Source organism: Eucalyptus grandis, chromosome 8 (assembly GCF_016545825.1).
Source record: "Eucalyptus grandis isolate ANBG69807.140 chromosome 8, ASM1654582v1, whole genome shotgun sequence".
Classification (NCBI taxonomy): Eukaryota; Viridiplantae; Streptophyta; class Magnoliopsida; order Myrtales; family Myrtaceae; genus Eucalyptus; species Eucalyptus grandis.
The window spans coordinates 48,580,110-48,651,795 of NC_052619.1; the positions used below are offsets into that span (position 1 = coordinate 48,580,110).

Genomic DNA, 71,686 nt, shown 5'->3' on the forward strand with positions numbered 1-71,686 from the left:
TTTAATATGTTGTAACCTCTCACTACACTTAATTACCCACAATGTTTGCTATATATAAAGAGACACACACACACAAAAACTTACCACAAGATCTTCACACTCAAGATGTTATCAACGAAGAAAGCCGCAACAAAAGTTGCACATCTCGGCATACTTCTCCACTTCATGTAAAATCACAAAACATTCAAGAAAGCACTTTGCACAATTGCAGCCTTAAAGCCTTTAAAAAACGAAATGTACACAGACACACAAAGAACACCACATCCGAGAGTCGCTCAAATCAAGCCAAATTATCATGCACTTTAGGACTAGGCTTCATTCATCGGTTCAAAATCCGAGAGCTAATTTTCAACAAATTTCTAGTTTAACTCGATGTTTGAGCCAAGTACAATCACTTCATTGAAATATAAACTTCAAAGCTACTTTCCTTAAACCTCTCAAGGGCTCTTTAGCCACCACAAACATGTTTTAAATCCAAGCATGCTTGAATTTCGTCATAGCCGCGAATCTTAATATAGCGCCAACTCCATACAGCCAATTCCACGTGCACCTTTAGCTCTTTCTCAGACACAACATCCTCAACTACATATAAAACAAAATCATCATTGCACCCATACTTGTTAGACGATCAAACTTATGGACCTTTTGAAACTTAGCAGCTACGACAATTGTTGTCTTTACAAACTCCACCATACTATAGGCACCTTCTATGTGAACATGCTAATACCTGTTGCCTCAAGATTTTCTATTGCAACTCCACCTTGAGTTACACATCGTTCAAATCCACATAAACATTATCACAATCATTTCTGCCTAAAAGTATTAGAGACTTGTCAAATATAATATCTCTATTGTGAGTGAATTTATTCCGAGCACTACAACAGCTAATCTTCAATCAGCATCTTCTAGCAATTGAAAACCTTCCCATCAAACCTATAGTTTTTCACCTTTCCTTCTTCTACCTCCATCTATCTACTTTGACTTAGCCTAACCTGGATATGATGCCTACTATTTTGGAAAAATAATGATTGAAGACAATGTTAAATAGAATAAGGGAATAAACTGGACACTAGTTTACACGGTTTGGTTAGTGTGACCTATCCAATGGAGAGAGTAACACAAGAGTCTACTGTAGGTTAAGCAACATAACAGAGATAATAGGGAAAATTACCAAAACAGTTCCTAAAACTATTACAATTTTTCCAATATAGTCTTAAATTTTTTTATCAATTTAATTCGAAACATTTTGCAATTGTGTCAATTTAGTTTATTCGGTCAAATTTGGCTTGTTGGTGCTAACATGGATGTTGTCTATCTAGCTGACATTGACATGATAATTTTTTAATAATATTTTTTTTTGTATTTTTATTAATTTTTACTTTATTTTTTCTTTTTTATTTCCTTTTCTTCATTTAGCCAATCGCCAAACCGGCCAAAGGTTGCAACTGGCAAGATTGACCTCATCGACCACTAGTGAGGCCTCACCCTCACCCTCGCCCTCCCGTTGCTGTGCAAGGTGGAGCTCACCTAGTTATGGTGAGGACAAGCTCACCCTTGTTGTTGCTGCATTGGGAGAGGGCGAGCCTCACCATGGCTAGGTGATCTCGCCATTGACTTGCCTTCCCATCACTAGGCTAGGGTGAGCCTCGCCATGGTTGGGCAAGCTCACCCAGCGACGACGAGGCCAAGCTTGCCCAGTAGTGGCAAGGCCTTGCCGTTGTAACCTCTAGTTGGTTCGGCAATTGGCCGAAGATGAAGAAGAAAGAAAAAAATTTCAAAAAAATAAAATATAATTAAAAATTGCCACGTTAGCATTGGTCAGCCAAATTTGGCCGGATTGACTGAATTGGTATTATTACAAAATGTTTAAGATTAAATTGGTAAAAAAAAAAAAAGATTGAATTGGAAAAATTATAATAGGTTTAGAACTGTTTTGATAATTTGCGCAAGATAACAATGACACTTAAGTCACTCAAACACTTACAATTTGTTGTGAGTTGCAATTATACTCAATTACAATTTTTGCGATTTTAAACATTCAAGATGTTATTGATGAAGAAAGCTACTGCAAAAATTGCACATCACAAACAACTCCTCCACTTGTAAAATCACAAAACCCTTGAGAAATCATTCTACAAATCACGACCTTATATACCCCCAAATCACTAGTGGCCACCATTCCCACATGAGAAGAGGAAAGTGGGGATTTTGAATCCTCATCTTCTCAAGAAGGTTGGGGTGGAGATAATTTAATTTCAAGTATGGGTTCCAACTCCTATGCCCTATAAGAAGATAGGACAAAAGTCTAAGAATGAGAGTTAAAATAGGACCGACTGAAGGAAAAAAAGAAAAACCCAAATCCTAAATATTTAGTTATATATTTATTTAAAAAAGAAAAAAAAATCCCTTTTAGCCAACTCAACTAGGAATACGAGTAGGAAATTGTGTTTTGCATGCAAGTTTTAGAAACTTAGTCCCCCTGGACTTTCCCAAAAAAGCGCCACATCCAAGGGTCGCACAAACCAAGCCGGATTCCCACACACTTTTGAATCGAGTTTCGTTCACAAATTCAAACTTAAAAGGATAATCTCAAGAAACCTAATATAAGATTGGTTGCAAAAAAAGGCCTCAAGAACCCCCATAGCCCCTTACCACACTGCTTATGCTAGATGTGAGAAACAATGAGACAAGTCTGTCAAGGCGCAAAGCATACATGGATCAAGAGCAATATAAGAAATAAAAAAAGAAACTTTTGCTTCATACCTTGTTAAGCAAGTGAAAGCTCAATAGTTCGTATTAATTCAACGACCGTAAAGTAGTTGAACATGAAGAACAATTAAGAGATCTCTTATTCGATTCCTTATATCCCCAAATTCCCTTCTAATTCATATGTCAAGTGCTTCCGCTATATATTCATATATTCATTATCGATCCTCTTTCGTTGAATTAGAAAGTAGATCAAGTTTATATTACCCCAGTTCTCTATTTACGTTTTGTTTTCCCTTAATCATAAATCCTACAACAAACCAACAATAGTCACATACAAAAATGTATTGGGAAAAATGCGCAATCTTAGCATATAAAACAATTTTGAGCATGCACTCATCATTGACCACCGACGGCTTTTCAAATTGAAAATATATATAAATTTAATGTGTGTGCGAGATTGTTATACCAACAGTACATTTAAGAGAGACAAGACATTACAGTAAAAAAGAACACTAGGTTGGGCCACCGGAAATATCTGGCTACATCGTGCAACAAATTTCATTTACTTAAACATAATTCACGTTTCAACCTCTCCCATAGCATAAGGACCCGATGTAATTTCTTTCGCTTTCCAGAGAATTTCTAAATTTTCGGGTTTTTCATTTCTCCCATTCTTTGATATTGAATTCACGATCACATTGCGCAAGCAAAATATGACGATTAACGGTTTAGGGTCACTTTATGGGAAAACCTACTAACATCTTAATTAAGCAAGAATCAAACTATAAATTGTTAGGGGAAAAGTGTAAAAAAAGTTCTAAATTTTTGCATTTGTGTCAATTTAGTCATAAACCTTTTATTGGTGTCAATTTAATCATAAGCATTTTTATTTGGTGCTAATTCAGTCTTTTCCAGCTAATTTTAGCAAGATTTTGCTAATTAGGTGTCGATCGGCTGACGTGAACAACTTTTAATAATAATTAATATTTTTCAGTTTTTTTATTTAATTTTATATTTTCCTTTTCTTTTTTCCTTTCTCCTTTCTCCTCCTCCTTCCTCCAGCCAATTGCTAGATCTCACCAATTGGCCAAAGGCGACATTGACCGCACCGGCTTTTGGCGAGCCTCACGGCCACTAGCGAGGCTTGAGCCCTTACTAGAGGCTGTATGGGCTGCTTGTACTAGGTGGTAAGGCTCAGTCTCGTTGGATTTGGCAAGGGTTAAGTCTCACTAGCCATGGGCGAGGCTCGACCTCGCTAGATCTGGTGAAGTCGAGCCTCGCCAATGGCTGGGCCCTCATCAGCCTAGCTTGATATCACCCTCATGGCCTAGGCGGCCTTAAGCAAGGCTCGACCTCGCCGGATCTAGCGAGGCCGAGCCTTGCCACCTAGCGTGAGTAGCCCTCGCGGCCTTTGGTGAGGGCTTGAGCTTGGCCAATGGCTGTGAGGCTCACTAGAGGCCAGCAAGGTCGACCAGTCACTAGAGGAAGGAGGAAAAGGAAAAAAGAAAAAAATAAAAATAATAAAAATAAAAATAAAAATATTATTAAAAGTTATCAACATCAGCACCAATCATGTCATGTCAATCGCCTAATCCCTAGTCAGTAAAATCCATCCAAATTAGTCGAAAGAACTGAATTAACATCAAATCAAAAGCTTTATGACTAAAGTGATACTAATAAAAGGTTTAAGACTAAATTTGACGAATTACAAAAAATATAATACTTTTTTTGACACTTTTCCCCAATTTTAGAGAAATTCCATCCAAGCGTAGAGAGTTTCCATACTTGTTTTTTTAATAGCGTTATTTACATCTAATTGTATTTTGCTTTATAAGATGACTAAGAGAAAAAAAAATTGATATAAAATTCTTAATTACTTTTTCGTTGCTTTTGTAGGCCTACCTTCCCACGTGACCAAGGTCAGCGCTATCATTTTGAACTTTTTTGACGGGCCAGAAGAGTAATGATAAGGACAGCAAGGGACACCCTCCACGGTCAATGATTGCATGTGGAGAGATTATTGCCATATAAAGTTTCAGAAGTGCTTCGTCCCTACATCATCAGTTGGTGACCGGTTTGCCCTCTGGCCACTCGGATTGCCATTACTGATTTTATTCGTTTTATTTTTTGAAGCGTGTAAAAATGTTGGGGGGAAAAGGCAAGATTTACTACTTAATCATTTCAGAATCAATATCTTCCCCAAAACTCAACCAAGTAATTTCAAATTAATTCCAACAGCTACCAGTCATAATATTCCAACAGTACAACATCAAACCAGTAAATATGAATAACTTAAAGCAAAACAATATCCACGAATTTTACATGAAAAACCCAATATAAAAAAAATTGTGAAGCATCTCAAAACAACAATATATCATGACCACAAAAATAGTTTAACACAAAAGAAAATAAGAAAAAAAATCTTATCACTACCGGAGAAGTTGAAAATGGAGAAGGATTTCAACAAATAAAATCGATCAGTTTGTGAATCTTAATCTCACGAATAGCATACTAAATTTAAGCCAATCTCGATAAAGTTTAATTGTCGAATCTAGACTACCTCTTCTCCTCTTTGAAACTTTGAAACTATAAGCTCTCGACCTCTTTTCTCTGCTTCAGCAAACATTCTTCTCTTTCTCTTCTCGATCAAGAACGTTCGCCCTTCTCTTTTTCTTTTTACCTTTTATTTATTTATTTATTTAAGATGATGAGCTGGGCCCCATAAGAGGAGGATCCAGCCCCCCAAAAAACATGTATGATTACCTTTGGCAAATGTCGGGACTCATGGACACAACAATCACAAGAATGTTTTTTACTTTATTCGGATTTTAGGATTCAAGCCCAATCTCACATTTCAAGAAAATTATCCAAAAGGTTTTAAATTTATTGTACGACAGTCAATTTAATTCTAAACTTTTCAGTTACGCCAATTTAATTCTAAAATTTTTAACAATTTATCAATTCAGTCTTAACATTTTGATAGTTATGCCAATTCAATCATAAATCTATCCATTATGCTAATTTATTTCTAAACATCTTAAGGTTATGCTAAGTTAGTCATAAATAGGGGTGAATATGGTTTCAAGATAGAACCTAGAATTTGAGAACCAAACCGGTGGGAACCTGTTCCGTCTTAAGTTCCAAGGTATGCGGGATAGGTTCTAGGTTTTAAAAATTGAGAAACATGTTTTGATGGGCAAGTTCCAGGTTTTAGGTTGGTGAAACTTCTAACTTGAAACTTAAAACTTGGAATAAGTTTATGTGTTTTCCTTGGTTTATTTTTTCGTGCAATCCTACAATATTCCATAGCATTTGATGACAAGTATATAATCTAGAATCACTAGTCTAAGATTCCAATGATCAAGATTTTTACTTTATTAATGTTCATATTTTCGTTTATCTAAATATAAGTTCTGATCAGTGAATTGTAGTAACAAGTGATGGTTATTAAAAGTAATAATTCACTACAATTATTCAATTAATAATACATGTGGAACTTGAGTAAACCTTGAAATTGACTTTGGAATCTGTGATAGGGTACGTTCGAAATTCCAAAAAATGAGAAACTTGTTTCGACAGGTACATTCTAGGTTATAGATGGAATCTGTATAGAACTTGGAATTGCTTCTCCCTAGCCCTAAACCTTTTAACAAACTGCCAATGTAGTCATTCTGACTAATTTTGACTAGAAATTGTCACATGAAAATTCAGCCAATGCCAGCTGTCCTATGTGGTGTGGTTAATGCTGATATTGATGATTTTTTTTATTTAATTTTGTATTTTCTTTATTTTTCTTCAATTTTTCGGTGAGGCTATTAGCCCCTTGGCAAGGGTTTGCGAGCACTTGCCAAATATGGTGAGGATAGGCGAGGGTGCATGCCCTCATTGTGGCTCGCAAGGGCCAACAGAGGTCGCCATCCCTTAGTCAGTGGTTGGTAGCCCTACTAGCATAATGAAAAAGAAAAGCAAAAAAAAGAAGGGTGGTGCTATTTCCACCCTTTAAATGACTAAATTTACCATCATTCACACTAAAAAGACAAAACTACTCTCGATCTTTCAATTGCAGTTTTAGATAATGGCCCTACTCATTTTTTTCTATTTAGGATATTTACCATAATTAAGAATTTCACTTTTTTTATAGCATAGATATCTTTATAACGTTTTACATGTTCCATGTAAAATTATCATGCTAACAGTAAGGAAAAAATTCTTTGATATAGTATAAAACAAAAAAGTCTCTTTTTCATCATTAATCTTTGCTCCTCTTTCATTAAAGGCTCGCTTTCTTGATGAAATTTTTATTAATTTCATTAGTCTAAAATATATATCGACTCTCTAGACTAATGAATTATCAACCATTCCTAAACTGTTGTTTTTTCTTCTTTTATATTCAAATTAGAGAAATTTGCATGCTTTTTCTTTTTTGCGAGAATCATCTAAAATTCTGGTATTTCAATAAAGTTAATGCTTAAGATTCTGATTTAAAGGATTATTAATAAAATACATCGACTTACGATGTTTTTATAAAGTTCGATTTAGTCTTTAGTTCAAGTTTTTGTTTGGAGAACTTTTTTGTTAAAGTTGTGAACTCTTTTGAAAGTAATTTATATTAAAATATGTTATTTAACAAAGGTCGTTAACAAGATTCAAACTCCAGAATTTTTTTTATAAAAATCAACTTGAGCACAAAAGTAAGAAGATTAAAGGATATGAAGTCCGTATAAAAACAAATGGAAAATAACATAAAGTGGTGGAATAGTATATTAATGTTTTGACTAGTACAGACGATTTTGTATTTTCATGACAACGCATAATTTTTGTATTTTCAATGAACAGCAAATTTCAACATTTCCATCTATAATTTTGATTACTCTTGAGATTATTTTCTTCAACTTAGAAGTTACGGAGTGTCATAACCACTTAGAGGGTGGAAATAGTGTAAACCTATCCAAAAATATTATGAAAATATGATTAACTTCTCGATCTTTTCGTAAAAGAATTCCTATTGATCTTGTGTCACCTACTTTCTAGATAATGCTAGATTTTCCTATTTCCCTAGATCTTCTATTGGGCTCATTTTATATCCTAGATTGAAGACCGATTCTAATTGAAAATGGTTTCGTAATAAAGGATATTTGTTGTTTTGTGTAGCGATCAATCCAATTACTCTAAAACCTTGAATATGTGGAATGATATTGACATTCATGAGCAAGCATTATTTAAGAATCACTCATTTGCCCTTTTTAGTAAAAATCCACCAAAAATCCCAAACTATATTTATTGTGACACATTTACTCCAAAACATTTTTTGCGATACTAAAAACCTCAAACTTATACTCATGTGATATTTCAAATTTGTACTCGCATGACATGTCTACCTTAAGCTTTTAACCTTAGACTCGTATCCATGTGAGACATATATGCCAAACTTATTTTTTATGACACCCAAACTCCCAAATTTAGACTTGTGCCACATATTTATCTTTTGTCAAGATTTTTTTTCTTTTTTTTTTCTTTTTTCCTTCCTCCTTCAACCCCGCCACTATGGTCCTTACCATCACCATCGCCATTGTCCTCACCATCACCAAATAAAGGAAGAAAATGAATGAGGAAGTTAAAAGAAAAAGGAAAAAGAAAGTGAGAAAAGAAAAAACACAAAATGTATTGACATATTTTTGCCATGTGAGTGTCACGTCAGCACCGTTTATTTTTCATCATCTATGTAGGCAGCCACTTGAGATTTTTAATGGCTCTCATTAAGAAAATTTTAACAGAGAATAAATATTTAGTGTCACGAAAAAAGTTTGGGGTAAATATGTCATATAGATATAAGTTTTAGGTATATGGTGTCCCAAAAAAAAAATTATGGTGGATGTATCATAGTACACATAATGTGGAGGTTTTTTGTGACTTTTCTCTTCTTCTTTTTTTTTTTTTGAGATGGCTAGTTTAATATGTCAAAATTCTTCCATGATTATGTTGCTGCATGTGGTCCAGCCAACTAATGACGAAAGCATAGTGAAGATAATTCGTACATTATTTAAAAAAAAAAGATTTGTTAATATAAAAAAAGGAACAATTATTTGTTTTATTTCTCACTTCTTCTGATTTGGCCACCTTGATTTAGACGAGATCCTCCTTCGGTTCCCATGCAGATGAAGTCACCAGAACAAACAGACAGGTCTTACCCAACCCATTTGTCCATTTGTTATTCTCATCTCACTTCATCCTTAATTAGTTCAAGGAAAAGCACTTCATAGAGAGTATGCACATCCCTAAATGAATGATTTACATCTTCTTCTTCTTTTTCATTTCTTTCCTCTTTTTTTCTTTTTTCTTTTTTGAATTTGAAAAGTAATGATGTCTCACCAATTATACTGTAATGGACCTAACTAGCAGAGACTTATATCATGGGAGAGGGAGGGTTATGTTTCAAAATTTGAAACGACACTATTATGGTTCTTAAGGGTAGGTGGGATTTAGGAGGAAAGTTCATGCGACAACTTGGGACCATGTGAACTTAAGATTTCAAGATATCCAACATTATAATCCTCCTAAAGTCATCATCTCTCTCTTGACTCAACTAGCCTGGCTAGAGCCAACTAGACAAAATAATTAGCACATCTCAAATGCGATATGCCCATGCTTTTACTTGATTTAACAAATGAAAAAGAGCTTATAAGAGAGAATCTACGACGCATTTGAATAGGGACAAATGAAACAGTTTGGGCTGAACACCGACTTCGTAATTACTATTTTAAATATCACGATAAAGCTCTTAACCTTGGAAATCCCAAACTTAGCTTAGCTTAAATCTTGGTCATCACTGTTACGCGACGAAGCCTTACTTTCATTTTTAAAGTTTTGTTTTTTGCGTGCGCATCACGAGCATGACGTATTTACACTGTCAAACGAGAGCTAGGAGAATACTCAAGAGACCCCAATTAAAATAAATATTATTGGACTAAGATATTCTGAATCAGCTGATTTTTTTTTTTAACGTAATGATTATGCAAGATCTCAAGAAAGTGAACTAAGCTTATTCGCCTCTTTAATTGGTTCATGACGTGATCTATATTTTTATAGTATAATGATACAGTCGTTATACTTTCACGTGATTTGATTATAATCCTATAAAATATCACTGAAAAAGGTGATCTTCAACGGACGAATTTATGAAATAAACTTAAGGAATCGATGGTAATTCGATAGATGGAATTGAGCCGTGCAAATGCGACTTTCCCAATAACGAATATAAATGATTGTTTTTTTCAGTTTGTCGATACCTAAGAATTTGGGCGGTGCATGGGCAAATTTTTTCCTGTTTGACTTCGGTTTTCGAAATAATAGCAGAGACTTTAGATAACCCCAAGAGCAGAAGCTCCAATTTTTATTTTTTTACCTTGGGACCGTGAAAAAGAATAAAATATTACGTCTACACTAAGAGGAAAATAAGGGAAAAACTTGATAGAACGAGGGCTACTTTGGTCAAATTTTGCGACACGTGGAAGAATGTTGGTGAATATATGGTGTAAGTACCAAGTCTAAAAAAGAAATGAAAAGTCTCCGCCGTAACCACGACGGAATCGAGCTGCCTTTCTTGGGGTTTGCAGGGGGACAAGTATCAAGGTTTTGACTATGGTGGAGATTTATGTGTTAATATATGCATTAAAGCTTGCGGTGAGTCTTGTGCTTGAGTACTATGTTTAGCTTCTTCGTAACTTGCTAAGTATGGTAGTACGGGCTAGGTAGAGGGAATGGTCATGACTCATGTTTCTTTTTTTGTTTTCATTTGGTTGTCATGGTCTCTAAAGAGTTTGGGGTTATCGAGAATGACCACACTGCAGCATAATTACACTTTGACTTGGGCTAATTCCAAGTTGGGTCTCAATCGAAAAATAAGAAAAAGTGAAGTAATGAGGCATATTGATGCTTTTGATAGATAATTGGATGTTATTCGGCAGAGGGTATTCAATTGGCGACAAAAGATGGATGGAATGGTGAAATTCAAAGTCACGATGGCCATGGAATTACTCGAGTTTATATTGATCTGAAAATTCTAAGGATCCGCTCATTTGAAGGAAAATTGTTTTCAAAAATCTGTTTTTGACTTTTTGATATTTAGATGATGAAAATCAATCAATTTATTAGAAAGGTTTTGCATGAACTGAAAATATTAAATTTAGATTTAGGGAAAGCAACAGCTCCTAAACTAGCAAACAAATAAAAATTAATTATTTTTTAAAAATAATTTTTAGGGAAAATATTTTCCATTGTTATGAAATTTTCAATGAAACAATTTTGTTTCAATTCATGGAAAATGTTTTCCGTAAATCAATTAACTTTCCATCATTCAAATACTAGAAAGCCAAAAGAAAATTTTCCGGACACAGTTTTCCTTCAAATAAGTCAACCTTATACGCAGGGCACTCAAACTCATCAAACCAAAACACCGACCCTCATTATCCCCCTTCTTCCCTCTGTTTAATCACCCGCCCCACCGCTACTATCGTAGACGTTCAATATCTCAACATATATGAGGGCTCGTGTTTTGTCTGCTGCTGCCCAAAGATAAGCGAAGATGACGATGTTGCTTGGCAGAGAGAAGGGAGAGTGTAGGCCTTACTAGTTAAATAGGAATGAGGTAATTGAAATATGGTAAAATAGATGGGAAAAAAATTAAAAGATTTCGGGATTGGAATTCATCTTGTGATGTGTTTCGCTGGGAATTAGTGAATACCCTTAATCAAAGGTTGATCTGTGATTTTACCCAATCGGGTTCATTGGCAATTCGCATAGGAATCAAAATTCGTAGCAAAATCAAGAATAACTAAGGCTCTGTTTGTTTAACGGAATACATTTTCCTCATTTTCCGGCATTTGGTTCATTTAAGAAAATAAGTCAATAGAAAATCAATACTTAAATTTAGAAAAAATGATTTCACCTTTAAAAATCGAAAATTATTTTTTAGAGTATGATTCGGTATCAGTGCTTGACCCAAAATTTTACACTTAGGCACAAAAAACCCTAACATTAGTTCCCGTGTCATTAGCGTCTAGGACCAAGTCTCCACAACGGGGCTCAAGTTCGTCAAGGTTGGGCCCATGGCCCCGGTGCCGATGTTGATACCCTCGTGCTCATGCTGGGGTCAATTGAGGCCAAGCCTGAAACCCCGATGCTCGATGCTTGTGCCTAGGTCCATCGAGGCCTAGTCAAAGCCCCAATGCCCAAGCTTGGGTCCATCAAGGCTGCGCCGAGGACCCAAGTGCCTGTGGTTCGATCCTCGGCACCTCAATCAAGGTCCATTGACGCTGAACTTGAGACTCTAGTGCCTTTATTTGGATCCTCGGGTGACTAGGCACAAATTACTATCTCCCAAATAGTATTTGTTTATTAAATCAAATCAAATTTTCCATGCCAAACAACAAAAAATATTTTCCAGTTTATTATCAAGTTTCCGCCAAAATACTGGAAAATATTATTATTTTCCTAAAAAATGGCTTCCTAGGAAACATTCTACGGAAATATCACATTTTTCACGAAACAATTTGAGGCCTAAATCTAAAGGGAAAGGAAATGCAAGTAGTGGAAATTGATAAATTGAAACTGAGAGAATACATAAGTTTGTATCGATGATTGTAGATCTCTACAACAATTCAACATGGCTTTATATAGCCTACTACAAAATGTAGCTGCTTATAAGCAATTACTATTCAAATCGATAGTCATAACCGCCTCTCAACTTTAGGCCCATGATAGCACCGACCTATCCACAAGTGACTGACTATAATTCCTCAAGTTGCCACTTGACTTAACCATCAATTAGTATCTTTATCTTCCATTGGCATCTTCACTTTGTTTTCTCTCTTTATTTTCTATTTTCAACACTTAACCAGATTTTGCTAAATGACAATCGTCAACCAATCACCATTGCATGTTAATGGTTGTATATCATGATCATCGATAATCATAGTCATCGGCTAGTGTTTCTGTTGTCGATAACTTGTTGATAATCAAATTGCAGTTGACACTAAGCTTTGTATTAATTTAATTTAGCATCATGTCAATTAAAGGATTTGGTTATTTTTCTGTGTCAACATTATGATTTATATTTTCACATTTCAAATTACTCTATATAATAGAATTAGTTGAATGAAATTAAAAAAATGAGATTTTATCCGTATTACAGTGGCCAAATCAAAGCCTATGTTAACATACCACATGTAAACTTGACTTTTTTATTGACTCAATCTCATTCCTTTCACAAATACTTATCTTCCCCTGTAGGATTGAGCATTTTTCAGTCCCGTTTTTTATTTAATTACAATTGATTCTAACCTACCAAACTGTGTCAAAAAAAGAAAAAGAAAAAGGGAACGGGAACCTAATTTTACATTCCACTGTTTTCATTCCTAACGCCTACGTGTCCACTAAGCTGAGGGTCGTGAGAAAAGGAACTAAACCCAATTTTTTTTTTCCCAGACAAGAAAAGGGTCGAAAAATTTAAAAGTGCAGAAGTATCCAAGTTGCATTGATTTTTATGCCCCGACTGATCTAGACTAACTATCAAAAACCATTCGCCATCCTCTCACATGACAGTGTATCTCGAAACCATCGAGTTCGTGTAAGTACTATGCAAAGAAAAGAGGTGGGAATTTGCAATGACAATCCCGAACTTTCAAGGAAAAAGAAACACAAAAACTGTAGTGGAATAGGATAAAAACTGTGGCAATTTCCCAAGTACCTGAGAAATTTGCTACAGATGGGACACATTAAAAAAACCCCAAATTTGGACCGATCCTCCCGAAATATCCGGTTCACGGGTTCAAATCCCAGGGGACCCCCATCATCATCGCCTCACCATCCTCCCAACCACATGATCTCACACGTCTCAGTCTTCTTCAATCATGCCGGAGTCTTAACAGGTCAACAACGCCGTCATCATCGCCATCATCGCACCCACTCATTAATTGAAGTGTGCACTCGATTCAGTTACTGCAATTGCATGCTTTTGGAGACCATTAATGGCCCATTGTCCACTTCCATACTCAACTGGCCCTTAAGGACTAGTCATTGCAAATGTTTCCAATGGACTAAATTAATTTCTCATTTGCTAAGAGATCCACATGCAAATAGAGAAGCAAGTTTTTCCTTACTATTGTTGGGTATCTATCATTACTCTGGTGAAGAACTAGAACATGATAAAAGATCGACCTTTAGTTATATTCACAAATGGAAGACTACTATTCCACCGGAGCATTAGATTCTAAAGTTCTATTTGTACCAAAGTGATTACCAATTCAAAGCTTTGAAGGCAGTCCAATTATGCCTTTGGATTTGGCAGTCCAATTATGTAAGCGGGAGGACCCACCACCCCGACAACCCACTTAAGACATGGCTAGCGTGACGCCGTGGATTGAAAAGTACCCTTGCCCAACCACCATACGCCACCACCACGGGTGGTAATCCACAGCCATGTTTAATATGTCATTAGTCACCAAATTTCTTTTATTGAGAGTTTTTGTGTCTTTTATATTAATATTTCTTTCAGGCTAAAAGCTACATGTTATATCAATTATAGATAGACGCTAGCTGTCAAGTGTCAAGGAGCTAAGAAGAAAATAGAGAAGAAAGAAAAATAGAATTTTTCTCGTATCCTGATTGTGAGACAAGATCCTTGATTGTACTCTAGCTTTCTTCAAAATTTAGTGCATTCGTAAAATATCTTTGCATAGACACATAACCCAATTTTTTGATAACAAATTTTCTGATATGTTATTTCAATAATATTCTTTTATTATTATATTTTATTTGGGTGGATTATTTACTACGTTATTTTTTAAAAAATTGGCATGCGATTCCTAACAATAAGTTGACGTTGAATCTTAATCAACCGAACAGCCTAGCTATCGGCATAATCAAGGTTGAAGTTCATTATTTTGCCGACAGGATGTGTGATCTTTATTAGAACTATTATATTGGCGGGGAAATCTTTTATGAACCTGTTGGCACTCTGAAAAAGTCACTTTGAAATTAAAGATCTCGAGTTAATAAGAAAGAAAATGAGAGTGTGGCGGACAGTTACTCATTATAGAGTAACGGTGTTGTCCCATCACATAATTTTCTAAGGAAATCATGAATCCCGCTTGGTGGATTTGCCAACCCACCGAGTATCTTGCATAAGAAAAGAAAGAGTAAATCAACCAAAACAAAAAATAAGGAAATAAAAGAAAAAACTTATTAGCATCATAAAATAAAATATTCTTATATTATGTGTAAAAAGGACGGTATCTTTATTATAAAAGTGAATAAATGTAGAATTAACTATTAGCAATAACACTAGTGCTTTTTTACACTTACCATCGTGAATGACAAAATATCCAAGACCGTATGAAATGAACACGGTTGTCAAAACTAAAACTAGAATACGTTGTATTTTAACTCTACTCATGGAGGAACCATTTTATACCGCCAATGTAGAAAGTCAAAATCCACAGATATATCAACAAATGACTAATAAGATTCTATGCCAAGTGACATTTATTTGTGTGCAATCAAAGTCAAAAGATACCGATAAACATTTTTTTCAATCTAGGAGTATAGCTTCAAACATATGGCAAATTGGAGGCTCGTGGAATATTTATAAGCTGCGTGAACCAGATAAATTAACACAGAACGGTCTAAACATAATTTATGAAATTTCAACATATGACTTTCACTTTCTAAATTGGAAAACCCCTAATAGCCAAATACACAAACAATGAGGAAGAGAGACTAATTTGTATTCCAATTTTTAGATAAAATAATTTATTTGGTTGAGTATGTTAATAAATCATAAAACACTAATTGAAAGTTCATGATAAATATTATCCATGGATAGGATAATTACTTTACTTTTTGTGTTAATTCCTATATACCATTTCATTTCTTATTTGAAAGAGAAATTCAATCTTTCAAAATTGCAGTTCAAATTCTCACAGAGTTTTATTTTTTTGGTTTTGTTTGAATAATATGACCAGATTTATTTCTTCAAATACAAAAATAATGCTCTCTATCAACATTTTTTTTTTTTTTTTTGCTTTTCGGTTGCTCAATCCCTGAAAAATGTAACATTTGAACCAAATTGTACCTTTAGTGAAATGAGCAGTAACGATGTCATTAGGTTAACAATGTTTGAATAAGAATTGATGTCATTGATCGTACATTGATTATGACTTTGAATATGATATTAATTGGGGCAAATATTGATGAGAAAGTGCTAAGACCATCAATTATGACTCTTGAATGATCAATAGAACATGTTGGGTGTTGAAAAGGAAGGGTTTAATATTATGTTGACCAGCACAATTGATATGTAATAGAGTTGATGATCAACTAATAGCATTGATTCTGAGAAGCCAATAGAATTAAGTCGACAAGGCAAGAACTGTTGGTCGAGTCCAGAAGCATTGACATTGACTCACTAAGTTTGGCTGATATCAAATTGACTGCATGGATATAAATAACGGGAACAATTATTGCAGTCAAATTCTTGAGCGGGAAAAATTACCAAAAGTGTTAACCTACGGACGCAATCAAGCAGTTTTACAGACAAGTTAACCAGTTACTGCAGTCAAGCTCCAAAGGCAAGAACAGTTATCCCATCAAATGTGGAGTCGAAATTTGACTTAATGAGCGAGTATGGTTATTAGGAAAGACCATCCATCCATGGACTATAAAAGGACCGCACTGAAGAGAAAAGAACACGCACAAACATTCGAACATATTATCTATTTCTATCAATCCACTTACTTCCTTGCAATTCATTTTCAGTAATTTTCCCAGCAATTTATTTCCAGTCATTCTAGTTCTTTATTTCCTTTTGTCAATAACACTTGCCTTCTTCTTTCAGAAAGATTTGGGCTGTCAGTAGTAAATTAATTTAATCAGTTTTAGAATCCATTTGTCAAGATTTTGTTCCTTCGTTGATGCATTATTGTCTGTCATTTCGAAGTACAAGGACCAGGATGTTTGATAAGGGTTGTCAATCAATCGAAAGCACGATAATTTTTATTGTTGAGTTGGCAATTTGCATGGAACGAATTTTGAATAAATAGCACCCCACCCTTCGAGAGAACTTGTCTAGAGAATGAAATGTCATATCATATGATCTTTTCAGCAATATGTCCAAACTTCCTCCCTTCCAATAGTGAATCTAACAAAAATCTATAGAGTCGATCGTCTTTTTAGGACCGAACGAGTAGCTAGCAAGTAGTCATATCATGCGAGGTGTTGCCAAAGCGATCCTTGTCCGACTTACTAACTTGATTAGGGTCAACATCTTTCTGTGCTTTTCACATGGAGGCACATGTCGAGAAATTAAACCTATAGCTACATCGACAGATTTCACATTAATTACTCGAGATTAATCATTAATTACCCCTAAGACGTACAAAGCGATTAATGAACAGTAATTAATTCCACCAACTAAGCCGGCAAGACATGATCATCATCTTTTAAAAAGACTCAAAATCACTATTTGCCAAACCAAGCGTTTAGATGGTTTCATAAATTTGAATTAAAAAAAAAAAAACAAATGCGAAGTGATGAAAAAGGAGAGTTTTGGATTAAAGTGAAAATGATGATGGGAACACAAAAGGAATGGTGGCTGTGGGGTTGAATTAGCCGGTGTATTTACGTTACCATGTTTTTTTGTTCAAATTAGGTTTTTGAATTTTTTTTTTCTTGGCATTAACGTCATGGTATGATACATATTTTCTTCCCGGAAACGTATTAAACAAACATAAAGATTGACCTTAGAGTCTTGGACTCAATTTGGCGTTGTGCGACTTGGGTCTCTTTTGAAAATGTGCGAGTGCGAGGAAAGGGCCGAAGCTTACAAAAACGGCGCAATGAGCCGTCGTTTGCTATAAATAGCCCCTCCACTCTCTCTCTCTTCTCTCTCCCTCTCTCTTTTCTCAACGTCTTGCAACTTTCAACATCTCTCTCTCTCTCTCTCTCTCTCTTTGAGTTCAAGTGTAAGTTTTAAATGGTGGCGTGAAGCAGACGTTTGGAATATCAGTCTCGGTGTGTTTTTTCTTGACAAAGAGACTCAGAGACTCGCCGAAGAACAGCACCCAACACAGTCGCGGCCGCATCTGCTCTCGTCACAATGGGCAAGAAAGAGCACAAAGACAACGCGAGAGTCGAAGCTGTTCTTCAACAGCTTCGGAAGCAAGCCCCACTCACTGTCAAACAGGTCTCTCTCTCTCTCTCACAGAAACGTTGCTGTTTTCATGATTATGTCTCGTTTGCCTGTCTTGTTCGTTTGAGGTTTGAGGTTGAATTTTAATGTGGGTGGTTGAACAACAGGAGAAGTTCTGCAACAAAGCTTGCGTGGAGAGGTTCTTAAAGGCGAAGGGTGACAGTGTGAAGAAGGCGGTGAAGCACTTGAGAGCCTGTCTCTCTTGGAGAGATAGCATAGGCATTGGTATTTCTCATTATCAATCTCTCCTACTTCTTTCTTTGTCTTATTTTCATTTTCTTTTTAATCTTAGGAAAAATGTTTGGTGGACTTATCTTTGTGCATCAAATCGTCCTAGCTTAGCTTCTTTACCTTTTGTCTTTGGTTAAGGTTGAACCGGAGTCCCTCTCTCTACTTTATTTGAGACTTCGAATTGAGCGTTAAAGGGAGCTTAATCATTAAAGTCACGCACCCTCTTCAAAAACGAACAAAAGAGAGAAGAGAATCTTGATGGGTTTTTTCCCCCTTATGTTTTGAATTTGTCTTGATCTTAGCTTATAGTACTTTTTTGTTTTGCTTTTGGTGGTGTTTCATATGCAGAGCACTTGATAGCCGACGAGTTCTCAGCTGAACTTGCGGAGGGCGTCGCCTATGTGGCTGGCCACGATGAAGAATCCCGACCAGTCCTGGTAAAAAAAAACAAAACAGCACAGCCAAATCAATAGATAATTACTCTCTTTGTCTGTATGTATATGTATTATGTGTATGCAATATGTTATTTTAGCATATTTGAATTTTCTTCTGGTCCACAACACGTAACTGAAACAACCCATCGTTGATTTTTTGCAGCTTTTTCGGATCAAGCAGGATTATCAGAAGTTCCACTCTCAGAAACTGTGAGTGACCTAACGAGGCTTTGATCTCTCCATGCCCCTTTAATTTCGTGAATTGTCGAGGATGTACATAAAAAATGGAATGACTAAGCCCAGAGCTGCTTACGAAAACGAAGCGGACAACGAATAAATTCTTGCACCTACAAAGTCGCGTATCAAAATCTGTCAGCAACCATTTGTGGAAATCACTTTTGTTTCGCTGTCTATAGAACCACAAGCTGTCTAATTTTCTATAATTTTTTCATGGACTTTAACTTACCCTCGTTTCTTTTTCTTTCAAATCTCCAGATTCACCCGGCTGCTGGTGTTTACCCTAGAAGTCGCCATCGGAACCATGCCCAAGAACGTGGAGCAGTTCGTCCTCCTTTTCGATGCAAGTAAGCTCAAGCTCACTTTCACTTCACTTCTTTTGTCGGTTTTTACTTTTGGGTACAAGCAATTAAGTTCCCTTTTCACTTTCGAAAACGTCACATTGTCACCCACTTAACCTCCACATATTATCTTCAATTTCTTGGAAAACCTCCCCAAAATATAAATAAAACCAGCACAAACAAAAAGCATTTACAGCAGCAAGAAAAAAGAAACTTCCTCCACCCTTCTTTTTCGCACGCCGTAAAAGCAAAGCAGCAAGAGCAGGAGCAGATATATACATCCCCACAAATCCACGAGACAAAAACACATGAGCATGCCCGTCCGTGTCGGAGCGCCGAACAGCCAACATCAACACCGAGCAACCAAAATTCCTTGAAAAGTATATTTTCTCTAAGAAAATAGAAAAATATTTTCTGCAATATCGCAATATTAAAGAGTTAAAAGCAAGCACGAGAGGGGCATTATCGGGAAATGCGTGATTTCCGATACGATTGCGTCCTAGAATTAGTCAATATCACATGAGTGCGACTTTCCTTAAATTCACTGCGTTTTCTGCGCAGAGTACTAGCAAGGGATTCTGCTTTTCCCTTATTTCTTATTTTCATTTTATTTTTCGCCCCCTCTTTTTATAAAAAAATTTGTGCTTGCTCTGTCATTTCTGACCCGCAACTGATATGCCCAGAATGTTCATATATAAATTATACCTGGGGAAATCTTTATTTAGGTTAGCGTTTTTATCTTAGGGAAATGGGGTGGAACGGGATTAATCGGGCCCCTTTAAAAGAGATTTTAATTTTATAATTTCCAGTGTTCAATTTTATTCATTTACTCATGCGGGCATTATTGATTATGTGATGACCGAGCAATAAAAGGAAGAGGGAAAATATTTATGTTTTATATATTTTTATTTGCAGGCTTTTTCAGATCGGCATCAGCTTTTATGAACATGTTGCTGGCGTCGCTGAAAATAGTGGGGGAGTACTATCCGGGTCGGCTTTACAAGTCCTTTGTGATCGACCCTCCTTCTCTCTTCTCTTACCTATGGAAGGTAAACAAAAACAAAAAGAAAATATAAAGTTCAAAATATTAATTTTTTTCGTTTTCTTCTTCTTTTCCTTTCTATGTGTTTTGCATGTGTTGTGCACGTCTTTTCAGCAGCAACGCATTATTTTTCTGTCCTGCTTTGGCTTGAAAAAAAGAAGAAAAAAATTTCAATAATGTCGCGGGACAACTGGTGACAAAAAAGTCTATGCTGTTGAGGTTACCTCAACTTGCACTGTTTGACCGACCATTTTACTTTTCTATCTCGTTTTATAGGTGGGCCACGGTCTCGAGTCAAATCGATAACTAACCCCCTATTCGAATTTTTCTTTTTCTTTTTTACCCCTTTTTTTTCTCTTTTCTTTATAGCTGTTGGCCTTGGTTCTGCAATCGATTTCAAATTCTCTTGACCCGACTTTGAATTTATCAGCTGATCATTGATATTAAATTACCTATAATGAGTGTCGGAGATGAATTATTTTGCATATGATACCCTGATCTGAATCTTCTTGATTTTATAAATTATAAAAGAAGTGCATTGTAAACTTTAAAGCTATGAAAGTGAGTGGTCCCATGCAGTCAGAATAATGTATAGAAGTATCTCTTCAGACTAATCTGTGGAATTTTAATTTATGATTGGAGTTTGGTTTTCGAAATGTTGCAGGGAGTTCGTCCGTTTGTCGAGCTATCAGCTGCGACGATCATGGTGTCGTCCCTGGACTTTGAGGAATCCCTGGACTTCCACGACTTCTCGGCCTACCCGCGTGCCTCGTCCCTCCGGTTCGACCCGGAGTCGATCAAGTCGGCGGCCAAGGTCGGGCCGTGCTCGTCCTCCCGCTTCTCCTTCACCGTGGCCCACCACTTCGACTCGCTCAAGCCGTGGTACCTCACGCTGACCGACACGTCGACATCCAAGGTCGGACCCACGAGCCCGTCCCCGCTAGGGCCGGCCCTGATATCCCCGCTGAACGCCCGGTCCTTCTCCTTTGCGTCCCCGACCGCCAGGACGCCGCATGGCAGCGTCATTGGCCCGAGGAAGTCGCTCTTCCCGTCGACCCCGCTGCCCCAGAGGACGACCGAGCAGGTCAAGATCGCGCAGCCCCGGACCCCGCGCCCCTCATTCCTCCAGTCCCCAGCCATGTTCTTCCACCGCAAGGAGTGCCACGTGAGCCGGGCGGAGAAGTCGCGCGAGTCCTTCGTGCCCTTCCTCAAGTTCTACCGCAGGCCATACGACGAGATGATCTACCGGTCGAAGATGAAGCCCCCGTTGGGCGGCCTGATCTCGATCGTCTCACCCCACCTCAAGCGCCGCCACATGTCGGTATCGCAACGGTTCTAGAGAAGAAAAAAACCGAGCCAAAAAGGAAAAGGGAAAAGAAGGGCTAGCGACAAAATTTCAAGAATTGGGAGTATATATTGTTTTTGACATTCGAGTATCAATGTGAAGCTAGTTAAAATAATTTGACTACGATCGTTTTTTGGTTGAATCGAGTGTCCTCGTGTGTTTGATTTGGCAAGACCGAGAAAGAACGGAAGAATGAGAGGCGACGTGCTGAACGGGACGTGAAATCTGTGCAAGCAATTAAAACGGTGCAGCGTTTTTGGGGTCTTGGAGGTGGTCGGAGAGGGGGCATGGGGAACGAGACAGCGTGGTCGGAACGGCGAGACAACAATATGCCTCGGAAATCATATGCTCTCGTTGATGGTGGAGAAACTATTACTATCTTCTAGTTCTTTTGTAATTTTTTTTCTTTTGGTGGGTCAAAGAGTATCAAAGTCCAAGGCGTTGAAAAAGGGAAAATCTATGTCCACTCGATATGTATATTTTAATTCCTATAGACATGTTTGCTTTTTGTGTTTTCTCTTCTCTCCTTCTTGTTGTTGATTTTCAGTTTGAAATTGTCGATCTTGATGTGGGATTTTGTTTATAATATAGGGGGAGAAAAAGAGGGAAGTTTGAATCTTTGCTAGTTGTAAGGTCGTGCGTTGTGTGCATTAGGTGAGCCGGGGTTGTGTTTTTTTTAAGGATGGTTTTGTGGTTTCAACGTTTGGCAGAGAGGTAAGTAAGGAATTTGTGTCGTGTAGCGTCTTGTTGTTTTAACAGATGTCAAACTCAAAGTCAAAATAGCGAAGAGAAAAGAAGCGGGGGAAAGTGAGGGAACTGTGCTTCGAAATCGGTGGAGCAGAACGTGGTGGAAACTGGAAAGATACCGCAGGATCGGTAGTAGAATATGCGAGGGGTCTTGAGTTGTAACTTTTGATGCTCTAGATCAGTACTGTTAAAATACTTAGTTATGAAAATGGATGGGAAAAGCACTTCAAAGCTGCAGCACTTCTGCAGCTACAACATCTCGCGGCAACTTTTGGGAAACTGGCTTGCTCGGTTTTAATGTGCGGAGACTATGCCATTGTACAAAACGTACGAGTTACGATTCTTTACAGCACAACTAAAGTTCTACCCACAACTTGGGATCAACCATAACTATACCAAACGAGCTCTAACTCACTCGACTTTACTCAAATGCGATCCACCCATCATTTGTTGTTATCAACATTAGCCGAGCTAGAAAAAAAAATTAGATAGAAATAAAAAGAAAGGAAAAGGAAACTTTTTATTGGAAGTGGGCTTGAAGTGAAGATAGATTGCGAGCTAGGGGTGAGCATCGGTCCAGGATCAACCTTGGACCGACCCTGGACCGGCCCAACCCTGCCGGTCCTAGTTCGGTTCCCAGGGAGACTGGGTCGGTCCTTGGTCCTAGAATTTTTGAACTAGTGCTGTGCGGGTCGGTCCTCGGTCTTGAAAGTCTCAAGTCGATCTAATCCGAACCAACCCCGAAATATATATATATATATATTATATATATATATATATATATTATTTATAATTTTTTTTATATAGAGAAAACCTTAAAATAAACGACGTCAACAACATTAAAAAGCTCTTTAGTGAGAAGTCCAAGTAATTTTACATTATTCTTTAATAACTTAGATTTTTAATGTCTTTTATGATGTCAATAGTCATAATTTATGAATGAGGAAAATGTTTTTGTGAGGAGTCCTCACGGCATCCAAAAATGTATAAACAACTCATTATGGCATCCTCCTGTAATATTTGTTCTCTTCTATCTTATTTGTCCCCTTAGTTTTCAATTGGCCAAAATCGAAAGAAAGAACTTCTCTGCTCACCACTTTATACTTGCCTTGCTTGCTTTGGGTCACTCGTGTCACTCGCCGCTCGATGCTCGCTTGGCTTGTTGCTTCCCGCTCGACATTCGATGCTCACTCTATTCGATGCTCACCCCCACTTAACTCTCATCGCTTGCCTTTCTTAGCTGATCTCACTTATCATTGAATTCATTGGGTCGGTACGGTTCTCGGTTACCCTTTCAATGAGTACAAAAAATAAAACAAAAAATTATTGGTTAATCTTGGATTGACCTTGAAACTAGACCGAACCCATTGGGTCAATCCGGTCCTCAATCGTTTTTTTAAGGAGTACAAAAAATGAAATGAAAAATTATCGGTTGGTCTCGGGTTGATCCTGGAACTGGACCGAACCCATTGGGTTAGTCTGGTCCTCGGTCCCAAAAATTGAGAACCGGCATTGTGCAGATTAGTCTTAGGGTTAGGAGGTGGACCGACCCAACCCGGACCATGCTCACCCATATTGCGAGCTATCTCCTGAAAGGTAACACACCGGCCAGAGACCTTCTCTAGCTAAGTAGAGGATTTAGATACCTCCTCAAACTGCTCGTTCTTTCCCTGTGATCTAATATTCAATGCAGCGGGTTCACCACAACCTGGAGCTGTATAAGGGGGTTCTACTTGTTTAATGCCCCGTCTAAGGCTCGACCAAGCTGTACAAAACAACGAACTCTATGAAACGTTGATATTACAATCTGTGATATGTTTTGGTGACGTAGGTTATATGACTACTTGGCTAATGAAATAACATTAGATAATAATCAAGCAGAAAACAAGGGAAAGAGAGAGAGAGAGAGAGAGAGAGAGGGAGGGAGAGTGGAAGCCTGGAGTTAAGGTTACAGGATGGGAAAATATTTAGATTGCGCCACCAAATAATGTCACAAATTTGAAACAAGTGTAGTTGTGGTCATTTGCATCTTTTCGCCTTCCAAAGTTCCACTAAGTTAAGGATTCCAGGATACAAAGGATGCCATGGTAATTATCACTTTGGTAACCCAAAATGTCCGAACTCAATCTCTCGTTTTTCAATTTATGTGATTGAATCGAAGTACTCAGTTTTCGCATTGATTTGCGAGATGTGATTGGTCAAGCCTGTAAACCGTTAATTTATAATTATGTGAGCAGTACGTCGCGGTTTACACAAAACTAGACAGTATCATATGACGGTACAACGTATGGACACGGAACTAAAATTATCATTTCTGCATGGGGGTTGATGCGACGGGACTTCTGTCGGCTACTGAGCTGTCGTGGAAGCATCAAGGCAAGGCATTGTGGGGGGAGGAGCAGCGTCCTTTCGGTGACGTCTCTCGGTTTGGACTCGACTGGTTTGGCCTCTGCTCTTTGCATGTCCCACTCCCCGATCAGAGCCCCTTGTTGGGGCTCGAATGGAGCTTCGATGTCGACAAGCGCTGCGCCACTGACCCTCTCTCTCTCCCCCTTGCATCGATTACGAACTGGCGAAAAAAACAACTGTCGCTGTATGGCCTTGGAGCTTCATTCTTTTGTAGCGACGCAGGTTCTAATGGAAGTCCTGCGTCGCTTTCGCTTGTTCTCTCGAGATTTTCCGTGCACGAGAGTGAGATTTGGCCATATCTCGACCGCAGTCTCTCTCCCTGCATGCTTGCGAGATTCCTGTGAAAGTTGAATCGAGTGATGGGTCTCTTACGCTGTTGCTTCGTTCAGTCAGGGAAAGCTGGAGACTTATGGCATTCATGATCGCTTTTTTTCTCTTCTGTTGCGATGTGGACAAAGTTTTCACAAGAGTCTCTCATTATCGACAGCAACAGAGCACGATATTCGTATCGAGGTCTTTCACCAAAAAGAAAAAAAAATAAAAAAGAATAAAAAGAGTTGAAAGATGGGAGTTTTCAATGATTCACTGAAAATATTGGGAAAGTTGTTGCCCATGTCTGGATTCATAGACCTAGTTCGATCACAACCGTTGGATTAATGGGAGTTTCAAGTGAAATCCATGTGATCGGATATTGACGCGTATCTCTTATTGAATGTCCGGATGAATGATATTTGTTCTAAGATTAGCTCTGCAAAATATTATGGAGAGCGAAAACTAAAATCTAAAGCGGTTTCGATGTTATTTTGAGTGGATGTTATTGAAGCAAGCTTTCGTTTTTATTTTAATTACACAACTTGCAAATACACCCGTTTCCACAGTCTACTTTACTCTTGATCTTGAATGTGTTTTGTCGAAACATGACCTTCAATGTTGCTAAACTCAAATGCATGAACAACATCCATCTAGAACATTGAAAAATTACCAAAAAAAATTCTAAACTTATTGCATTTATATCACTTCAGTCATATACCTTTTAATTTAACCAATTAAATCCTAAAATTTTTTAAAATTTTTCAATGCAATTCATCCAGCCAAATTTGCCCTGAAATTGCTAATATTAATACAAGTCGTCCTATGTGACATCGTCACGCTAACATTGACAATTTTTTGAATTATTTTTTCTTTTCTATTTTTCTGTTTTATTATTATTATTATTGTGACTGGCGAGGGCTTGACGACCCTTGCTAAGGTGAGGATAGCCCTTGCTTGTGGCCAATGAGGTAACCCTCACCGATCATTGGCAAAAAAGAATGGGTAAAACAGAAAAAAGGAGAAGAAGATATAAAAAAATCAGCAAAAAATTTTAAAATTGTTCAATCAACATTTTTCGATTAAGATTGGCTGGTCAAAAAGACTTCATTTGTAAATTATCAAAATGTTTAGAATTAAGTTGACACAATTGAAAGATTAAGAACTACATTGGTACAAGTGCAATAAGTTTATGAATTTTTTGGTAATTTTCCCTAGAATAACATGTATAAACCAAATGATATTTCCACATGATGATAGGTGCGGCACACGTCTAGCAATTATGAGGCTTTCATTCCATACCCAACCCATATTACTAAAAAAACATTCATATTTAACCCAATATATGATAACTTGTTTCTTATGAATTTTTAAACAAGTGGGGAAAATTCCAAATAAGAGTCTTAGGTGCCTACATTTTCTCATATAAGGGCTATAAGTAATCCTTGATTTAAATAAATACTTAAAGTGCCGCTATTTTCTTAAATAATTAGTTAAAGTGGACGTTATTTCAAATAAAGGTTTAAAGTGTCCATATTAGTCTCAAAGAATGGCCTGATCTCCTAACTGATTAAGGGTATTTTCGTCATCTATGAATATTTTAGTTTCTTTCCTTTTTTTTTGTCTTTTTTTTTTTCCTATTCTTTTCTTTCCATAAAAAAGACAAGGTCAAAAAAGGAAAAAGAGGCTAAAACAAAAAAAGAAAACATAAAAAACAAATAAAAAAAGTCCTCCTAAGGCACCGACAACCATACTGATCATGGCTGACACCCTATCGGTGATGGGGTGACAGCCATAGGCAAGGGAGAGTTGCCAGCCCTCCCACCTATATTTTATTTTATGTTTTAAGTTTTAGCCTTTTTTTTTTCCTTTTTTGAGTTATTTTATTTGGAAAAAAAAATGAAAAGGAAAAAATGAAATAAAAGAATAAAGGATAAAAATGTCCTTGACTAACCAATTAAATTAGATCATTATTTGAAACTAACATGACAACTTTAGATTTATTTGAAATAAGCTTCAATTTATGCTCTTATTTGAGAAAGTGATGGCACTTCAGGTATTTATTTAAAATTTTCTCAAGAAATTATATTGCTAAAACACTTCTTTCGAGTACAAATATAGTGGACAATTTTTTTTAAAAAATTTAAAAATTGATTTTTTTACTTTTATATTTATATTTTCTTTCTTTCTTTTCCTTTTTTCATGAAGTCCTGTGAGGGCGAGGTTGGCCTCACCAAATTTCGTAAAAAAAGGAAAAGAAGGAAAAAGAAATAAAATAAAATGATGTGGCTTGACTTGAAAAGAAAAAGGCCTCTTAAATTGGTTAAGCCTTAAGTGGGTCGTAAATGAATTTATAATAAGATGAGTTTATAGCCCACTTATTTTGGCCCCTTTATCTTGCAGACCCATTATGCTAGCCTGCGAAATTTGTTATGATTTGGATTATTAATGGGTTTTGGACCCATTTTGACAGGCCTAATCTAGGGCAATCTCGACACGGGCCTTGAAAGATAGGCTACTAGGACACTAGTCGTTAGTAAGGCCAGCACTGAGGTAATTGCTCGCCTCTCATGCTCTCAATCACATCGTTGAATTTTCAAAAATATTGTCCCTTTATTTTATCCAGAAAAAGTGAAAAAAAAAAAAAAAAATACTACATACTAACTTCCGTGATACTTTTAACGGGATTCATATATATATCAGCTCACGACCACCAAAACATGAGTACAACGTTGCTTTGATGTATTAGAGGAAGATCCAAGACAGATGACCCCGAAGATGACTGATAGAACTGAAGCCCATTGGGCTGTTGCAGGACAATCGGAATCAGCTTCCATCTTCAGTTCCTTCATCCGGTTCAGATTCCGGTTTGTTGAAACTGAAAATGAGAAGCATTCGGTTCCCAAAGGGTCAAATTTGGAATCGCGTTGCTAGATTCTAAGTCACATCGCTGCGACACATTTCGCTATGGCTTCGCCAGCGCAGATTCATGATTTCCTCTTCGTTGAAAGGGAAGAAAACATTCATTGCGCAACTGTAAGCAATATATCTTTCAGTGCCGCCATGGCTTCTAATTCAGAAAGATAAACATCACGACACTTGCTGCGTTCTCCTAACCCTTCAGCTGCACCATATGTTGTGCCTACCGGATGCGAATTTTGACAAGATACAAGAACGTGACTCTAGTTCTTTTACAGATAAACAATACATTCAAGTAGGCTCGGCTCAATGTCTTGACCCTCGGACGGACCGCCATGCTCATTGGAAAAGAGTTGCTGCCAGTAAACAGGAGCAAATGGCTACCCTATATATGCTCTCCACCAGATGAAATGACAGCGCAATTGTCCATGAATCTTCATCACAAGTTTTCTCGTAGAAAGGTAACTATCAGCATCAGTTCATACGACGATCCGTGAAAACAGTGGTGCAGCTTCATGCTTGACATTGATGAAAACAAAGAAATTTTGTAACCAATAACAGAGTTTCCCTTAAAAAAGTTAGTGTACAATAACAAAGTTCCCCTGTATGTTTATTTATTTAACATGCCATGTTCACTGATTGATGTTCCATCCATCTCACTCAAACAGAACACAAACATAACCAATGTCATTACATAAGCTACTTAGTTCCTGGTTATTTGAAAACTTCACGTTAAGATGCACAGACAGATGAATACAGTATCCATATCTTCAGATCTTTTTCTGCAGGGTCACCAGGTCCAGAGTAGACCCGTAAGTTCTGTTCAGAGCTTCAGCGCACCATCCATGGCCATCATCAACCGTCGGCATCCTCACTTCCATGACTGACACGGCAGGATGCTGGGCCCCAGGCAGTGCTACTCCAGCTAAAACTCTCAAGACATTCGATGCATCGATGTCCATACACACATTTATCTCTGGAACTCCCTTGGGAGCAGGAGGAATCCCGACGACTTTGAAATAGCCGAGCAGATGATTCTCTTCCACCTTCTGCCCTTCTCCTTCATAAACTACTATTAGTGCTTCGGTTTGGTTATCATGGACAGTTGTGAACACCAGCTCCTTTCGCGCAGGCATAGTCGTGTTTCTAGGAATTATGGGTATAAAATGGTCTCCCTCAACTCGTATCCCAATGCTAAGAGGCGTAGCTTGAATTGTTAAAAGATCCAAACTGCCAAAAGGATCACTTATCCCAGAAGCAACTGCCCCTTCCAGTGCCGCACCAACAACTGCAGCTTCCAACAAGTTCATTCCCTTGTAGATTTCGTCTTTCCTACATATTCCCATGACAAGATTCTGTATTTTTGGAATATATGAACACCCACCCACAAGTATTACATCGGCCAAATCCTCTACTTCGACTTTTGCATCATGCAAACACTGCTTTACAAGGCTCTCGCATTTCTCAAACACTTTCCTGTTGACCTCCTCAAATTCTGCCCTGTCCACAACCTTGCACACATTTACTCCATTTCCCAGATCAACATTGATTTGCACACTAGTCTGTGAGGAGAGCCTGTGGATTGCATCCTGGGTTGCAATTCGCAGGATCCCCATCGATTTAATGTCACTGGCACTGTGACTAGAGAAAAGATTTTCAGCATTTGGCAGTAGATGACGCATCATATTCTGAAGTATGTCCTCTCCTCCAATGCTGCTTCCTGCTAAGGCTTTTATGTGTGAAACTCCTCCCGCTGTAGCAGTCACTGCTACATCACAATAGCCAGCACCCATGTTGAATATCAGCGCAAGTTTCTCACTTCCACTGCCCATATTATCTTGCAGAGTCTGTTGCTGTTGCTGTGCATATAACAAGGCCACAGCTGTAGGTTCTGGCATCAACCTAAGAACATGAAGACCAGCCATGGCACATGCTCGCTCGATTCGGGTCAGTTGGAATCGACTAAATGAAACTGGAATTGTCAAGACAACATTTCTTATTGGCCTCTTCAGCTGAAGTTCAGCCATTGCTCTCAACTCAACCAAAAATATGGCGAGAACTTCCTCAGGGGTTGTAGACCTCCAGACGTTGTTCACCAAAGCAGCGATAAATGGGCGAACACCAATGTCCAGAGTTTGTACCAGAAATGGAAGGCTTTTGCTCGCATGAACAACAGGGTCAGTATCAACCCGCCCTATCAGACGTTTCATGTTGAAGATAGCAGCACCAGACAGGATCTCATGCTCGTGAGAGAGTTGGCTGCTCGCTCCACCTGAAGGAATTTCATCCTTGAACATGACATACGACCTCATTAACTTCTGATTTCTGGTGTTCTTAAGAAGCTCCACCTGGGACCCATCCCAAAAGGCAACACTGCACTGCGAGGTTCCAATGTCGATTCCAATTGCAATTTCAGGAAAAGCCGATGAAGTCTTCTCTTCTCCAGTGTTTTCACCGTCGGAAGCCACAGTATATGCAGGTTCTGCCATACCTGTATCTCACATAGGAAGTACGCGGAGCACTCTTCCATCAGTAGAGCAACAGAGGAATTTTAACCGACAGTTACCAATGCAGAATTACATCTCCAGAGACCAGAGCACAAGATAAAGGCATGAAGAAATCACGACTTAATCCCACGCACTCTTAACATTAATTAATTTCATGAATACCACAGTTCAACCTTTAATGCTCTCCTTGATTGTCCAAATAGAGATAACTCACGGTGAAGACGTATTTATCCCTATGTAAGAATTATACATCAACTGAATGAAACTTGCTTAACTTCTGACAAACAAATTGTTCTGAATAAAGAGTCGGAAAATAGGTGCAGAAAGAACTACAATTGTTCTGTAAAGCAAGCCACCAGGTGAATCTTACGCTACTACAAAGATGAAACAGCATAGTTAAAAGCCATGTTTTGGATTCTGCTCAATTGTGAAGCATCCATTCTTTTGTTCAGCCATTTCCTTCGCCTTCCAGTTTTCCATGTCACAAAATCAGTATTTCACCACATGAAAAAAAAAAAAAAAAACAGTCGCATCAAGCAACACCAAAGCTTTCAGTCTTCACATGAAAGAGCAAGTAAAAAAAAAAAACACACACACACACACACAAAGAAAAGCTTCAGTCTTTGGGACAAATATTGATCAAAGCAAATGAAAGCTCCAAATTTTAGTCCTCCCAATAGGGAAAATCACTCAGTCTGACATCTAAAATCAATGTATGAGCACTCTGGCGCACTCAGCCGTCTTAACAATCCCACATCATCCCCCAACTGCAGAACCATTCAAAAAGGCATACTCACAAACAGCTTCAGGGCATAGGACAACTGAAGAGTAACAGACAACAGCATAAAGAGTAAGAGCACGCAAACAATCAGAGCTGGCAAATTTCACACAGCTCAGCTCAAGCAGGCCGATTTCCTCACAACACCAGAACACTAACAGCATTTGCTAAGTCTACGTTAGAAACGGTACCAGAAGCCAAAGAGATCATTGCAGCTCAAGATTTTTCAGAAATTCCATCCACTAATCAAGAGAAACTGGAGATGGTGGTCACATGGGTATTGCGAAAAACAAAATGGGATGGGAGTCTGATGAACGAGCTTACTTGCGCGAGACAGGAAGAGCGGCTTGCGGTTGCTCGGAACGCGCGAGAACTTTCGGACGGGCTTGTGTGACGTGCTTGAGCTTGGAAAAGAGAATGCCGGAATTTGAAGAAGTTCTACTGAAGGTGGTGTCAGGTTCTAGAGTTTCCGAGAGGACAACAGAGGTTACGAGGATGCTCTTCGAAGGCTTTGACGATTTTTTTTTTTATTTTTTTGCATTTATTTCATTTCAAAATTTCATTTCAATTTAATGAACAGTTTTGTTTGCTTACTAATAAATAATATTAGCGACTTTTCACGTCACGGTCAAATTCCATCGTTAAGCCAATTTTCTCACATCAATTTAAGTTCGCGTTTGATGAATATTGTCTTTCCAACATAAAAACAAAACTAAATTCACCTTCATTTGCAATAAATCAAAACCAAGACATTTTTACAAAAATCATTTTCTCGTGATGTAAATTAAAATGGTTACATTAAGAAGTAATCCAACTTGACTCGAGATAACCATTGGGATTTTGTCCCAGTACAAAAAATTATACACGATCCCACGTATCCTTAGGGAAAGATAATACTTTCTCTTTGGACATTAAGAAATTAATAGCTTTTTGAGTCTTATATTGGGGTTCATCCGCTAATTTTGAAGTTATATGATTGCTCAATTTTTTTTTTCTTTTCTGAGTGGGCTCAAAGATTAAAAGTTTCATGGTGGATCTAATGGGATTGGGCGGGCTTGACGAAAAGATAGAGCCGGTTAAAAAAAAAAAATTGGTAACAAGCTCGACGGCCAGGCCTAAGAGCCCAATATCTAACCTTAAAACCTTTAGCTAGCCCACTTAATTAAAGAATCATTCCATCTATACTACTTATAAAGAGAAAAGTTAAGAGTAATAATGTCTCACAAAATTGACCATTTTTATCCTTTATTATCTCCTCTATTCTTCACTCTTTTCTTTTAGGGATAAGTGCACTGAAAGTTCAAAAATTTCTCATGAAAATACAATTGAGTTTTAAAACTTACAGAAAGTTCAATTAAATCCTAAAACTTATCAAAATTGATACAATCGAGTTCTTTTCATTAACTTCGTCCAATTTAACTAATGCAAAATACTGACATAGGTTTTTTAAATATTTTCTCTCTCCGACATGGCGATAACTTAACCAAATATCGTTGTTTTAGTCCAAATCTTATTTTAAAACCAAATTTTATATACATCAAATCAAAAGATATGCAAAATTATAATTAGAAAAAAAAAAAGTGTGTAAGGAACATGCAATGAGGGCTTTTGCCACCATCACCCCCACCATCCCCTCCCGACGATGGTGGAGTATGGTCGATGACCCTCCCCTAGATCGAGTAAGGGTTCCCTTAGGTCTAGCCTAGGGCAGATGGCCGAGGGCCATTGGTCATTAGTCGAGGCTGAACAACCCTTGCTACCTAGTTCCTCACATATTTTGCTCTTCTTCTTCTTTTTTTTAAATAAATAAATAAATAAATAAAAATAATAATATAATTAAAAGAGCATATTTAAACAAAACGATGTCATTTTAGCCTTAAATTTCATGATTTAGTCATGTCATCCCCACATAGGAGAGATGAAATATTTTTAAAAAGCCACATCAATGTTTTCCTTTAGTTAAGTGCGATGAAATTAATGAGAGTACTCAATTTCATCAATTTAATAAATTTTAGGACTTGATTCCCTTTGATAAGTTTTATGACTCGGTTACAATTTTATGATAAAATTTTGAATTTCTAGTGCGCTTATCTCTTTCTTTTATTCTATATTTCATTTTGTGTGCTCATTTTTCATTTTTTTCCTAAAAATTCAAATTACCAATATAATTTTAGATGGGAGTTCTCGCTTCATTAATTAAACTAATTAAGTTTGGATGTGTTCAATTAGGCGTGATGGATTCAAGAAGGAATCACTTTGTCTAAGCTCGTGCATCACATGAAATATTAATTGAGCTTTGGTCCATTGTTTTTTTTTTTAATTAAAAAATTGTATTCATGGCTCAAAAGGATACATGAGAAGTTAGACTTTCATGATAAAGCAAATCGAAGCAAAGCAAATACCAAAACACTACAAAACAAGCCAAATCTAGAAAACAATGAGTATCAAAAAAGTACTAGTAGGATTAAGCACATGCTCATTCCAAAAGAACGGATTTGTCAAGCAAAATAATTGATGGCCAATTACTGGATCTTGTATCATTGTCAGTTATGAGCATACGTCAAAAATTCATTTTCCAATAATTATGGTGTTACCAGTGTTAAATTGCTAAAGGGAGGAGAGATGAGACTGAAACTTCATCTTACGTACAAAGCAACCAAGTTTTTTACAAAAGACAAGATACATAACGTAAAACACACCATAACTACCTATGTTCTCCATAAAGCACTTGCCCCACTAACACCTAAAAACTAGGATAACCAACACACATGACTCCACTAACTCTAATAACTAAAAAACCAAATCAGCAACATGTGAAAAAGAAAATAACTATTTTATCAACAATCCCTCCCTTAAACTGATGTTTGCTAACATTCAGTTTAAAGCCTTGACTTTTTTCACCGTGCAAACACCTAGTAACCTTCTAAGCTTCACAAATGACTCCATCTTGAGGGCCTTGGTGAATATATCAGCAATTTGATCTTCACTCCTACAGAAGATTAGATCAATTGTTCAATCAATACTAAGATCTCTCAAGAAATAAAACTTCACATCAATGTGCTTGCTTCTTCCATGTAACACTGGATTCTTAGAGAGTTTTATTGCTGAGTTATTGTCACAAAAATTTTTAGTAGGTCCCGGTTGCTTAAATTGTAGCTCCTCAAGAATTCTCCTTAGCCAAATAGCTTGACAAGCACTAGCTGTTACAGCAACAAATTCAGCTTCTGTACTTGACAATGTGACAATTGGTTGCTTCTTGGATGACCACGAAATAGCACATGTTCCAAACATAAAAGCATAACCCGAAGTGCTCCTCCTATCATCTTGATCTCCTGCATAGTCACTATCAGTAAATCCCAACAAATTAGACTTTTCACCATTCTTGTAAAATAGCCCAAAATCTCTAGTTCCTTGCAAGTAATGAAGGATTCTCTTAGCAGCTAACAAATGCATTTGTGTAGGATTCTCCATATATCTACTGATTAAACTCACAGAATACATTATGTCTGGTCTTGTTGTAGTTAAATACATCAAACTGCCAACAATTTGTTTATAAAGTGTGTTGTCAACCTTCCTCCCTTCATGATCTTTGTATAACTTTAAGCCAAACTCAACTGGAGTGTTTACAGGATTACAATCCTTCATCTGAAACCTATCCAAAATTTTTCCCACATATTTCTTTTGAGAAATAAAAATCCCATCATCCTATTGTACCACTTCTATGCCAAGGAAGTAATGCATCATACCAAGATCAGACATTTCAAACTCATCCATCATAGAGTTCTTGAATTCTTTAAACATACCATCACAACTTCTAGTAAATATAAGATCGTCAACATACAAGCAGACAATAAATATTTTCCCTTTATCTCCAATCTTGACAAAAAGCGTATGCTCATAAGGACATTTTGAAAAACCAACTTTAAGAAAATAAGTTTCAATACGACTATACCAAGCCCGAGGGGCTTGTTTTAGCCCATAGAGAGCTTTCTTCAATCTATAAACTATATGCTCATTTCCAATCTTGACATAACCAGGGGGTTGCTCAACAAATACATGTTCCTCCAAGTACCCATGCAAGAATGCCGATTTGACATCTAGTTGGAAAATAGGCCAAGAATTCTGTGCCGCCAATGCAACCACCAATTTGATTGTGTCATGTCTCGCAACTGGAGAAAAAACCTCTGTATAGTCGATCCCATATTGCTGCTTGTATCCCTTGGCTACCAAACATGCTTTGTATTTGTCAACTTCACCATTTTTCTTTCAGTTTTGTTTTAAAGACCCACTTCACACCAATGGTTTTTTGTCCATCCGGAAGATTAGATAACTCCCAAGTATCATTTCTTTCAATGGAATTAATTTCATCATCCATCGCTTTTCGCCATTTTTCTTCTTTGATAGCACTCTCAAAAGTTGTAGGATCATAGTCTGAAAATAAGGTAAAGTGAGTTATTGAATCTCCAATTCCAGTTACCTCATAATCTTCCATCCAAGCAGGCTTTCTTCTAATGCGGCGAAGAGATTGGGCTTCTTCTTCATTGACTTCAGTGCCTGTTGGTGAAATTCCAGCAGCTGTAGAAGTTGTATTTGATGAATTTTGGGGCATATAAGGTGCTGAAATTTGCTCATGTTCAGCATCATTGTCATAAAGAACTTGGGTAGGCTGCTGCCTATTCCAATCCCAAGTGTTCTCTTCATAAAAACAACATCCCTCGCTAGTCACAATTTTCTTTGTTAGTGGATTGAATAATTTATATGCTTTTGATGTTTCACTTACACCAAGAAAGACACATTTTTCAGCATTGTCATCAAGTTTCTTCATTTTCACATCTGGGACATGGGCATATGCGATGCATCCAAAAATTCTGAAGTGATCTACAACCGGTCTTCTCCCACTCCAAGCCTCTTCAGGTATCATATTTTGAACAGCAAAAGTTGGACTTCTGTTCAAAACATGAATACTCCAATTTACTGCTTCTGGCTAGAAAGTCTTTGGAACTCTTCCTCTTGCCAATAAACTTCTCACCATGTTGAGAATCGTTCTATTTTTCCTCTCAGATACACCATTATGCTGTGGTGTATATGTAGTAGTAAGCTCTCTTCAAATGCCATGCTCTGCACAAAAAGCTTCAAATTCTTTTGAACAATATTCACCACCACGATCTGTTCGAAAAGTCTTAATGGTCTTTTCTGCTTCATTTTCAATACGAGCTTTGAAGCTTTTAAATGTGGAGAAAGCTTCTGATTTTTCCCGTAAAAAATAAACCCAAGTTTTTCTGGAAAAATCATCAATGAAGGTAATTAAGTATCTTTTACCTCCATTAGAAGATGGATTTATGGGACCGCAAATGTCCGAATGCACCAGCTGCAAAACATCATTTGCTCTATATGACTTTTCTTTTGAAAATTGAGAATGATACTGTTTGCTAACAACACATTCTTCACAGACTTGGGAAGGAACAGTAATTTGAGGAAGACCCGTCACCATGTTTTTCTGTTGGAGGGTTTTCAATCCACCAAAACTCAAGTGACCATAGCGAAAATGCCAAAGCCATGAGGGATCTTTCTTTTCAGCCATCAAACAAGACTGAATATTTTCAATCTTTAATGGAAATAATCTATTTGAACTCATAAGAACAATTGCAATAGCACCTCTAACGAGTAATCATAAATTTCACGAGACACCCCTCCGAATGGTGATTACATAACCCTTTTCTTGTAATTGGCCAGCACTCAATAGGTTACTTTTCAAGTCGGAACATACAACACATTAGAGATCGTTTCCACAAAATCATTCTTGGTTCTTATCTTAATATCTCATTTTCCCATCACTTTCACAAGTAGAATGATCCCCAAAACTCACAGTGGAATGAAAATCTTCATTTAGATGAGAAAAAGAAGACTTACTTCCACTCATGTGGTTACTGCAGCTTGTATCCACATACCAAATATCTCGACTCGCGCCCTTTTCATCTTGAACAGCCATCAACAATGTTTCTGCTTCCTTTTCTTCAACAAAGTTTGAACTCTCTGCCTTTTCTTTATTATTAGGCAGCCTAGTATAACATTCAGATGCATAATGACCAAATTTATGACATCTAAAACACTACCTTGGCTTTGTTAGGATCCCGTCCTCTGCCTTTGCCTTGAAATTGGTCATTATTGGCTTTGAAATTCCTGCCAACATCTCTATTTCCTCGATCTCCCTTCCTCTGCCTCTATCTCTACCTCTACCCCTTCCTCTGAAATTGTTGGAATGAGTATTGGTAGAAGCCTTCAACGCTTGCTCCTCTACTGTTGAACTTCTGTTCATGGACCAATAAGGAGCTTTGCAATTCATCAAGAGATAGCACATCTATGTCTTTCGACTCTTCAATTGAGCAGACAATATAATTAAACTTTGATGTCAAGGAATGCAAAATCTTCTCCACAATGGTAATGTCGTCCATCTTCTCGCCATGGAATCGCATCTTGTTGCTGATCTCCATTGTTCTGGCACAATAACTAGTGACAGATTCTCCATCTTTCATCACTAATGTTTCAAAATCTTTTCTCAAGGTTTGAAGTTGTGCACGCTTCACTCTAACAGAGCCTTGATATTTCTTCTTCATAGAATCCCATATATCCTTGGAAGTTTCTTTGCAAAGAATAGTTTCCAAGATGGAACGATCGATAGCCTAAAAAAAATAATTTTTGCCTTCAGGTCCTTCAACTTTCGAGCTTCCAATTTTGCTTTATGGGGATCTGTCAAAGCCATGCCTGCTGGTGGCTCTTGAATTCCAGATTCGACAACCAACCAATACTCCTTTGATCGTAAAAAATTCTCCATCAGCATACTCCAATGGTCATAGTGACCATCAAAGCGTGGAATTGCTGGTTGAACAAAATTGTCGGTGGCCATTGAAAATATTGCTACTGCAATTCTCTCACGAAAGCTTTTTTTTTTTTTTTTAAACTCTCATGTTTCTCTCAAGCTCTGATACCACCGTTAAATTGCTAAAGGGAGGGGAGATGAGGCTGAAACTTCATCTTACGTACAAAGCAACCAAGTCTTTTACAAAAGACAAGATACATAACGTAAAACACATCATAACTACCCATGTTCTCCATAAAGCACTTGCCCCACTAACACCTAAAAACTAGGATAACTAACACACATGACTCCACTAACTCTAATAACTAAAAAACCAAATCAGCAACATGTGAAAAGAAAATAACTATTTTATCAACAACCATTGGCAATGCATGTCTAAGTTCATCTTCTTCCACATCATCGTTATATGAAAATAGCTAAAATAGGTTGAATAAACACATATCTAACCTTTAGAAGAGCAAATCTTCATAGTTTAACCAGATGCTAAAATTCTTGCAATCATCATTGAAACTTGAGGTAAAGAACCTATATACAGATAGTACAAGGGTATCGAATCCTCGAAAACATGATTAAATTCCCATATCTAAATCAGGATAAAAGAACTCATAAGTCTAGAATTAGATTCGAAGAGTTTAAACTGTCAAATCTAGAATTAGATCGGGGGAGCACAACTCCCAGAACTAGATCAGGAGAAAAAATAAGAGGAAATTGCAAGAAAAACTCCCAAAAAAAAATCAAAATAGATGAAGGGGAGGGTGAATTTAGCTCAAACCCAAATTCTTCCCATGGTTGAAGGTTGAAGAAGACAGTGGGCTTTGGCCCATTATTAATCAGTGAACTTATCTGGCTTTGCCATTGCCTTATTAGTCCGCCTCTAATGACATAAATTGTCTTATCACCCCCAAACAAATTAACAATTATATTCCTTTTTATCTTAATTTGAGATGGAAATCTAGTTTCCAATGTCTAAACACAACGAAATTCGTAGGCACGTGGCATCATTTGGACAAGTGTTCTATTTATGATGGAATTTTGTAAACATGGTATTTCTAAATTTAGGGGAATCAGCAAAAAAAAGCTGGCTCTTTCCTCGGAAAATCCTAGTCAGAAGTCGAAGGCGGTAACTTCTGGTATACCATTAAGAACGAAACTTCCAATTCAATCGGTTATGCTTTCCACCTCTCTATTCGAACAATCTTTGCTAAAGTTGAACGTCAGATTGACTTCGATTTGATCGCTCGACCACCCTCCACCTCTTTATATCGAGTAATCTTGCTTTCTCTCACGCATCTATTCAGGAAGGAAATGGGATCATCCGCAAAAAGCAGACGAAATCTCACCTTGCATTGTCAATTTATCGAGTTATTCGAAACAAATATAAAACTTTTTCCGAAAGACGAGGTTAGTGATTCAACGAATGATTTTCTCAAATAAGGATGGAAGTGGGCGATTGAATCATCGCGGTATTTGCTTGATAAATTAGTGCCTAAAGCTGACTCATTGTTCTATACATCAACAAGAAGTATTCCTCAAGTTTGGATGTCGCTGTAGCCACGTAAATTATTGACAAGGACACGGACCCAACATAAGCATCAGCAAAAATCACTTTTACCCTTTCGCTTTCACCAACAAAAATAAGATACAATGAAATGAAAACACGCTAGGGGCAAATGACTCCATTGGTCCCTTCACACTCCCTTTCCAAGTCCCTGTCCGTGTCCATATAATAATTTCATTTATGTTGCCGATGATTTGAAGATACACGTATTTCCTTGATCCTTCGATGTGATTTTTCACATATCTCTTATGAGAAAATTTTAAATGAGGATCTAAAGTGATAAAAAAAATAGAATAGACTTAATTTCAAATAAAAAATTTGAAGTGATCAAATTAATTTCAAATAAGAATTTGAATTCATCGGCAATCAAATGTTTGCTAACCACATTTTTCAACCACTAAAATAGGGATAATTTTGTCCGGAAATTTACAATTAGGTAAAAGGTAGAGAAAATCCTTGAATCGAATTGAGACTAAGTTCATTTTTTTATTTCTATTCTTCGTTTTTGATTGCAAGTTTTCTTCTTCCTCCCCCGTGGATTGTGTCCTTGTCATCACCATCGCCATCTTCGCTCTTCTCGCCCTCTCTCTTCTGTCAGCTACATTATTCAAAACCGAGGTAAGTTATTTCGTAAAACATATATATACCGAGAACACAGAAATTATACAATTTCGATAAATCACGTATAGTTACTATCTTAAATCTATAGTATGTTTTGTTTCATTTCTTCTTAATTAATCATAAACATCTTTTTTTATGTGGATCAGCCACCTTAAGTTCTATGCGTAATCTTGACATCCAACATGTATTCCTGAATAGCCTCAAATTTTCAATTATTCAGTCAAGGGTGGCTTGATTAACCAAAGTTTCTCTTGGCATATCCTCATTGGTTCACTTCTTATAAGAAGCAAACAAACTCTCTCACCCTGTTCAAGTTGAGAGCAATGACTTTCCCCTCCAAAATCCTGTTCTTCCTCTCTCTCCTCTTCTTCTCATCCATCATCACTCCCTGTGCCGAGTCAACTCGCCGCCGCCACCGCCACCGCCGGCAGCCACACCCACTCGACCCCCTTACTCCCTCGGAGCTCGAACTCGCCCGAGCCATAGCCTCCGACTCGTTCCCCGGCTCGCCTCCCCGCAACCTCACCTTCCACTACGTCGGCCTCGACGAGCCCGACAAGCCCCTCCTCCTCTCATGGCTCTCCGCCCCCTCCCTCTCCCCTCCTCCCCCGCGCAGAGCCCTCGTCATCGCGCGAGCCGACAAGCGAACCCACGAGCTCACCGTCGACCTCTCCGCCCGCCGCGTCGACTCGGCCCGAGTCCACACCGGGCACGGCTTCCCGATCCTCACGTTCGCGGAGCTGGCCGCCTCGAGCAGCCTCGCACGGCAGCACCCGCCGTTCCTGGAGTCGATGAGGAAGAGGGGGCTCAAGGCGGAGGAGATCGTGTGCGGGTCCTTCACGGTGGGCTGGTACGGGCAGGAGGCGAGGAAGGTCGGTCGGACGGTGAAGGTGATGTGTTACTACCTGGACGGGACGGTGAATTTGTATATGAGGCCGGTGGAGGGAGTGACGGTGACCGTTGATCTGGACGAGATGAGGATCGTGGGGTTCATGGATAGAGTGAGGGTCCCAGTGCCCAAGGCCGATGGGACGGACTACAGCGGATCGAACGAGCGGGTCGGGCCGGCCCTGAAGCGGATCGGGGTGGTGCAGCCCGAGGGCCCGAGTTTCACGGTGGACGGGCATATGATCAGGTCCAAGGCAAAGTCATCACCCTCTCTCTCTCTCTCCTTGATCATCAAGGAGTGATTATATAATGGCATGAACCCTTGAGGACAAATATAAAAATAGAAAGGACCCATCTTCTTGTAGACACTGTGAAATATTCATGAGATTAATTTGTTCAGAGTATCAGTAATTTTCTGAACATAGGTTAATAACTTGATGATTTTAACTTTCGATCTTGGTATTGGGTTTTAAGAGCCGTTTTCTTTGAGTATTCGATAACAGCAGTCGTGCTCTGATCATAAAATCTTGTGACTTCTCAATGCATCAGGTGGGCTAACTGGGAATTCCACTTGAGTTTTGATGTGAGAGCTGGTCCAATTATCTCGCTGGCGTCGATTTACGACGCGCAGAAGCAGAAATTCCGGCAGGTGATGTACAGGGGATTCATTTCGGAGCTGTTCGTGCCGTACATGGACCTCACAGAGGAATGGTACTACAGGACCTTCTTCGATGCGGGCGATTACGGGTTCGGACTCTGCGCCGTGCAGCTTGAGCCATTGCGGGATTGCCCCGAAAATGCCGTGTTCATGGATGCATACATTGCTGGACCGGACGGGAAACCTATCAAGATGTCCAACGTTTTTTGCGTGTTCGAGCGGTATGCTGGAGATATCATGTGGCGTCACACTGAGCTTGGCATTCCTGGCAAAGTGGTGAGTCATTTTTTCTTGTTTCCCAGCAGTTCTTTTGTGTTTTTGTCCCGGGAATTTGAGGTGAAGCTTTATTTGAAACAAGCGACTCAAGGAGTGATGTTCTCTTTGATTTTGATTTTTTTTTTTTTTTTTTGGGCTAAGATTGAAGATAGTTGGGTTTGGCATTTACAGAATTTGAATAGGCAATGAAGTGATCGTTGATTGCTTGGCCTAGACAGGACAAACTGGTCCGAATGGAACTATTAAACTACACCACTTACCCTATGATATACACTTTGCTTTATCTGAAGGCTGTAGTTAGACGTGAAGGTCTCGGTACGCTTTTATATGATGCTCCGGAAGACCTGACTAAGCTTGTTGCAACCGACTGCGAGACCTATTTCGTACAGTGTTAGGCTGTTCTTAAAGAGAGATTGTTAATTTGATGAAGATAATTTAACTCTGGTCTAGGGCGGTAAGCTCTAACTATGAGCTCACAGAAATGACTTAGATTCCTGTATGGCCTTTGCAATATGACAGCTGCATTAGTTCATTCCTGGAAAAAGTCTGCAGAATGGTCTTTCACTATTAAATGGGGAGATGCCTTTGGTTTTGTTCTCCGCTCCATGACCCCTTTTCCAGAGCTTAAGAACCATTATGACTTTCGAAGTCGATACGAACTATTTTACTTTGCGATGCTCTGATGCATGACTGCTTTCCGAGCATTTCAATAAACCTGACATCTTATCGAACCGGTCTGGCAGATAAGAGAGGTGAGGCCAGAGGTAAACCTGGTGGTGAGGATGGTTTCGACGGTTGGCAATTACGATTACATTGTGGATTGGGAGTTCAAGCAGAGCGGATCCATCAAAGCCACAGTAAGTCTCCCAAGTCATTTATTATCTTTCTCCAGTCACTTGATCTTCTTCCGCATATGAATTTTGATATAACCTGAAGCTGACACTTCTTTTGCGCAAAGTGACTGGCCATTGTCTATATTGCTTCGATTGGCTGCAGGTAGGGTTAACCGGTCTACTGGAGGTGCGGGGTTCGAAGTACACGCACAATGATCAGATAGATGATGAAGAATATGGTGTACTGCTAGCAGAAAACACCTTGGGCTCGCGACATGACCATTTCCTCATCTTCCACCTCGATCTCGACATCGATGGTGATTCCAACTCCTTTGTCAAGTCTGTCTTTAGACAGACCCCAGTGGCAGATCACCGATCCCCCAGGAAAAGCTATTGGAGTGTCGTTAGCGAAACGGCTAAGACGGAGTCCGACGGGAAGATCAATCTCCTCAGCTCAGAACAGGCGGAGCTGTTGGTGGTGAACCCAGGCAAGAAGACTAACGTGGGGAATATGGCTGGATACCGTCTTATCCCTGGATCGATAACTGGGCCCCTCCTATCGGACGATGATTATGCCCAGATCCGCGGAGCGTTTACCAAGTACAACGTGTGGGTCACGCCATATAACAAGTCGGAGAAGTGGGCCGGTGGGTTGTACACTGATCGGAGCTATGGCGATGACACATTAGCCACATGGACCCAAAGGTAGTCTTAGTTTCTCCACTGTAGTGATGCCTTGAACTTCTAGGAAAGTGATTAGTTATCAATTGTTTGATCATTAATATTTCGAGCTGGTTTGATACTGCAGAAATAGGGCAATAGAGAACAAGGACATAGTGTTGTGGTACACCTTGGGGTTCCATCACGCTCCATACCAGGAAGATTTTCCACTGATGCCGACGTTGAGCAGCGGGTTTGAGCTACGACCAGCCAATTTCTTCGAGAGCAACCCGGTACTCACAGTTGTACCACCTGAAGTGGTTACGTGGCCAAATTGTTCCGTACCTTCCATTATTTAGATTGAAAGAATGACCTTAAGGAACAGGGTAGTACCTTTATTCCCTTCTCCATAATTCTCAAAACATTGTTATTTCGATTAGAAGGAAGGATCAAATTCTAGCTAGCAACGGAACATTTGGATGTGTGCTGTGTCTTTTGCTTTTGCAGTATGTTCAACTGCCTTGAGAAAAAGAAAAGAAGGTTAAGGAGTTAATGAGATCTGATCTTGCAAATGCAACCGAGATAACACTCTGATCATCGAACAGATCGCATTGGATTGGGTAGCCATTGGACATGGTCACCTTCTTCAACTTCAACAAGCTGTATCGAGCTTTTGAATTGCCTCTCGATCGATAAACCGAAAATTGGAAAACCTGTATCCTTAATTGGGGACTGAATCAGGGCAGTTCTTAGTTATAAATGAAGGGACTGCATAAGCAGTTGGTACCATATGCGTTATTGGGCCTTGCTTGAACCAACTAATCCAAGAGATACGTCATATTTGTGTACTTCTTCTTTTTATCCATTCGGATTTTTCTAAGCAAAAGAAATCTTCTTCTTCATATAAAGATTTATCTTTCAATACAATCCTTATATGACAATGGGTTTTTTTATTGCATAACTCCGCCCTCGAGCTCGAGATTTTAATTTTTTCATAGTAGTACCAGCTTTATTAATAACTAAACTTTCTTCATTGAAACCCATATTATGACTAGTATTTGCTGTTGTAGAATAAACCAACTTAAAAATGGGATAACACGCTCCGATAAGGCATAAGTTCGAGTATCATAAGTATTTCCTTGTAGGAACGTCCATCACTCCATTTCTAGGAAAGATCATCTCTAGGGCTTGCAGCTCGGGATGACAGGTTCTGGGGATTTCGTTTTGAGCATTGGGTTTCTGTTGAAGAAGTTGGTCGGCCGGAGCTCAAAACCTCCACTCAGCGTTGGCATTATCGGGAAGTCCTCTTGGTAAGGGACGTGATGAAAGCCCAGCGTGTACCACAACACAATGTCCTCATTCTCAATCTTCCTGTTCCTGCATGATCAAATACCAGTGACTAAATGAATCGACCTTGTCATGATAAATAACAGTTTTGTGCAATAGATAGATAAAGGATGGATCGTGGTGATATAATATAGAACGGGAGCATTATATTCAGTCCTAAATGATTAGTACATAATGTATGTGAGAGAACTCTAAATGTTCTGGAAAATGTAATCAAGTTTTAAAATCTTGCCATAATTGGCATTCCATTACCAAATTAAGCATATTTTTTTACTATAACAGTACAAAAAAAGGATCGTGTTTGGCATTCATTGTATGCTTGAATTGCGAAATTTAATTGAGAAATGAGGGCGAAAATGACATCAATGATCACCAAACTTTGACTTAATGTAAAAATGTAGTTATTGAACTTTTAATTTGTTCAATATGATCTATGAACATATTGAACATGTACTGTAAGTTCATGGATCACATTGAATAGATTAAAAATTGTTGAATCACATTGTACATTGGGGGTAAAGTTTAAGCACCATATTCAACAAATTAAATGTTCAATAACTACATTATATATGGGATCAAAGTTAAAAGACCACCCATGTCATCATCCCAAAAATGAGACTAAAATGTTAGGAACAATTCATTAAAAACCAGTTGAAAACTAAAACTTAGATTTGGCTCTTCAATATCAAAATCAACCCCGAAAACTAGACCAACCGTTCAATTAATCAATCACAGATATTGAAGCCGAATAAGTTACCCCTTGCCTCAACCGTGATATCGAGATTAGCAAAGTACGTAAATATACATTAATCAAAAGTTACCTCTTGGTCCAAACAGCCAATGTATCATCCCCTCGGCTTTGATCGACGTATCGGCCACTGGCCCATTTTTCGCTCTTGTTGTACGGAGTCACCCACAAGTTGTTGTTGGTGAAAGCGGCGCGGATCTGCGGGTAATCATCTCGGAACAGAATGGGGCTGGCGATCGGCCCGGGGATGAGGCGGTACCCGACGTTGTTCCCGACTTTGGTTTGCTTGTTGGGGTTGACCACGATGAGATCACATGGCTCCAATCCCAAGTGCAGCTGCGCCTCCGACTCAGTTCTCGCCGTCTTGCTCGACACGGTCCAGTAACTCTTCCTCGGCACTCCTTCCTCGGCCACTGGTTTCGTGATCAAATTGGTCTTGACGAAGGAGTTTGGAGCACCATCGACGTCGAGGTCGAGGTGGTAGGTGAAGAAGTGGTCGTGGTGCGTAGCGATGGTGTTTGCTCCGACCATCGTGCCGTATTCATCCTCTTTTATCTGACTTGCGTGAGTGTAGTTCACTGCTTTGACTTCTAGTACTCCAGTCAGTCCGACCTGTTGATTAGTTTGGTAGCCAGATTCGTAGTGACAAAGAAATTGCTGATTAATTTTTATAAAGCAAATAACATATGAAGTAATATAAATTCAATGAAGATTCTAAGTGGGGAAAATTGGGACGAGTGTAGTACGCCCCTAGAAAAAGGGAAAGCTTACGGATGCATGTTGCAACATTAAACATGAAATTATGCATTCATCTAACATCTAACTTCAATTGACATTATTTCAACAAAATTTCACATAGAATTAGAGCATAAGGCCATGGATGAATTGATTTTGTTTTTTTCTGATCCTTATTTGCCTTCTCAGTCATCATTTTCCACGATTTAACTTGAGGTCAAACTCCACTCTACACACAAGAAATGTTACAATATTTAGGTAGATATTAAATCACACCACTTAAGCTTCCGTTAGTAGTGATCTATAGAATTTGATAGGAAAATTCCAAATAAGGGTTCGAAGGGCTTTTAATTTTTCAAATAAGATTTGAAGTGGACATTGTCTCAAATATAGGCTTGAAATATCTTTATTTTCTCAAATAAGGGTTTGAAGTGGACATTGTTTCAAATAAATACCTATGTCAATCTCAAAAAGAACCTGTCCTCATCGGCTGGTCAAGGGTATTTCTATCTTTTATATTTTCTTCACTTTTTCTTTCTTTTTCCTTTTTCTATTTTTAAAATTAGAAAAGGAAAAAAAGCTAAAATTAAAAAAAAAAAAAAAAAAAAAAATATAGGTGGGAGGGTTGGCCCCAACCCTCCACCTGGTTTTTTTTTTTTTTTTAATTTGTGTTTTCTTTTTATATTTTAGTTTTAGCTTATTCTTTTTCCCTTTTCTTAGTTTTTTATAAGAGAAAAAGGGAAGAAAATAAGTAAATGGGAAAGGACGAAAATGCCCATGACTAGCCAATAAGGTCAGGTTCTTCTTTGAGATTGACATGGCCACTTTAGGTTGTTATTTGAAATAAGGTCCATTTTAGACACTTATTGAGAAAATAATGACATCTTAAGTCCCTATTTGAGACAAGGTTCACTTCAAACGCTTAATTAAGAAATTAAGAGCACTTCGGCTCTTATTTAAAAAATTAAAGGCATTTCAGGCCCTTATTTAGAATTTTCCCAAATTTGACAATGCATTGATTAGAAATATGGACCAAAAGACAGAAAAAATGGCTATGCATCGACACCCCATTACCAAATGTAGAAATTTCTATGTTGAAAAGCCTTATAACATCACGTTAAATTCAAAGATTAGAAATTTCTATGTTGATGTTGATCTTTAGGAAAGTTTTCTACGTAATTAAGTCAAGAATGGACCCCTCATAGATTTAAATTCAAAGACACACCCGAAATAGCTTGAACTTTCCAATATTCAGGACGTTAAATTTGACCAATGTATGTTCTTTGATCTAATCAATTTGAAGAGTCAATAACATACCTCGAATTTGATGGCTCCACTTGGCTTGAACTCCCAATCAAGAATGTAATCGTAGTTGCCAACCGTAGATACTGATCTCACCACCAGGCTCACGTCTGATCTAACCTCATTAATCTGAAAAATCATACAACGTCAGACTTGTCAAAGTTTTCCTTAAACCTTAAAGATTGAAAGGACCGAAAATCAAAGATTGCAGAGTATTCACACTTAAGACTCACTGACCTTCACATCCGGAATTCCAACCTCAGTATGACGCCACATGATATTTCCTGCATACTTTTCAAACACACAAGTTACATTCGGTATCTGTACTGCGCTACCATTTTGGCCCGCAAAAAATCCGTCCACGAATACCGCATTATCGGGGCAGTCTACCCTCGGCTGGAGTGACACGGCGGACAATCCGAACCCGTATTCTCCACTGTCGAAGTAGATCTTGTAGTACCATTCTTCAGTTGGGTCCATATAGGGCACGAAGACCTCGGACACATAGGCTCTATATAGTACCTGTCGATATTTATCCTTCTCGAGATCGTAGATCGATGCTAGCGAGATGATCGGACCGACTCGGACGTCGAACCCTAGATGGAGCTTCCAATTGGCCCAGCTGCGCCACAACAACCTTTCGATTAAATGACGATAAGGGCCTATATGTGCACTTGTCTCCATTAGATTTTATGATAAATTCCTAAAAATATGTTCTGATAAGTGACGAGGTTATTCTAATAGAGGCTCGTGATTATGTCGCCAACTCAAACGAACGTACCGAATTTACCACAAATGAACCAATCGTATAGTTGTGCATAAGCTGAGGTTATGCTATGATGTCTATCTGAGCTGATTGCTCTCTCTCCTTGACATGATGGCCTAGTTGGTTAAGACTTCTCTACACCTTCTCTGTCAGGTCGAGACCGAACGAGAAGTTACTGAAAATAGATCGTGAGCAGATTGCGCATTTCGGAGGTGCCAATGTGACATGCTTAATTATTCGTCCTTCAACTCATGCCATGGGCAGATGGCTGGAGATAAAATTAAGACAGGACATTCCGCAACTGGTGTAAGACCTTATTGGTGTCACTTCTCGTGTCCAAGTTTGCGTGTTTGATATCAGCTAAGCGGTCCAAAATGACGACATGGATTCGATTGCCTTGTTGCTATCAAGTTTGATTTTTCTTCCGTGCAATTCTTAGCAAAAGAAAGAGAACTCTTTCGGTAAGAGCTATCGATCTTGGTTTTTGATACGTTCATTGTCAAGCACGCGTGAAGGAATCTAATTCCACTGTGTCCAGTCCAAGTTCCTTTCGACAGGTTTTGAAGTGACTGAAATAAACCAAGTTCGACGTTAACTTGACTTTCGAGTTTCCGTTTCATTTCCAACCTCTTACGGTGTTTTATTGAAAAGTTAAACCAAATCACACGTTTCTATTTACTTGTTTGTTGAGACTAAAATGTGGGTTTAAGAAGGTCAAATTAAACAACTTAGCATTTAAACAAGTACCTGATAGTATGTCCCTTGATGTCGAAGCCCAGTCCATGAGGTTGCACGATGGCCGCGCCCCTCAGATGTGGTCCGAAGGGAGGGTTTTGCTTCTCCAGACGGTACTCGGTGTCCTCAGCTGTCGGCACAGTTGTCGCGAACCGGTCGTGATACTTCACTATCTTCATCAGATCCAAGTCGACCACCACGACTATGCCTTCGATGGGTCTCATGTAGAAGTTGACCGTGCCGTTTGTGTAGAAAGCAAGGACCTTCACGACCCTCCTGCTTCTCAGCTCTCCGTACCACCCGACCGCGAAAGTTGAGCACACAACGCTTGACATGTCGAGGCCTCTGTTTTTGATGGACTGTATGAATTCATCATGTGTACGAGGTAGCTCGATCGCATCTGTTTGCTCCTCTATTGTGAGCATAGGGAAGCCATGTCCATGGTACACCTGTTCGAAATTATATCATGTATGTCATGACTCGGAAAAAGAAGGAAAAGCAAAATTGATGGATCCATCTAAACTCATGCATAAAGACACTAAGTGATTGGTTTTATCAAGTAGAATGAGTCTAGAGAACTGATTTGGAGCAAGGGAAATTAAGGAAGAATAAGTAGTAAGAAGATGAAAAAGATTGCAGGTAGCAATGTGCATGCATGCGTCGATAATGAAGAAAGACTTGGAAAGAAAATAAGCCACGATTATTATTTAGCCTTATGTTTCAAGACCGTTGATTGTTCCGCTTATCACGCGTCAAGGTCAAGGGTCCTATGAATGCAGTCGTCTCGCCAAAGTAAAACGGTAGGTGGCTGATGAATCTCAATCATGAAAGTTGATAAATGAATTGAACATGAGCGAGGCCAACACTAGTTGTTATAGCTTGAAATAAATTGATTTGCTAACAAAACCTCCTTGGAGACGATTGATGGTTGATGGCTCGATAAGTCCACGACCAGCTCATGAGTTTGCCCGTGGAGCCGCACGACCACGGAGGCTCGACGAGGAGGAGGTTTTTTGCTAGCTTGGCTCGACATCCACGAGTGAACAAGAGATTTATCTGGCTCGTCCAGACCCACATATTGGAATGTCACGTTTTCACCCGATGCCCCATACGATCTCTTCACCGCATCTCGAATCAGAGAGAATTCCACTGGCGATAAGGGATCAAGCGGGTGTTCATGCTGAGATGAGACTGGTGAAACGGAGAAGGAGAAGAGTGTGATGGAAAGGAGAGAGAGCAAGACTTTGTGAGGGGAAGCCATTAGTGTATGTGAAGACTTTGCGATGCATCGGCATCCTTAAATAAGCACACCTTTTTTTCGAAGAAATTTCAAAACTATGAAATCAGGGATACCATTTGTTGAAAAATTAATACGGAAACTAATTGGATTTTTACAATTTAAATTAACAAAGAAATTATAAAAAAAAAATAAAAATAAACGATGAACAATAAATGATGCCAAATATTTATGTGATTTGATCAAAATATCGGTATTTATTTCACTCGGCGAGTTAATAACAAATAATCCATTATAATCAGATAATCAAATATATAATCTTTTACACGCTCTAATATTTTTTAAATTTAAATTATTTATAAATTTAAACTGTTTATAGATAAATAAATAACTCAAATTGAATATAACAATCGCAGCATTAAATTCGTTGGGTGTCCGATGTTCCTCGTTCGGAGCGTTCTCTCGTGCGGCTCAAAGTGTGCGTTCTATTGGAGAACCGACTGTTTTCAAAAGAAAAAGACGACAGAGACAAAAGTAAAAAAACCTCGTATTTTACTTTGTTTTCTTGACGAAGACCTCTTCACCCCACAATAAATATATAATTATAGAATTGACCTATCTATTTATATGTATACACACATACATCTCCTTTAACCAAAACCAAATAGGCCAATGAGTCAATGACCTTGGCCCCTTCGTTGGAAACCAGTCGAGGAAACTTCGTCGTCTGATGAATCCTAATCCGAATAAGAAAATGGATTCCTTTAGATTTTTCACACGGCTGCAAAGTTGAGACGTAGTTTAACATTTGTTTTATGTGTTGAAAATGTATGCCGGGCTCTTTATGGTCCTAGCTTGATAAAAACATATGAGTTGTCTTTAGTGGTCCTGATTTGATACGAACGTATGAATTTTCTTGAGACATAGTTTAACATTTGTTTTATGTGTGGAAAATGCATGCCAGGCTCAGTTTAACATTTGTTTTATGTGTGGAAAATGCATGCCGGGCTCAGTTTAACATTTGTTTTATGTGTGGAAAATGCATGCCGGGCTCAGTTTAACATTTGTTTTATGTGTGGAATATGCATACCGGGCTCTTTGTGGTCCTAGTTTAATAAATACATGAGTTGTCTTTAGTGGTCTTGATTTGATATGAACATATGAATTTTCTTGAAGAAAATTTCAAATAAAAATTTGAAATTATGTCGTTTTATTAAAAGATGTCTCGTTAGAGTATAGTGCGCTGAAAACCTACAAGGAAGCTACTTTTTAAAAGATTGAGTAAAATGGTTAGTTGTTATGAATGAAAAGATAGAATCTTTTGAAAAAAATTAAATTTGGGAGCTTTTCAAGCCACCAAAAGAAAAGCAAATTGTGAGCTGCAAATGGATTTTCAAAAGAAATGAAGGTATTCTTGGAGCTGAAAACATCATGTTCAAAGCTCGTTTAGTTGCTAAGGGTTATAGTCAGATTAAGAGAGTTGATTTTAATGAAGTGTTTTCACCTGTCATCAAAAACAATTCCATTTAGGTTTTTCTTGTGATAGTTGTTATGCAAAATACAGAGTTGGAACAACTCACCATGAAAACAACTTTCTTGCATGGTGAACTTGAAGAGAAAGTTCATACAAGTCAATCAAAAGGTTTTTAGTTTGAAGGTAAGGAAAATCATGTTTATCTATGGAAAAAAATCTATATATGGCTTGAAACAATTATTGAGCCATTGGTATAAAAAGTATGGTTCATTTATGGTGCAATGTAGCTATTGTAAGAGTAAATATGGTAGTTGCGTATATTTGTGCAAACTTTCAAATGACATTTTCATTTATCTATTATTACATGTTGATGGCATGTTGATTATAGTAAAAAATAAATATCATATACAAAATTTGAAGGCCAGTTAAGTGCTGAATTCGAAATGAATGATTTAGATGCAATAAAGAGAACCTTTGCATGGAAATTTAGGGAGATCAAAAATGGAAAAAATTGTATCTCTCCCAAAAAGCTACATTAAGAAGGTGTTATATCATTTTAGTATGAAAGATGCCAAACTAGTAATTACTCATCTTACTGTTCATTTTAGATTATCAACTAATTTATGTCTACATGTAGATGATGAGATAAAATATATGTCACATGTTCCATACTCTAGTGCAATTAATAGTCTTATGTATGACATGGTCTGTACTTGACCTGACATTTCACATGTTGTTAGTATGGTAAGTATATATTTATTATGCTTATGCAAAATCCATTGTAAAGTTGTGCAGCGGATTTTGAAATAATTGAAGGGTACTTCTGGTTATTGTTTAAAGTTTAGGAAAACTAGTAATGTTCTCGTAGGATATGTCAATTTTGATTATGCGAGAGCTTTTGGACTAGGTACATTTTTACCATTGGAGGTTGTGCACTTAGTTGGAAAGTTATCTACTATGGAGGCAGAGTATATGATTGTTACAAAGGCAGTTAAATAGATCATATGGTTAAAAGGCTTATTTGGAAGCTCAATGTGGATCCCGGTGTAACCGTTGTCTATTGTTATAGTCAGAATGATATTAAAGATTAGATAAATCATGAGAAGACAAAGCACATTAATGTGCAATATCATTTTATTTGAAAGATTCTTACTAATGGCTATATGAAGGTCTTGAAGATTAGTACCAAAAAAATCTAGTTGATATGTTAACAAAGCCCTTGCCTATTGCCAAATTCAAGCATACCTGGATTTAGTTAATGTTTGTTGCAATTGAGATTTATTCTAGTGGAAGGAGAAGATTGTTTGTTGCTTATGTCTAGTTTGAGTCAAGATCAAGATTTTTTTAGTATGTCTTAAATTCTTTATGAGCTTGGGCCAACATTAGGGCTTGGGAGTAGTATAAAAATTATTTTTCTTAAGTTATTAGGTTGAGAAATTGAGACAAAAAAAGTCTGAGTTTTTTTTTTTTTTGCCGCTTTTTACATTCCTTAAATTTCCATAGAGGATTTTCCTTCTTTGCTACCCGTGATTTTTCCCGAAAGGGTTTTCTACAGAATTCTATGTATTCTTTTATTCTTCTTAGTTTTAATTTTGTTGTAGTTTTCTCAATATGAATCACTTGTCCCATGGAGGCATCAAACTGGCATTAGAGCTCAAGGTTGAACTTGTTTAGAGTGATACCTTTTGTACCTTCTGTTACTTATCTTCCATTATATTTTATACTTTTGTTCAAATAAAAAGAAAATGGAAATGTCAAATCAAGTTCCAAGAGGCTTGACATTGGAGCAAGCGTATAATGAGAGGTATAACTATGCTATATAAAATCTCCAAAGACAAATGGAGAAAGTCCTCACTCTCCTAGAAAATCGACTGAAGGGTGGCAAAAGATACTTGGCTAAGCCTTCAACTAAAGTTACGTCCTTCTTTGATGATACTTACTCTAACCAAGTTGAGGATACTTCCAAATAGAAAAACGAAATGGTCAAGCCGCTTGAATTCATTGAAAAGCTCCAATAGGAATCAGATGGTAAAAATAGCAAGCGCTTCAAGTGCTTGGCAAGGATTGTCCTTACCAACAGGATATCACCATTTAATTGAGAAATTGATTTTGAACTTCAAGAGGCTTAGCAAGATCCATATCATATGGATTTTGAATCCAAGGAGCAAGACCAGATCATAGAACAAATTAAAGAAGGAGAAATGCTAGCCATCCAAATGCCATCAAGCAACTATGATATTAGCGATGATGAATCTCTAAATAAATTTATTGAGGCAAATGGTGAGGTCAAATATGGAGAGAATGTGATTATAATGGCCGGAAATATTACTTGTCACTTTTATTTCATACGCCCTAAAGCATTCTCTCCCAGTGCTAATCAATTGTCAAAATGTATTTGACATATTTTTAGCTATTCAATAAGCCTTGAAAATATTTATTTCTATGAAGCTGATGTATTATCTAGTTTTTTGAAGACATTGCCCGGATAATTTTTCAAAATAAAGATTCTTCGGTATAGATCGTTATGGCAACTTGGCACTTTCAATCTAGAAGAGGAAGCCAAGCTGGATTTGAGGACAAATCTTCAAGAAACTGGGGAGTTTGATGAGGGAGCATTGGGATCTATTGATGAACTCGTAAGCTCAACTCATATTTCATTGATCAATCCAACTCAATTCTTGTCACGCCCCGATCCTCGGACACGTGCACATCCTTCTACTTGGTTGATTTTAGAATGCGATATCCCAGGACTATGTATCGCCGACCCATTTCTTTTATTAAGCACATGCGGAAGCAGTTATAAATCCCCAGACAATAAAACAATGGGATAGAAAAGCAGGGCTACATTTTCCATATTGAAAACTCATAACCACACTTTTATACATAGCATAACAAGCTTTCATTATACTTCACAGTACTATTCACCAAGGTCTGATTTAACAAATCTACAAATATTCACAAGGTTTTCAAAATGAGGGAGGTCTCAATCCTTCTGCAAGTCGTACTCAAAATCATCCTCTTCACCCTCCTCTGATTCCTCGCTAGGCTTTTCCTGGAATCCTCCTTTTAAAGATCTTCCACCTAAGGGCCTGAAATTGGTTTTTACAACAACCAATGAGACGATGTCTCAGCGAGTCCTACCCCCTAAGACTTGATTAGGAAACCAATACACCACCAGGTTACCTAGCACAACACGAGTCAAACGACTTACCTTGGCATCAGTTTCCAACCTGCAATTTAAGGTTATGCACATATGCCTTATATATTGCATTAAAACATTCAATCAATTCACTGGATCAACTCGTTGATCAATCGACCTAGTCGATTCACATGTCAGCCAGACCACATTGGGTCACTTCACTTCCCATCATCACACCCCCAGCAGTACACTTAGTCACAGAGCTTCATCAGTGCTCTCGGGCATTACTTCTGCCAAGATGACGTGTATAATGGACAGCACTCGTGCGTTCTTTAAGGCGCCGTTTTCACCAGTGATACTCTCTATCACCGAACCACGTATGTCCATACTGCTGCATGTAATAGACAGCACTCGTGCGTTCTTTAAGGCGCCGTTTTCACCAGTGATATCCTTTAATCACCGAACCACGTATGTCTCATTACATCGGTCCTGATTGGTTTCAGCTGAGAATTTCCCCAATTCCCTTTCGTAGTTCCCTCTGCTTTACAACTCATCAATGTCAAATAGACATACTCGGCCATCAACCAATCAATCACTCAATTTAATTCAATTTGGGATAAATCCCTAATTTGCACAATCAATTCAAATCCGCGCAATGTAAAGCTCAAATAAATAAATGGATTGCACCACGACAATCAGCACGAAATTCTGGTCACCGGCCATCCCGGTTGAATTTCCGGAAAATAATTAAATAATTAATTAATTTCGAAAATTAAATAAATAAATACGATAAATTCAATTTAGCACAATATAAAGCTCAATTTAGACTGCACCATGATCATCAGCATAAAATCCCGATCACTAGCCATCCCAGTTGAATTTTCGGGAAATAAATAATTAAATAAATAAATTTCGAAAATTAATATTAAATTCCTAAAAATTCCTTCTAGGCCCGAATTGCTTAAATAATACCCGATAAGGGACGAGAAAAATCCCAAGATGCCTTCAATAATTAATCGGACATGTCTACCTACTAATTACACCATCAATTTAACTAACACGCATTAACAAGTCTCTAATTTAATTATTTTAATCTAATCTATCCACCTAATTGCAATTAATTAAATCTAATTAAACCTTAGGCATATTAGTCTACTAATAAAGCATTAGTGAGTAAAACTCACTTGATTAAAAACGGGGACCGGGACACCGCGACGGCGACGCGACGGCAGCCGAATTCCAAACTTTCGGCGGCGTCGGCGGACACTCGGGCCGGGCTCAAAAGCCTCACAAGCCTGCAGAAATTTCTGGGCTTAGGCCTGCTGGAATCCTTGGGCTGAGCCTGAACTTGGGCTTGAATCAAAGCTGAATTGGGCCTGCCTTTCAAACAACTTGAGCTGAAGCTTGGGCCAAAATTTGCTGGGCTGGACTGAGCGAAAAATGCTTGCTCACGGACTGGGCTTGCTGTGATTGAACAAGCTAGGCCGAACTTGTTGCTGTGAAGATGGGTCCACGAGATTGAAGCTTGCGGTTTCAAATGGCCCGACTGCTGGGCCTTGGGCTTCGCTAGTAGTTGGTGTCGAGCTGAGGAGGACGCGGCAGGATTCGCTGGGAACGTGGACTGCTGCGGGCGTGTGAAGCGGCAGAGAAGCGGACGAATGAAGAGGAGCTGTTGTGGAGTTCGCTGGTCTGTTGCTAGGTCAACACTGGCCCGGTTTGTTGACCATGCAGGGAGAAGAGGTGGCCGAACGATGCTGGCTTCGAGCGGGTTTCGGGATTCCTTCGGTGGAATTTGCTGGCCGCATATGGAGTTGCGGAGGCAGACGTGTGGACGGCAGACGCGTGGGGACTTCGGTCAACAAATTGCAAGGAAGAAGACCAGTTGAGGTGGCGAGCTGGCTTGCGAGTTGCTTCGTTCGGCGTCGCTTCGCTGGCTCAACTTGGCAGCAGCTCGGTCAACAAATTGAAGAGAAGAAGGCTTGGAGTTGACTGGCGTGGGAACTTGAAGCAGCTGCGGCAGCAATTGAAGACGCGTGGAGGACTGAACGGCAGAAGCGTGAGGCTTCGGTCGCGGATGGTAGCTTCGCAGGGGAAAAACCGAAAGTAGAGCAGGCGGCAGGGACTGATCGAGGAAGGAGGAAGCGAAAGTTGAAAGCAAAAGCAGAATAAACCTTCGGCCGAGGCAGGGGTCGTCCGCGTGAGAAGATGGAGGCCAGCCGTTTGTGCGTGTTCCACAAGCCAAAGAAAAGATCAACACAACATCTCTTCTCTTAAATGCTTGTCCCCCAATAGCTCTAAAAATATCCTAGTGTTCCCTTTTTACTTTCTAGCACTAATATCCACTTAATTATCCAAATTGAAGCCTCAATTTCTGCCCATTTTTCAATTTCGAATTTCACTCAAATAAACTAAATTTTCTTGCTCAATTTCCCAAATTGAGGTCCAACTTTGATGTAGAAAAATCTCAAGAAATTTTCTATAAATCTCCGACACACACAGGCTCAACCTGAAAGTCTAATTTTCCATCAATTTAGCCAATCTGAATTTCTGCCAAAATTCCGCAACGTCCGAAACGATTTTCCGTAAAAATTCCTAAATCTCCGAAAAATCTTCTGAGACTGAGTTGACGTTTCTAAAATAGCTCATGACACCACAGAACTTTCAATTTCTGAAATTGAACTCGAATTGGTGGTTAATTTCCATTCGGCGCGTTTTTAGCGTGACCTAGACTATCGGATGGTTTTCAGAACTTTTTAAGGCAAATGACCCGTGGTCGATTTTCTTCGAACCACTATGAACCCACTCGACTCATTGGCGACTCTCGCTTGTCGTGAAAATCTCGAGGACTCAAATACGGACACAGGGTACCAAAACAATAAGAAAATCAGTCTAGAGCCAATCGACGAGAATTTTCCAATTTAGTGGAGTCACCCACGATCGGCCACACATCTCAGTCGAACAGACCTATCTCTGATCTCAAATCGATTTTTAACTATGTCGTAATGGCCTCTAAAGATGGACACGGTCGAGAAGCCGATTCATGATCGAGTTCTCAAGTCTAATTGCTTTAAAATTCCTAATAATTTCCCCAGATAGTCTAGTTATCTCGAGAGTGATCGGCTCTGAGAATAACCCTATAGACACGTCAATGAAATGCCCGATTTATTCAGTAGAAGATAGGGTTGAAAATTTGGGATGTCACAATTCTTAAGTTTAGAAGCAAATTTCCAATTTTGGCTACAGTCTAATTTGATGGGTCCAAGTTTGAATGTGTTGATTATGGGTTACTCATTGATTCAATGGACTAGTTGTCAATTGACTATCAATATATCAATACACAAGTTTGATGTTGATTTCGAGGTGGCTAATCAACCACCTAGCAATTGAAGACTGTCTTAATCGATTTTCATCAATGTCGGTTGATCTTCAAAGATGTCTATTGGGCTGCCCAAACTTGTAAATGAATTTAGAGTCTAAGTTTAACCACTTTACATTTTTTCAAATGTATTTAGTACTAGTATTATGAGTCTTAAGTTGTAGGTTTCACAAGTCCAAGTTCAAGTCTTTAGGCGTTTTAATACATTTTATAGTTCCTAGAACTCTATCGCCTTTTCTAGTTCTTATATCTTTATTAGTTGGGTAGTTCCCATGTCTTTAATGTTTGTCTATTTTGTATGTTTTAGGTCCTCTATAGATAGAGGAGAGTTCTCAAGTGTAAGGCGGAGTTAACAAATATATGAGAACTCCTCTATTTGAGGGAATTAATATCTGACTTTTTATCTAATGTCGTCGGCAGTGAATCAAACAATTATTTATCCTTGGCCGGTGGAGCAATCAATTATGCCTTGGTGGTGAGCTGCCATTTATTCAGTTTTTTATCCTTAGCTAGTGGCCTGTGCATTTACGCCTTGGTGATGAACCTTCCTTTTCAAACCCATCTTAACACACCATTTATACACATAACCCAACAAATCTCATTTTTGGAATCGCTCATACCATGCAACGCATCAAGTTAAGGTTCTTCAAAGCAATTTTCCTCTTAATATCACTAACGTAGTTTCTTCGTTTCGTTTGTGTCTATCGTTCTTGGTTCGTTGATGTTGCTACCAGTATAACCATGTGAGTAATACAAGCATGCCATTTAAGGGCTTGAGCCCTTATTTGAGAAAAATACCTCAGTTCATGCCTTTATTTGAGAGAATGTCTATTCTGACCATTTTTATAAAAATAATCTTATTTTAAGCCCTTATTTGAGACTCTTTATTTGAGACAATAGCGATGTGATTTCAATGAATACCACCGGAAGCATTGAAGCCATCACCAGCCACTGAGGTGGCCAATACTGCTAGGGGTGAGCAATTGAACCGAGTCTACTCAGAAACCGGATCGGCCCACTCGAGAACCGACTCCCATTGAAATCGGTCTAGGAATCGGTTTCCAAAATTCGGAACCAATTTGAACGGGTCCGGTTCCTAGTTCCAAGTAAATACCCATCTAGGAACCGAATTGACCGAACCGATTTGAGAACTAGTTTTGTAAGCCCAAAAGTCCAAAACTCTATCTTTTTCCCCATGATTTCTAATCTTATAACTACATTTTTCCTCTCGCATGGCAATCATCGTTCATCATTCCTCTTCCTCACTCGCTTCCCTACCTCGTCGGCTCACAATTGCACCGTCCATCGCATAGGATTTTTGCTTTGCCATATGATATTTATTTATGATAATTAGCCTTGTGGATCCTTAATTTTTTATCTAGTGAAAAAATTCATATACTTATCGATTACATGTGTTTAATGTTTCAATACAAATTATGAGGATTATATTGTTTTATCACGTATTAATGTAAAATTCAAAGCCATATAGGATAGCAAAATATGTTCTAGTGGAAACAAGGTTGACCTTGGAACTGAACCGAAAAATCAGGATCCAGTGCAAATATGGTTGGATACAAGGTCCAAAAAAGAGAAACCAGTTATAATAGGATTAGGTACAAGGTCTAGATTTAGAACCTACCCACCTTGAATCCAATCACCCCTAAATACTGCTACTCAACTCTACATTCTCTCTCTCGTCCTGCTACTCAACTCTACATTCTCTCTCTCGCCACAATGACGCTGGCTTGGAGCAACAACGGGAGGAATTTCATCAGAGAGATTTGCGGCAGCGATTGTGGGGGCGTGCTTAGAGCTATTACGGCTATGTCGGCTAGTACAGAAGAGAGAATAAGAAATTTAGGAAGAGAAAAAGGAGGTAAACGATGCCTGGATGATAAATTAGAACATAACAAATTGATTATTTAGTAAATAATGCGGGAATTCTGAATGTCTTATCTCATTAATAGCACATGCAGGTTTACTCCTGCTATTGAATAATCCCTTGCGCATGACGTGTTTAAGTAGACTCTGACTTAGGTCATACATTTGCAAACTTGCTACACTGATGTTCTTCATCCAGGATGAGCTAAAACATTGAATTTGAAAATCTCTAGGGATTCTGATAAGATCACTCCAATTTTAGAAAAAGATCATCTCTAGGGCTTGCAGCTCAGAATGACGGGTTTTGGAGATTTTGTTTTGAGCACCGGGTTTCTGTCGAAGAAGTTGCTCGGCCGGAGCTCGAAACCGGCGCTCAGTGTCAGCATTATCGGGAAATCCTCTTGGTAAGGAACGTGATGAAAGCCCAACGTGTACCACAAGACAATGTCCTCATTCTCAATCTTCCTGTTCCTGCATAATCGAATGTCAATGAGTAAATGAATCGACCTTGTCATTAAGATAAATAGCATTAATGTGAAATAGACAGAGACAACGGATTGGTAGTGGTGATATTATATAGAAAGGGAAAATTGTATCCAAAGTCCTAAATGATCAGTACAAAAGGCTTGCAAGCGAGTTGTAAATGTTCTAAATAATTGCAATCTGATCGTAAAACCTCACCATAGATGGTGTCTCTCACCAAATTAAGCGTGCTTTTGACCATAATAGTGCAAAAGAAAACACAAAAACGGTTTTTTCCGTTGATTGTATGCCTTAATTGGGAGATTTAATTGAAAAATGAGTCTAAATGTTATGTACAATTGAATGAGAATAGATGTAAACCTAAAAACTTACATTCCACTCTTCAATCTCATCAACCACCACAAAATATGGCAGAGGGAAGAAACATATTGGGCAATGCGTTCTCGGATCCAATGGCTACCGGAGGGTGACAAAAATACAAAGTTTTTTCATGCAACTACAATCCAATGTCGACAACGAAATCGCATCAGCATGTTAAAAGATGAGCACCTTGGCTGGATTCGTGATTCTACTCAGCTTAAGTGTATAACGCAAACCTATTTTGAACAACTCTATCGCTCAATTGGCTTTAGAGATTATCATCCTGTTCTTTCACGATGCCATCAGGTCATCACAACAGACATGAATGCAATTTTAACAGCAGTTGTTACTAGAGAGGAAGTTAAGCAAGCTGCTTTTCAGCTTGGAGCCAACAAAGCCCCTGGTCCGGATGGTTTTAATGGGTTATTCTTTCACAACCACTGGGATATTATTCACGATGACATATATACATCAGTCAGCAATTTTTTCAATTCAGGAGTGATGCCCCCTACTGTCAACAGGACTCTAATTTCTCTTATCCCTAAGGTGCCACATCCGGAAAGGTTAGAACAGTATCGCCCTATTAGTCTATGCAATTTCACATACAAAATCATATCTAAAGTGTTGGCCAACCGTTTAAAGCAATTTCTTCCAGAACTAATCTCAACAGAACAGAGTGCTTATGTCAAAGGTAGACAGATTCATGACAATATTATGGTTGTGCAAGAGGTTTTGCATCATTTAAATCACAGCAAAAGAAAGAAACATTTTCAAGCGGTTTTAAAGCTTGACATGCAGAAAGCTTATGATCGGATTGAGTGGGATTTTTTAGAGGACTATCTTAAACAAATGGGCTTCCATGTTCAATGGGTTCGGTGGGTGATGCAATGTGTCACCACCACCACATTTAGTGTTAAATTTAATGGTGAATTGTTGGATTACTTCCATCCTACAAGGGGTCTTCGACAGGGGGATCCACTATCTCCATATATATTTATCCTTGTAGCCAATCTCTTATCTACTCTCATGCATCAAGCTGTCCAATTAGGCACTCTCAAAGGAATCAAACTGAATAGGTACTGCCCTACTATTTCCCATTTATTTTTCGCGGATGATGCAATCTTTTTCTTGACTGGAACTACCCTAGAAAGTCAGAATCTAGCCAATATTTTACACCAGTATTGTCTAGTGACTGGCCAAGCTATCAACATAAATAAATCTAGCTTATTCTGTGGTAAGGGCTGTCCTCTGATTTTACAACAAAACCTTGCTGCAGAGTTAAGAGTTCCTGTTATATCTAAGATAGGCAAGTATTTGGGTATTCCATCTGACTGGGGTACATCTAAGAAGGATATGTTTGCATGGATTTTGGGTCGAGTTTGTGCTAAACTTGATGGCTGGAAAGAGCACTTTCTTTCTAAAGGAGGGAAGGAAATCTTGTTAAAGATGGTAGTGCAGGCTCTCCCGCAATATGCAATGTCTATTTTTAAACTTCTAGTTTCTATCTGTAAATCCATTGAGCAGAGAATCGCTAAATTCTGGTGGCAAACAAGTAGTACTACAACTGGTATTCATTGGAGAGCATGGGATATTCTAAAACAGAGAAAGATAGCAGGTGGCCTTAGCTTTCGTGATCTATTAACCTTTAATAAAGCCCTCTTAGGGAGACAAGCCTGGAGACTATTTCAAAACCCATCCTCACTTTGGGCTAGACTTTTCAAAGGCCTATATTATCTTTCTACCAATTTTTGGCATGCAAGGAATAAGACCAACTCCTCTTGGGGATGGAAAAGTTTACTCTTAGGTCGAGATACAATTCTTCCTAAGCTTCAGTGGTCTGTTGGAGATGGACAGCAAATAAATATTCGAGATGAAAAATGGCTTACCTCTGGCATAATTGGTGGACCAGCCCCTCGAGCAGAATCTAAACTGGTTGCTGGTTTCATAATCCCTCCTACTCAGGTTTGGAATATCTCTCTTCTTCAACAGCACTTTGACCAGCATATCGGTTAGGAGATACTTACTATCCCATTAAGTCGTGCTCCTTCAGCTGATCATCTTATCTGGACAGGAACACAATCAGGTCAATATTCAGTTAAATCGGCCTACAACTTCCTCAGACAATTAGCCTACCCTTCGAACCCCAATCTTCCCTCATCCTCTTATCAGCCATCAGCCCATCTCTGGCCATCTATCTGGCATCTCAACACCCCTCCTAGGATTAAAGTTTTTATCTAGTCATTGTGTCATAATGCTCTCCCTACCAAATTTAATCTCTTCCGAAGACACATCTTACCAGACCCTCTCTGTCATCTCTGTTCTATGCAAACCCCTGAAACTACCGAACACATTCTGTTATTTTGCCCATGGACATCAAAGATTTGGTCTCATCAAAGAGTACAACTTTCTCATTCAGCCTACAATAGAAATCGAATGGATGCGTGGCTTGAGGAAGTTTTTGAAAGTCGCGGGTTTACCTTCCAAAGAGATCGTTGCTTCCATCCTCTGGCATATATGGAAGGCGCGCAATCATTTTATTTTTCGGCAGCAGCGAACAGCTCCTGATCAACTTGTCGATGTGGCCCTCGCAGACGCAACGCTATACCGAAATTCACTGCAGCAAACAGCCATTACGGACTCTGCTTTGCTCAACCCTAATTGGCTTTGGACTCCACCGGAGCAAGGCAGTTTTAAGGCGAATATTGATGGGGCTTTTACCTCCGATACCCACACTGGTGCAATCGCATGTGTCCTCAGGGATTACACTGGTATTTTGATCGGCGGATGTAGCAGTTCTGTTCATGCGTCTTCAGCCCTGCAATGCGAAGCTCAAGCCCTAACTTCCACTCTCACTTATTTGCTAGAACAGGGTAAGGAAGAAGATCACCTCATCATCGAATCTGACTGCCTGACCCTTGTGGAAACCCTCAATGATCGCTGTTCGTCACCATGGGAGATTCGAGCTTTTGTTGCAGATGCTTCTGTGCTGCGTCTCTCCTTTCCTCGCTTGCGGATTCAACACTGCCGAAGAGAAGCTAATGCTGCAGCTGATTGGGCCGCTAAGGCCCAAGCACGCAATTCTCTCTCACTTTCTTGGCCCACCTTTCCTCCTGCACCGTTAACGACTTTGCTATGTATTGATGCCCTATCTACGGGTTGTAATTTTCGTCCTCCTTGAATACTAATATCATCGTTTCTGTCCCCAAAAAAAAAAAAATCTCATCAACCACGACAAATTAACCAAATGTTTTAATTAATCACTTAAAGAGTTTGAAACCGATTTAGTTACCCCTTGCTCCAACCGTGATATCGTGATTAGCAAAGTACGTAAATATACATTAATCAAAAGTTACCTCTTGGTCCAAACAGCTAATGTATCATCCCCTCGGCTTTGATCGACGTATCGGCCTCCGGCCCATTTTTCGCTCTTGTTGTACGGAGTCACCCACAAGTTGTTGTTGGTGAAAGCGGCGCGGATCTGCGGGTAATCATCGCGGAATAGAATGGTGCTCGCGATCGGCCCCGGGATGAGGCGGTACCCGACGTTGTTACCGACTTTGGTTTGCTTGTTGGGGTTGACCACGATGAGATCACATGGCTCCAATCCCAAGTGCAGCTGCGCCTCCGACTCAGTTCTCGCAGTCTTGCTCGACACGGTCCAGTAACTCTTCCTCGGCACGCCTTCCTCAGCCACTGGTTTTGTGATCAAATTGGTCTTGACGAAGGAGTTTGGAGCACCATCGACGTCGAGGTCGAGATGGTAGGTCAAGAAGTGGTCGTGGTGCGTAGCGATGGTGTTTGCTCCAACCATCGTGCCGTATTCATCCTCTTTTATCTGACTTGCCTGAGTGTAGTTCACGGCCTTGACTTCTAGCAGTCCAGTCAGTCCGACCTGTTGATTAATTTGGTATGAAGATCCGAGGTGACAAAGAAATTGCTGATTAATTTAGATGAAGCTGAATAGACGACATGTATTTACAGTTTTTTCTTATCGTTATTTTCCTTTTCGATCATCAATTTCCGCAATTTGACTTGAGCCTAGGTTCCAAGTTATGCAAAAGGATCGTCACAATATTAACACAGACATCAAATCACACGTTTTAAATTTCCGTCAATATTTCGTCCAAAAAAAAAAAAAAATTCTTCCGTTAGTATGGTCCACACAATGTGATGGTGTGAAGTTCGGAAATATGGATCCAAAGAGGGAAAAGGCAGCTATGAATTGACAACGACAAACTCCTCCTACCACATGTAGAAATTTCTATATTGAAAAGACTTGTAACCCATTAGGAAAGATTTTTACGAAACTTGGTCAAGAATGGACGCGTCATAGATTTAAATTCAAAGGCACTTGAAACAAATTTTCTAATAATAAGAAGATTGTCTAAAAAATCTTAAACCTATTGCACTTTTATTAAATTAATCATAAACATTTTAATTTTACCAATTGAGTCGTGAATCTTTTCACATTTTGCCAATTGAGTTCATCCGATCAGTTTTAGTCGTAAATTATTGATGTGGATGCCGTTGGTTTATGTGGCACGCCGTCGCCAACGTAAATAATTTTTAATAATTTTTAATTTTTAAAATTTTTCTTTTATTCTTTCTTTTGCCCAAAAAAAAAAAAAAAAAAAAAGATTCAACAACGGACCTCAAATTTGATTGATCCACTTGGCTTGAATTCCCAATCAAGAATGTAGTCATAATTGCCGACTGTAGACACCGACCTTACCACCAGGCTCACGTCCGATCTGACCTCTCTTATCTGAAAAATCATCAAACATTAGACTTTCCAAAGTTTTCCTTAAACCCTAAAAAGATTGAAAGGACCAAAAACTAAAGATTGTAGAGTATTAACAATTAGACTCACTGACCGTCTCATCCGAAATTCCAATCTCAGTGTGTCGCCACATGATGTTTCCTGCATACTTTTCAAATACACAAGTTACATTCGATATCTTTACAGGGGTACCATCTTGGCCCGCGTAGAATCCGTCCATGAATATCGCATTATTGGGGCAATCCACCCCCGACTGGAGCGACACTGCGGACAATCCGAACCCAAATTCCCCGGAGTCAAAATAGGTCTTGTAGTACCACTCTTCGGTTGGGTCCATATAGGGCACGAAGACCTCAGACACGTAGGCTCTATATAGTACCTGTCGATATTTGCCCCTCTCGAGATCGTAGATCGATGCTAGCGAGATGATTGGACCGACTCGGGCGTCGAACCCAATATGGAACTTCCAATTTGCCCAGCTGCACAACAAAAAGAATTTGATTTACTCGTAACAAAGGCCTGTATGTGTATATGCCTGCATTAGACTTTATATAAAATCCCTGCAAATGAGAACCGATAGAATATGCTAACAGAGAGTCATCATGTATTTCTTCAATTCAAGCCAACACACCCTATTCGCTGTTGAGAAGATCACCGCCTCTCTCTCCTAGAACTCTCCAGATCTCTCTCTCTTTACTCGTCCGGATCTCTCTCCAGTTCTCCAGACTCTTCTTTCTAGACAATTCTTCAGCTTCAGCCGCAATTGTTGACCCAACAACTTGCAATAAAATAATAGGAAGATGCTGTGGGAAGTCGGTGGATGTGCCGACTTTGTCCCCTATAAATAGGGCTCTTGCTCCTTGTATGTGGGTGAAAAAAAGTGTGAGGTGTATACGTGAGTGTGTGAGTGGGTGGAGTAGGTGGCGTGAAGTGTAGAAGAATAGAGAGTAAGTGAGTGTGTGAGAGAGTTGTGTCCGTGTGAGGCTTGTGAGGGAGTGGGTAAGCAAGTACAATGAGTTGTTGTGAGAGGATGATAAAATAGAGAGTTGTAATATTATTTTATAATAAAAGTAATTATTTTCACATCCACTTACTTCTCAACATTCGCCACAAACGAAACAGGGTTTGGTTCAATAGATGTGCATATACGTTGAGGTTATCGCATGATGTCTGTCCAAGCCAACATAGATTGCTCTCGCCACTCGATTCGGTGGCCTAGTAGGTTAAGAATTCTCGACGCCCTCTCAGTCGCCGGGTCGAAACCGTTTGCGATAATAATCCGGGAATAAGATTTTACCAAGAATAGATCTGGAGCAGCTACGGGTTTCGGTGGTGCCACGGTAACTTGCTCAATTACACGCCCTTTAATTTTTACCATAGCCATAGCTTTGTTCGTAAAATTAGGACAAGACATTCTGTCTTAATTTGTGTATTTGGTATCAGCAAAGTGGTCCGAAATAGCAACGTGGATTCGAGAGCCTTGTTGCTACCAAATTTGATTCTTCTTTCGTTCAATTATTAGCAAAAGGAAATAGAAACTCTGTCGGCAAGAGCTATCGGTCTTGATTTTTGCTTCGGTCATTGTTAAACGCGCATGTTTCTAAGCATATCCTATCCCGATCAATTAATTTCAGAGGGACTGAAATAAATCAAAGTACGACATTAATTTGACTTGCGAGGTTCTGTTTCATTTCCAACATCTTACCATGTGTTATTGAAAGTTCAACCGAGCCAAACGCTGCACGGCCTCCTTGATTTTGGAGGACGCATTGTCGAATCACCCCCCGCACATCAAAACTGAATTTAAGCATACGTTTGGTTCCTTAGGTGTAATTTTGGCAGTAATGATATTCGCTTAGAAAGGCCAATATGTTCCAAAGAGCATATCATCTTCCAGCTTCGATAAATTGCTCTCTAATTGACATGCTGTTAAAAGGGTTTTAATGAGTTTTACCTGATAGTATGTCCCTTGATCTCGAAGCCAGGTCCATCGGGTTGCACGATGGCCGTGCCCTTCAGATGCGGCCCAAAGGGCGGGTTTTGCTTCTCCAGACGGTACTCGGTGTCCTCAGCCGTCGGCACAGTGGTCGCGAACCGGTCGTGATACTTCACTATCTTCATCAGTTCCAAATCGACCACCATGACTATGCCTTCGATGGGTCTCATGTAGAAGTTGACCATGCCATTGGTGTAGTAAGCTAGGACCTTCATGACCCTCCTGCTTCTCGGCTCTCCGTACCATCCAACCGTGTAACATGCGCACACAACGTCGGACATGTTGTAATTCTGGTTATAATTATGGTTAATGTATCAAGGAAAGCCAATAAATTAAGATATATTTTTTTTATATTCACGTATCTCTTTTAGATTCATGAATTCCTAAATTTTTATGTTCACGTATCTATTGAATTCATGAATTTCCTAGATTCATGTATCTTTTAGTTCATGTATTTATTGAGTTCATGAATCTCTTAAATTCATGTATCTCTGGATACATGAATCTCTTGGATTCACGTATCTCTTTATTCATGAATCTCGTGGATACACGCGTCTATTTAATTCATGTATCTTTGTAGTACATGAACTAAAAAGCTCTATATATAGATAGGAACATAGAGCTTCATAAAGGTTTTTGAGGGTTTTGGTTTTTGGTTTTTGGTTTTTGGTTTTTCTAACTCGATTCCAAAAAGAGCTTTGATATACGTTTCAACTCTTATGCTTTTTTCTGGGTGTGCTGGTTCAATTGAACGGTTCGACAGAGTCTTGTTTGCATAGTGCTAATCCAAACAGGTTTGAGGTGTTGTATCTTGGGAGGCATAGTTCGTGAATCTGCGGAGCACCATTGGCATGAACTAATCGCCTTAAGGAGATTCGGATATCCGTACCTCATCTCCAATTTTATGTTATTTTTTAGTGATATCTTATTTTCTTCTTCTCCAAGATTAGTAAAAGGAATGATATTATAAAGTTGTTATCATCTTCTTTACATTGATGTTCTGATTACAACAAACAGTTTGTGTTTTCTTTGGATTAATTTCCAACAGGACATGTTGAGGCCTCTTTTTCCAATGGATCGTATGAATTGATCATGTGTACGAGGTAGATCGCTCGCAGCTGTTTGCTCCTCTAGTGTGAGCATAGGGAAGCCATTTCCATTGTAAACCTGTTTGCAAGCATATTAAGTTTGTCATGACTCGAGAAAAAGAAGAAAAGAATTTGATTGATCCATCTAAACTCATGCATAAAGCCACTAAGTGATTGGTTTGATCAAGTAGAATGAGTCTAGATAACTGATTTGGAGGGGTAGAAATTAAGGAGAAGGAGTAAGAAGATGAAAAAGATTGCAGCAAGCAATGTTCATGCATGCGCCCATAATGAAAAAAAAGACAAGAAAGAAAATGAGCCGGGAATACTGTTTAGATGCAATTAGCAAATCCATTACTCAAAGTAGTGACCGCATATTGACATAAAGTCCGATTCTAATAGATCAAGTTAATTACATGGGTCGCATTGGACCACGTGCTTGAAAAAGAATTTGGAGCCTTATTTTTCGAGACGGTTGATTGTTTTGCTTATCATACGTCAAGATCAAGGGTCCTATGCAATATCATTTTCCAAAGAAAAACAGTGGGTGACTAATGAATCTTAATCATGAAGTCAATAAAGGAATTAAACGCAAGGGAGGCCAAATTGGATTTTCCAACAAAACCTCCTTGGAGACGATCGATGGTCGATGGCTTGATAAGTCCACGATGAGCTCATGTGTTTGCTCGTGGAACCGCAAGACTACAGAGGCTCGACGCGGAGGGGGTATCTTATCAGTTTGGTTCAACATCCACGAGTAAATGAGCGGTTTATCTGGCTCGTCGAGACCCACGTAATGAAACGTTACGTTTTCACTCGACGCCCCGTACGACCTCATCACCGCATGTCGAATCAGAGAGAATTCCTCCGGCGTCAACGGATCAAGCGGGTGCTCGTGCTGAGACGAGGCCGGTGAGATGAGGAAGGAGAAGAGTGTGATGGAGAGGAGGGAGACCGAGACTCTGCAAGTGGAAGCCATTATTGCATGTGTGAAGTACTTGGGGATGCATCCACATCCTTATATAAGCGGACACTTCTTGACATGGAAATTTTTAAAAGAGGAACCTCAAGTATCACGGGTGAGAATGTGTTTCACGAGTTGATATGTATCGTGTTCGGCCTGTCAAGGTCCCGTCGGTACATAGACATGATCCGTTTCGATTCCTGCATGTTTAGGGGTTTAATGTTTGCACCAAAAAATCGCGACACAAGCAAGTGGGCTAAATAGAACTTTGCCGAGCAAACCCTAATCCTCCCCAACTCTCTCTCTCTCTCTCTCTCTCTCCGCCACCGGCCATCAAGATGACTGCTACTGCTACTCAACCCTGCACCTTTCCCCGAGTCTCTCTCTCTCCCTCCCCATGGAAGTTACGATCCATGGCCTTGTTTCTTCCTTGGGTTGTTCTAACACGATAGTCTTTGAACTACCGTGAGAATATTAAATTGTTGTAAGTCACAAATTCTTGAAAGAGTGATCACACAATAATTTATAATTATTTGTTATTTGTTTTTTTGTAGTTATGAATAGACTGTTATTCTCACGGTAAATTAAAGACTGTCACCTAATTATTATTCTTCTTTTTTTCTATGGTGTCGAGAGAGAGATCCATGACATATAGAATCATGCTGGCTCGCAGCAACAACGAATGGGGTTTCAATGGAGAGGTTTACAGCAGGGATTGTGGGCGAGTGCTTAGAGCTATTACGGCTACATCGACTGGGGCTGGGGACAAGAAGAAATTCTTGGTAGAAAAAGGGGAAATAAACATTAGAAAACGAGAAAGGAAATGAAAAAGAAAATAATATTGAAACACAATTATCGACTGAATTTGTTGATGTCCCTCCTCAGAACAAACAAGCTTGGACTAGATGCGTCTCATAGAATTTTAATGAGTTCTCATATCGTGTTAGAAATTCCTAAAACAAAAGCTACCTTTTTGAAAATGTTAAATAAATGAAGGATGAAAATAACACATAAATCGTTTACCCCAACTGCTATATTACAAACTTGAAGACAGGCTTTAAGGAAAAAAGTGAATAAAAGAACTTTTCAAAGATATTTCTATGAAAAGAAAAGGTTTATAGCACCAATCTGCTATATACAAATAATAGGAAAGTGTACTCTTCTTATTATACTACCCACATTCATTATCATTGGTTTGAAAAATTGGCCTAACTTTTAAAATCCGCAGTACCCAATCCATGGAAATGAAAGTGAGTTGTGTAGAGAGAGAGAGAGAACGAGTGGCACCCAATCCATGGAAATGAAAGTGAGTTATGTAGGCCTAACTTTTAAAATCCACAGTACCCAATCCATGGAAATGAAAGTGAGTTATGTAGAGAGAGAGAGAGAGAGAGAGAGAGTGGCGTACCATCTAAAAATTTGTTCGTAAATTCTCTTGATCTCACATGCAGTGTCCACGTAGCGTATCCATTTATGGATGAATCCGAATGATGCCAAACAACAACTTTACTATTCAGTACGAAATAGTACTCCTAATTTTCTCCTCCCTTATTATTTTTCTCAAACATCATCACGCTATTGGGCTGATGTACTTACATAGGCCATATCTTATTGCGGGTCTAAATGGCGAGAAAATGTCATTGCGGGTCGGG

General features: G+C 38.7%; 5 protein-coding genes across 6 annotated transcripts; 2 read left to right on the forward strand and 3 right to left on the reverse strand.

Annotated features, from left to right (window-relative positions):
- Nucleotides 1-17,633: 17,633 nt before the first annotated feature.
- LOC104414842 lies at nt 17,634-22,105 on the forward strand. Its single transcript, XM_010026036.3, has 7 exons — nt 17,634-17,947; nt 18,061-18,178; nt 18,533-18,621; nt 18,782-18,828; nt 19,114-19,202; nt 20,112-20,245; nt 20,903-22,105. The coding sequence occupies exons 1-7, from the start codon at nt 17,861-17,863 to the stop codon at nt 21,575-21,577; spliced, it is 1,239 nt and encodes a 412-aa protein (XP_010024338.1). The 5' UTR covers nt 17,634-17,860; the 3' UTR covers nt 21,578-22,105.
- Nucleotides 22,106-28,463: 6,358 nt separating this feature from the next.
- On the reverse strand, nt 28,464-31,737 carry LOC104414844 (heat shock 70 kDa protein 8). 2 transcript variants are annotated; one of them, XM_010026037.3, is made up of 2 exons: nt 31,577-31,737; nt 28,464-30,458 (listed from the first exon to the last, which is right to left on the reverse strand). In XM_010026037.3, the coding sequence occupies exon 2, from the start codon at nt 30,454-30,456 to the stop codon at nt 28,738-28,740; it is 1,719 nt and encodes a 572-aa protein (XP_010024339.2). In that variant the 5' UTR covers nt 30,457-30,458; nt 31,577-31,737; the 3' UTR covers nt 28,464-28,737. The 2 variants fall into 2 exon arrangements, with proteins under 2 accessions (XP_010024339.2, XP_039156951.1); XM_039301017.1 differs by lacking the exon at nt 31,577-31,737 and adding an exon at nt 31,444-31,565.
- Nucleotides 31,738-40,600: 8,863 nt separating this feature from the next.
- LOC104417376 (primary amine oxidase) lies at nt 40,601-44,176 on the forward strand. The gene is made up of 5 exons (XM_010028668.3): nt 40,601-41,443; nt 41,746-42,130; nt 42,874-42,987; nt 43,127-43,668; nt 43,772-44,176. The coding sequence occupies exons 1-5, from the start codon at nt 40,632-40,634 to the stop codon at nt 43,980-43,982; spliced, it is 2,064 nt and encodes a 687-aa protein (XP_010026970.2). The 5' UTR covers nt 40,601-40,631; the 3' UTR covers nt 43,983-44,176.
- Nucleotides 44,177-44,494: 318 nt separating this feature from the next.
- On the reverse strand, nt 44,495-50,524 carry LOC104414845 (primary amine oxidase). The gene is made up of 6 exons (XM_010026038.3): nt 50,164-50,524; nt 49,269-49,705; nt 47,993-48,377; nt 47,771-47,884; nt 45,792-46,330; nt 44,495-45,000 (listed from the first exon to the last, which is right to left on the reverse strand). Exons 1-6 carry the CDS (start codon nt 50,515-50,517, stop codon nt 44,805-44,807), a joined length of 2,025 nt encoding a protein of 674 aa, XP_010024340.2. The 5' UTR covers nt 50,518-50,524; the 3' UTR covers nt 44,495-44,804.
- A 9,972-nt stretch (nt 50,525-60,496) lies between these two features.
- On the reverse strand, nt 60,497-70,049 carry LOC104417377 (primary amine oxidase). Its single transcript, XM_039300055.1, has 8 exons — nt 69,696-70,049; nt 67,941-68,272; nt 66,081-66,465; nt 65,858-65,971; nt 64,560-65,098; nt 63,684-64,402; nt 63,093-63,269; nt 60,497-60,834 (listed from the first exon to the last, which is right to left on the reverse strand). Exons 1-6 carry the CDS (start codon nt 70,047-70,049, stop codon nt 64,222-64,224), a joined length of 1,905 nt encoding a protein of 634 aa, XP_039155989.1. The 3' UTR covers nt 60,497-60,834; nt 63,093-63,269; nt 63,684-64,221.
- Between the last annotated feature and the right edge of the window lie 1,637 nt (nt 70,050-71,686).

Coding starts and splice junctions, on each gene's coding strand:
- LOC104414842 (XM_010026036.3), top strand. CDS start 17,861: ATGGGCAAGAAAGAGCACAAAGACAACGCGAGAGTCGAAGCTGTTCTT. Junction 18,179..18,532: donor GAGAGATAGCATAGGCATTG/GTATTTCTCATT, acceptor TTTCATATGCAG/AGCACTTGATAGCCGACGAG. Junction 20,246..20,902: donor TCTTCTCTTACCTATGGAAG/GTAAACAAAAAC, acceptor GAAATGTTGCAG/GGAGTTCGTCCGTTTGTCGA.
- LOC104417376 (XM_010028668.3), top strand. CDS start 40,632: ATGACTTTCCCCTCCAAAATCCTGTTCTTCCTCTCTCTCCTCTTCTTC. Junction 42,131..42,873: donor TTGGCATTCCTGGCAAAGTG/GTGAGTCATTTT, acceptor CCGGTCTGGCAG/ATAAGAGAGGTGAGGCCAGA. Junction 43,669..43,771: donor TTAGCCACATGGACCCAAAG/GTAGTCTTAGTT, acceptor TTGATACTGCAG/AAATAGGGCAATAGAGAACA.
- LOC104414845 (XM_010026038.3), bottom strand. CDS start 50,517: ATGGCTTCCCCTCACAAAGTCTTGCTCTCTCTCCTTTCCATCACACTC. Junction 49,706..50,163: donor CATCAATCGTCTCCAAGGAG/GTTTTGTTAGCA, acceptor AATTTCGAACAG/GTGTACCATGGACATGGCTT. Junction 46,331..47,770: donor GTGGAGCCATCAAATTCGAG/GTATGTTATTGA, acceptor ACTAATCAACAG/GTCGGACTGACTGGAGTACT.
- LOC104417377 (XM_039300055.1), bottom strand. CDS start 70,049: ATGGCTTCCACTTGCAGAGTCTCGGTCTCCCTCCTCTCCATCACACTC. Junction 68,273..69,695: donor CATCGATCGTCTCCAAGGAG/GTTTTGTTGGAA, acceptor AATTATAACCAG/AATTACAACATGTCCGACGT. Junction 65,972..66,080: donor TTGGAATTTCGGATGAGACG/GTCAGTGAGTCT, acceptor ATGATTTTTCAG/ATAAGAGAGGTCAGATCGGA.